We start from the raw sequence: 71,384 nt of genomic DNA, 5'->3' as shown, positions 1-71,384 counted from the left end.
TCAATCCCAAGGAATGGTGGAGAGAGCAAACGGAACCCTCAAGGCGAAAATAAGCAAAATTTGTAGTGAGACAGGAAAAAACTGGATAGATGCTCTGCCATTGGCTTTAATGCAGTACAGGAGTCAGGAAAACAGAATCACACATTTAAGCCCGCATGAGATGATGACAGGAAGAGTAATGCCGGTGCCAAAGATCGGGGGAGCAGGGGGCCCCACATTGGAGTGTTTAGATCAGGATGCAAGAGAGTATGTACGACAATTAACTTTTATACATAGAACTATTTTTGAACAGGAAAAGGCCAAGGAGGAGGAGAGCCCTGCCACGGAACACCAGATCACACCGGGAGATCAAGTATACATCAGAAAGTTCCGGAGACGTTGGCATGAACCCAGACGAGAAGGGCCGTTTGAAGTCACCAGAGTATCTCCCACGGCGTTGCAAGTAGAAGGCAGTACACTGTGGTATCACTTGAACCATTGTACCAGAACGGTACCTGGGGTAGGGGAGAGAAGGGAGACTGAAGTTAGAGGTAGGGCGGATAGAAGTAGCAGCGAGGAAGAGATAGAACTACACGAGGAGAATCGTGAGGAGGAGGAGCAGAGCCAAAGTACAGCAGAAATAATAAATGATGATGAGAGTGGTTCTGTGCATGAGCTGGCTGATGATACAAATGCCCAGCCTGAGCCTGTTAGTCACGGTGCCGAGGGAGGTGAGGACGGTGAGAGGGCCTCGTTCCCCACAGGGGACTTGGAACCTATTTCCCTGGGGGACTTCCTTGACCCGTAACAAGGGAAAGTGGGATGCAGATGACATAGGGGTGCGGAATCAGGAAGGTAGAGTATTAAGACAAACAAGACGTAGGCGATCAGTGAGTACGGATACTATTTGGGAGAAAGCAACAAGGAACAGATGGTGGAAATGGGCTGAGTATACAGGTCAGAAAACCAGTGAGGGGAAAGATTGTGTGGTATGTGCATTAGAGAACCCTTATACCCAAGAAAGGAGGGGTCTGTGTTATGTTTGGAGATCAGTGTTGCACATTTACCCCTAACAACACTGATCCCGAGGGGTCATTTACACGGGCCATGAATAAGTTGAAGAATCTTAGGGCAGAAGTGAAAGAAAATGCTGGGTTTGGGCATGAAGCATGGAATTGGTTGGATAGGATGTTTGGAAGATGGGGGGCATGGTTTGCCAAAGCTGGAGCTGTAGCAATCATAATCATAACCGTTCTAGGACTCATATTTTGTTGTTTTTTACCCGCCCTGAGATCCTTCCTTACCAGAGTTGCAACACGGCAGATGATGGTGACAAGCAGCTCACGTTCGCGAGGAAAAACGGAGGAAAGGGAAAACCTTGAGCTGCCTCCGATGAGCGGATTCACCATGACCCTGGTCGAGATGGAAACTCGTCACTCTGTGAAAGGACTATAATAATGGACGATTGCTTTGTACCAACAACAGCACCTGACTGAAATTCGCAAAAGACTTGGAGAACTTAGTCTGTACACAGGAATCAGTCTTTTTTCCTTCCCTTGACAAGGGTGGGAAGGTTTTTGGCTGATGGCTGTTAGGAGCAAGCAATCTGGGGGAGCGACCCGAGAATTCGAATCTGGATAGATGAATTATGATAAAGAAGAATTAGGGGCGTTGTTCCCTGACCAAAGTATTCGGCTCCTCCACATTGCCTGCAAAAAGTGTTTAAAATAAGTTGTAAATGGGATCCAGTAAGGGGATTATTTGAGCTTGGTAATTTGTGTGAGGCTAGGGAATAGCCTCAAAGGGGGGACATGTAAGGGAATTTGTACTGGATATTGTATGAGTTAGATACGAAGTTTAGAATCATAGGTTTTAGTGAAATAATAAAGTAGATTTAGGTGAGTATTGAGATGAGTGTGAACTCAGGATAACTTTGTGTGACCTAATGTAATCAAGTATAGTTAATATGATTAAAGCAGCAGACCCAGAGAAATAACATTTAAAATACAACAGTCACTTGGGAAAACAATGAACACGGCTCAGGGCTTAACTAAAATGGTTGGCCATAAATAAGGGCCATAAAAAGACAGGAATGAAGGAAGCCTGTTTTTGTATACATTCGGCCTTGGTCAGCAGAACTGTCTGTTTCACAAGAAGAAAGTTTAGACAAAGATGAGATAAGAACTGACTTATGGCTGCTAGGCTGAGAGGCTTAATGTAAACAATAGTGGCCAAAGTAAGGAAAGCAGATAAGACGGCTGTAAATTAAGATAAGAGCTTGCATCATGGGGTTAAAATGAACATAAAAGGCGGTAAGCCCTGAAGCTTTTTAGATTGCTCCGGACAATCTCAGCTCTGTTTTTCTTATGCTAAGAAAAATAAAGTTCACTGCTTGGAAGATCGCTCCTCAGACTCTCTGTGTTTTAATATTTGAATAGGTACAAACAAATTGTCGTCCTGGGGAACCACGACACAGTCAGCAGACGTTAGGCAGGCAGCAAGGTCGGCGCAGGCTTGGAGGGCCGAAGGGCCTGTTCTTGTGCTGTACTTTTCTTTGTTCTTTGAGATTGGGTTCTTTGGCTTAGACTCTGGGTCTGGGACCTGGTTCTCAGACAGACTGGAGACAGACTTTATCAAAGAAATCATGGAATCATTGTTAAAGTGCAGAAGGAGGCCATTCGGCCCAACAAGTCTGCACTGGCCCACTCCCCCACTCTATCCCTGTAACCCCACCAAACCCACACACCTTTGGACACTAATGGGGCATTTTATCCTGGCCAATCCACAGAATCTGCACATCTTTGGAATGTGGGAGGAAACCGGAGCACCCGGTGGAAACCCACGCAGACATGGGGAGAAAGTACAAACTGTGCACATAGTCACCTGAGGCCGGAATTGAACCCGGGTCCCTGGCACTGTGAGGCAGCAGTGCTAACCACTGTGCCACCCATGAATAATCCAGAGGCTCAGTCTAATGCTCAGGGAAAATGGGGTCAAATCCCACCATAGCAGTTGGTGTAATTTAAATTGAATTAATAAATCTGGAATTAAAAGTCTGTCTGAGTCATGGTGACCATGGGTGGAACTTTCCACAAGCCCCCCCCCAACCTGGTCATCAACTACTTCTGTCCACTGCTGCTGCTGGCGCTTCAGTGAGCAGAGAGCTGCCGGCTGTGGTGATCTGCATCACTGCAAATACACAAGAGGTTAATGTAAATACACTACAACTAAGTAACCACTAGAGGGAGCACCAGAGATGCCATGACATGCAGACAATGGGTCATTACAACAGGACACAACCAATGGGTAATCAGGACACCCAGACGTGGCATTACCACAAGGGGGCACTTCTCAACACATATAAAGGGACAGGGCACACAGGCTCTGCCTTTTCCACAGATAGACATCTAGAGAATACATCAGAGAGTACATCAACAGCATCACACCCAGCAAGTGGCTTCGAGCAGGCTGGCAAAGATAGACTGAGTTACTACAGCTAGATTAGCAGAGAGTGAAACTTATTTAAGAACTGTGTTAATAGTTCAATAAACAAGTTGAACTCATTTCATAGTCTGGAGCTTCCTTTGTCAAAGCATACATCAAGGAAGCAGCTTATGCTACACGAAGCAGCATAACACAACATGGTACCAGGTGTCCCTGTTACATCTATTTAGTTCAACTCAACAAGATCCGTGACAACCAGCAACTGAACCCAGGCACGATGATCGAGATTCCGAAAGGAGTGCACAGTAAAGGAACACGGCGGCCCATGCGCAATTCAGTCCTACGCATGACGTCACGAGCGTCATGATGTAAGAGGCCCAGACCACGCCCATTTAAAGGGGAAATGTCCGAAAATTAAAGAGTTTTAACGCCGCAAAACACCATTCTTTCACCTCGAAAGACAGAACAATGCCTGAACTTCTACCAGTAGTTGAAATCAACCTCCGCAGAACCCTGCAACAAGCAGTTAGCACCATCCCAAGAGATGATTTTGTCCTTGAAGATGACTACTCAGACGATGGTTTCTTCCTTGGACACAGAGAGCGCAATGACAATACCGAAACACAAGAAGGTAATTGGTTTGTCGAAGAATACTACTCAGACATGGCTGAGTTATTCGGATATGCTGATCACAGCATCAGCAACACGGTTGCAAAGCTTAACATGACTCTACTCATGGTAGATGAATCCAATGCCATGATGCCATGGCAGATCATCGAGACATTGGATGACAGCAACCTGTCAAATACCCACAAAGAAGACAAAGCCCACAGAGAGCGGCCTGATGCCGCACGAAAGGTGGTCCACACACCACGAAGAGTCTCTGACTCCACACAGAGGGTGATCCACATACCACAAAGAGTCTGGAGTTTCCTTTGTCAAAGCATACATCAAGGAAGCAGCTTATGCTACATGAAGCAGCATAACACAACACCGGCCAATCAGATTGGTCGATATCTCTTTAGGGTGGGATTTCCTCCCGAGTGAGGGTCAGAAGACCCGTTTCCAGCCAATTAACCCTCATCCGAGTGTGACATGGCTGTGGGACAGGTAGTGTCAGTGAGAAACCCCAACATCTGAAATATCCTGGCCATGGATACTGTCCATGTGTTGGGTTCCCTGAATCACTGACAACAAGGACTTTTAACAAAGAGTATTTTATTCACTCGCTTAGCAGCTTCTTCAACACTTGTGCTCTTCCCGCGTTCCCAGGGATAATTCCCGTCCTCCTGCCCCGTGACCTCGTGTGAAGTCGCATCATCACGTTGTCATGTGACCACTCGGTCTACATCGTCCCCGATTGGTTGGAACACCCGGAGACACGAGCTGTGAGAGTGTGAGCAATAGGGAACCATGTCGGAACCATTGTGGAACATCCAAGTTAAATGAGCGAACAATGCAGAACTATTTACTGAGACAGTGAGGCACGGATTGAACCAGGCCGGAAAATGATGCTCCATTATCATTATCAATCATCTCAAATTCCCCAACTCACAGAACTTGTTCCACAAGATCTTTCACAATAGTGAATGTGCTGGTTTCACCTCGAGCTGGTACTGAGAATAAACAAATCCAGCCGCTCTTTACATTGACAAACACAATGGGGGGGATTTTCTGCTGGTCTTCCCCACGGGCGAGAATGACGACATCCGTGGAAAATCTCCCGAGGCCGCAGGAACGAGAATCCCGGCGGCGTGATTTTGTTCTCTGATTTTCCCGCCCCTCGCTGGTGACGTGACGATTGGGCGGGAACCTGATTTAAATTAATTTAAATAAATGTACAAGTACATAAAGGGCTTCCCCGCCATCTGTTCCCCCAGATAAAGAACTCCCCCCTCGCTGACATCACATCGGTGAGGGTCACAGCAGGTATTTAAAATCTTGAAGCAGTCGAGGGGATCCTGCCAGGGGCACAGAGTAAGTATAGACCCCGGGGGGAGGGGAGGGGGGGGGTCACAAAGAGGCAGAAATAACTTCCCAGAAATGTGATGGAAGCAGGGGTCCAGTGAGAGGGTGGAATTGAAGGAAATCAGTATCAGTAAGATAATGGTGCTGGGGAAATGAATGGGGTTAAAGGCTGACAAATCACCAGGGCCTGATAATCTCCATCCCAGATTATTAAAGGAAGTGGCTCTGGAAATGTTGGACACATTGGTGACCATCTTCCAAAATTCTATAGACCCGGGAGCAGTTCCTACAGATTGGAGGGTGGCAAATATACCCCCACTGATTAAAAAGGGAGGGAGAGTAAAAAGGGAAAATGACAGAGCAGTTAGCCTGACACCAGGAGTGGGGAAGATTCTAGAGTCGGTTATAAAAGATGTAATAACAGAACATTTGGAAGCCAGCTTGGGTTTATGAAGGGAAATCATGTTTAACAAATCCACTGGAGTTTTTGAAGATGTGAACGGTAGAATAGATAAGGGAGAACCAGTGGATGTGGTATATTTGGATTTTCCAAAGGCTTTTGATAAGGTCCCTCATAAGAGTGTAAACCCTCGCAAAATGCCTGCAGTCACACATTTATGTTGCTTCAAGACATTTACCCAGGTATCTGTCACATTGAAACCAACAAGAAACCACACACGTTAGGTTCTGATGAAACTGTCACAACTTTATTCCTCAAATAACTAAAGTAAATTCATTAAACATTGACTACAATAATTCTATCTGCCTGAGACCTTCCTGTGTTGTGCATGGACCTGTAAGGTTCTGGAAAAGTTGGCAGGATGTAAAAGTCTCTTTCGCTGTCTCTCTCTCTCGTTCTCTCTCTCCCCCCCCCCCACCTCCTCTCTCTCTGTGCCTCTCTCTCTCTGCCTCTCTCTGTGTCTCTCTCTCTGTCTCTCTCTCTCTCCTTCTCTCTCTCTCTCTCTCTCTCTCTCTCTGTCTCTCTCCCTCTCTCTACCTCAGCTGACTCTCTGGGTAGAGTGTCTGTCAGTCTTGGGTGGAGGTTTCTTGCTCGATGGAATGGATGAGAGAGAGATTCAGGGTCAGCCTCCAGTATATAGACCTTTCTGGTATTTTCCAGAAAGTTCTGTCATGTCCTCCAATCAGGGTGCAGCCCTGAATTGGTTTGGATGTGTGGGGAAGGTTGTCCTTTTCCTCCGCCCAGGTGGCGTTCTGTCCGGAGAGAGGGTTCAGATACAAATGCCTCCTTTGTCTCTGCTGAGATTATGTTTGTCTTGTGCCCATTCGCGCTCCTTCCTTCTGATGCTTCCAGTCAGCACCTGACTGCTGAAGTCCGGTGGGGCTGCGCTCTGTCTGCTTTTGCCAGACTGCGGATTTCTGCAGACTTTGGACAAGTCTGCTTTTAAATCCCAGCATCCTCCTGGAATGTGGAGACATTGTGAGCAGTGTTTAGCGGATAGGGATTATTTTTCAGTCTGGCTTGGTGTAAACAAATGTCCAGGGGCCTTGTCTGTCGGTGGGAATATATGAACAGAGAAGATGTTGAAGGGGGAGGTGTCTGTTGTCATGGTGACGCCAGCCTGACAACAGCACCTGCACAGGGCCAAGGTTGTGTGAAAATGTTTCATTGATCCCTGCATGAAGCAGTTAGCGGGGTTCAGATTGTTACACAGTGATGAGGATGACGAAGGAGGGTAAGGGCAGTATGTGAGTGGCTCGGCCCCAGGAGGGCTCTGCTTGGGGGGGGCTCTGACTTTATCTGATGGACATGGTACCATCCAGTTTTTCCTGTGTCTAACAAGAGTTTATACACGGAGGGACTGGCTTTGTCAGCAATGGAGTGGGGACCTGGGAATCTCGGAGCAAGGAAGGAGTCAGGCTGGAAAACCTGGAGCGTGAGTTGCCGTCCCACTTCATATTCCAAAGGGTAGACTTTGGCATCGAAGGCGGCCTGATTTCATTTTTGCCCTTTTCCAATTCTCACCACTGCAGACTGTTGGGCAGCTTGTATGTTCTCAAGTAGTGTTCGTAATGTGGTCACGTGGGTGAGGCTGTGACCTGTGGTTCAGAGGTCAAGGCCTAGGAGGGGTTCGATGCCTCTCATGGGGGCGCCTGGTCATTAGGAGGTTGGGGGTGAAACCGGTGGAACTTGACACCGAGTTCAGTCCAAGCATCAGGACGAAAGGTAGCCCCATGTCCCAGGTGGGGCTGTTTTGTTGAACAGTTTTCCTGAGAATTCCTTGAAGGATGTGATTCATTAATTCGTTCGACAATGTCACTGGACTGGGGCTGATCGGCCAGGTGGAATTTTGAATTCATGCTGAGCAGTCACATGACTTCCTGCATCACTTGGCCAATGAAGTGGGGGCCTTGGTCTGGCTCAATACTCCGGGGGAGGCCCCATTGGCTAAAAACCTGCTGCTCCAGGATTTTGGCAGCAACTTTAGCTGTGTTTGTTCGAGTGGGGAAAGCTACCCATTTGGTGAAGGTATCTATGGTAACCAGTGTGTATTTAAATCCCCCCGGACAGGTGGGCAGAGACCCAACATGGTCAATGTGGAGGCCAATGTTGAGCTGGGGCCCTCGACCGGTCGAGTGGGCCCCAGCTCACCCTTATTGGTGTATCTGTGCGGTGGTTTTGTGCACAGATTAGGCAGTTTGTCACTGTCGTGCCTGAGATCTTTATCAAGACCAGGCCACCAACACAGGACTTTGATCTTTTCCCCTGTGGCTTCTCTCCCGCGATGCCCCCTGGGCATCAGGGTATTGATAGATTATTGATTGGGGTCTTGGGTGGGTACGATGTAGAGTGCCCCCTTCAGGACGATTCCTCTTTTACAGTTATTCCCCCTTTCCACCTTTTGTAACCATCGGGGTATTCCCCTCGTCTCAGTTGTTTTATTTTGCTGTCAGCACCCTGGGCCTCATTAACATCTTCTTGGTTTGTTTGACTACAATCGTACTGATTTGCTCCGGAATGGGCGGTCGCCATGGTTCCCCCTGTCGGGCTCCCTGTTTAGCGAGCTTGTCGGCTCGGATATTCCCCATCGGAGAAGTCTTGTGGTCTGACCTTCACCCCCATACTCCTGTCCTGGGGCAGGTTGAAGTCTGTATCTCAGGAGGGGGCCTGAGGGAAGAGGTTTCCCGCCTGCTGAAACTAAACCCCTTCGTTCCCATAGTGACAGGAAATCTGTGCGGTAGTTGCAGACGGACAGACTGTGGGTCGGGCAGGGCTGAATGAACTGTGGGATCTGGCACATTCTGATCCATTTAGTTTCCTCGTTGTCATCCGCCCCGTGTAACTCTCTCTGTGGATCTGGATCAAAGAATGTGAAGGGGTCAGATGTGGGTCAAAGACGGGCATCTTCTTGTCAATATCGGCTAATTGTGCTGCCAGTAAGGGGGCGATGTTCGGGTCACTGAGGGGGGGGGGGGGGGGGGGAAGAGAGGCCAGGGTTATTCCGGGAGGGGGAGGGGCAGAGAGGCCAGGGTTATTCCGGGCGGGGATGGGGGGGGGGGAGAGAGGCCAGGGTTATTCCGGGAGGGGGGGGGGGAGAGGCCAGGGTTATTCCGGGCGGGGGGGGGGCAGAGAGGCCAGGGTTATTCCGGGAGGGGGGGGGGGGCAGAGAGGCCAGGGTTATTCCGGGCGGTGGGGGGGGGGCAGAGAGGCCAGGGTTATTCCGGGAGGGGGAGGGGCAGAGAGGCCAGGGTTATTCCGGGAGGGGGGGGAGAGGCCAGGGTTATTCCGGGAGGGGGGGGGGCAGAGAGGCCAGGGTTATTCCGGGCGGTGGGGGGGGGGGCAGAGAGGCCAGGGTTATTCCGGGAGGGGGGGGGGCAGAGAGCCAGGGTTATCCGGGCGTGGTGGGGGGGGCAGAGAGGCCAGGGTTATTCCGGGAGGGGGGGGGGGAGGCCAGGGTTATTCCGGGGGGGGGGCAGAGAGGCCAGGGTTATTCCGGGCGGGGGGGTGGGGGGGGGAGGCCAGGGTTATTCCGGGAGGGGGAGGGGCAGAGAGGCCAGGGTTATTCCGGGCGGTTGGGGGGGGGGCAGAGAGGCCAGGGTTATTCCGGGAGGGGGAGGGGCAGAGAGGCCAGGGTTATTCCGGGAGGGGGGGGGGGGGAGAGGCCAGGGTTATTCCGGGAGGGGGGGGGAGAGGCCAGGGTTATTCCGGGCGGTGGGGGGGGGGGGGGCAGGGAGGCCAGGGTTATTCCGGGAGGGGGGGGGCAGAGAGGCCAGGGTTATTCCGGGCGGTAGGGGGGGGGGGCAGAGAGGCCAGGGTTATTCCGGGAGGGGGAGGGGCAGAGAGGCCTGGGTTATTCCGGGAGGGGAGGGGGAGAGGCCAGGGTTATTCCGGGAGGGGGGGGGGGCAGAGAGGCCAGGGTTATTCCGGGCGGTGGGGGGGGGGGGGGGGGCAGAGAGGCCAGGGTTATTCCGGGAGGGGGGGGGGGAGAGGCCAGGGTTATTCCGGGCCGGAGGGGGGGGGGGGGGCAGACAGGCCAGGGTTATTCCGGGAGGGGGAGGGGCAGAGAGGCCAGGGTTATTCCCGGGTGGGGGGGGGGGGGAGAGAGGCCAGGGTTATTCCGGGAAGGGGGGGCAGAGAGGCCAGGGTTATTCCGGGAGGGGGGGGGGAGAGGCCAGGGTTATTCCGGGCGGGGGGGGGTGGGGCAGAGAGGCCAGGGTTATTCCGGGAGGGGGGGAGAGGCCAGGGTTATTCCGGGAGGGGGGGGGGGCAGAGAGGCCAGGGTTATTCCGGGCGGGGGGGGGGGGGCGGCAGAGAGGCCAGGGTTATTCCGGGAGGAGGGGGGGCAGAGAGGCCAGGGTTATTCCGGGCGGTGGGGGGGGGGGGGGGGGGAGGGGGCCAGAGAGGCCAGGGTTATTCCGGGAGGGGGAGGGGCAGAGAGGCCAGGGTTATTCCGGGAGGGGGGGGAGAGGCCAGGGTTATTCCGGGAGGGGGGGGGCAGAGAGGCCAGGGTTATTCCGGGCGGTGGGGGGGGGGGGGGCAGAGAGGCCAGGGTTATTCCGGGAGGGGGGGGAGAGGCCAGGGTTATTCCGGGCCGGAGTGGGGGGGGCAGACAGGCCAGGGTTATTCCGGGCGGGGGGGGGGGGCAGAGGGGTCAGGGTTATTCCGGGGGGGGGGGGGAGAGAGGCCAGGGTTATTCCGGGCGGGGGGGGGGGCAGAGAAGCCAGAGTTATTCCGGGCGGTGGGGGGGGGGGGGGGGGGCAGAGAGGCCAGGGTTATTCCGGGGGGGGAGGGGCAGAGTGGCCAGAGTTATTCCGGGGGGGAGGGCAGAGAGGCCAGGGTTATTCTGGGGGGGGGGGGGAGAGGGGCCAGGGTTATTCCGGGGGGGGGGGAGGAGAGGCCAGGGTTATTCCGGGGGGGGAGGGGCAGAGTGGCCAGAGTTATTCCAGTGAAGGGGGGGGGGGGGGGGCAGAGAGGCCAGGGTTATTCCGGGAGGGGGGGGGGCAGAGAGGCCAGGGTTATTCCAGGAAGGGGGGGGGGCAGAGAGGCCAGGGTTATTCCGGGGTGGGGGGGCAGAGAGGCCAGGGTTATTCCGGGGGGGGGAGGGGAGAGAGGCCAGGGTTATTCCCGGGGGGGGGGGGGAGGCCAGGGTTATTCCGGGGGGGGGGGGGGAGGAGAGGCCAGGGTTATTCCGGGGGGGGGGGGGGGGGGGCAGAGTGGCCAGAGTTATTCCGGGGGGGAGGGGCAGAGTGGCCAGAGTTATTCCGGGGGGGAGGGCAGAGAGGCCAGGGTTATTCTGGGGGGGGGGGGGGGAGAGAGGCCAGGGTTATTCCGGGGGGGGGGGGGGGGGGGAGAGAGGCCAGGGTTATTCCGGGGGGGGGGGGGGGGGGGAGAGGCCAGGGTTATTCCGGGGGGGAGGGGCAGAGTGGCCAGAGTTATTCCAGTGGGGGGGGGGGGGCAGAGAGGCCAGGGTTATTCCGGTGTGGGGGGGGCAGAGTGGCCAGGGTTATTCTGGGAGGGAGGGGGTGGTTCTCTGTCTCTTTCTGACAAGGGGAGTGGTCCCTGTGGGGGTCCCGTTTCCTGGTTTGTTTGGTGGAGGGACCCTGACTGCTGCCTGCAAATCGCTACATTTCTGCTCCAGCTTCTCTGCCCTGACTAGGGCCGCCTCTCGCTCCCAAACTGCCTTCTGTTCTCCCCAAATCTGCTCTTTCACATTGTGTCAGCAACTGAGCCATTGGATCAAATTCTCCTGGATTCTCTGTCCCTCTTCCTCAGCTCGGAGTCTGAGTTTTCCCAACTCCTCTTTGACACCCTCTAGCTGCTCCCTGAGCTTTCTAACTTCACCATCTTTGCCCCGTGAGTGTTGAAGGCTGCAGGCTGCTGCTATAGCCCTGCTCAATCTGGAGGCATGTTTGTGTCTGTCTGCCCGAAACCTTCCCACTCATACTTCCCGTGTTGTGTATGAACTTGTCAGGTTCTGGCAACATGAGCAGGATGGAAATGTTTCTTTACCCAGAGAGTAGTGGGGGCATGGAATGCACTGCCTGTGGAAGTAGTTAAGTCAGAAATGTTAGGGACCTTCAAGCGGCTATTGGATAGGTACATGGATTAGGGTAGAATAATAGTGTAGATTAATTTCTTCTTAAGGGCAGCACGGTAGCATTGTGGTTAGCACAATTGCTTCACAGCTCCAGGGTCCTAGGTTCGATTTCGACTTGGGTCACTGTCTGTGTGGAGTCTGCACATCCTCCCCGTGTCTGCGTGGGTTTCCTCCGGGTACTCCGGTTTCCTCCCACAGTCCAAAGATGTGCAGGTTGGGTGGATTGGCCATGATAAATTGCCCTTAGTGTCCAAAATTCTATGATTAACGTAGGACAAAAGTTCGGCACAACATCGTGGGCCGAAGGGCCTGTTCTGTGCTGTATTTCTCTATCTATCTATCTATCTCTCTCGCTCTCTTTCTCTGTCTCTCTCCCTCTCTCTCCCTGTCTCTCTCTCTGTCTCTCTCCCTGGGCGCGATTCTCCGCAAATGCGGAGAGTCGTGAAGGCTGCCATGAAACCGGCCGTGTTTCACGGCAGCCTCCGCGCCCCCTCCCGGGCCCCGATTCTGCTCCCTGGTCGGGGCTAGCATCGCGGCCCCGTGAACTCTGGCATCGCGGGCTTAACGAATTTCACTAAGCCCGCGCGCCAAAGTTAGCGACGGCTGACGCATATGATGACGTCAGCCGCGCATGCACGGATTGGACGACTCCAACCCGCGCATGCGCGGATGACGTCAGTGGGCCGTTATGCCCCTCAGCCGCCCCGCGGATGGACCCATTGGGGCGGCGGAGTAACAAAGTGTGCGCGTGGTAAGTACCCGCTGCCCGCGATCGGTGCCCACCGATCACGGTAATCGGTGCCATGGTTCCCCAGAACGGCACTTTGCGGCCGTTTTTACGAACTGTGCTAGCAGATGTGTTGGAGTTCGTAAAAACGGCCGTAAAGGCCTGGGAACTCGGCCCATCGGCCAGGGGAGAATCGCCGTTCGCCGTAAAAAAACGGCGGGCAGCGATTCGTGTCAGGGGGCGGCCGTGGGGGGCGGGGGGGGAGAATAGCGGGAGGGCGGGAAAAATGTCGGGAAGGCCCTCCCGCTATTCTCCGACCCGTCGTGGGGGGCGGAGAATCGCGCCCCCTGTCTCTCTCTCTGTCTCTCTCCCTCTCTCTCTCTCCCTCTCTCTCTCTCCCACTCTGTCTCCCTCTTTCTTTGTCTCTTGAAGTGTTGGCTAGTGTAGACTTGAGAGATGAACAGACACTTCCAAGACTGATGAAGGCTCAACTCAATTTTATTAACTATTTCTAACTAACTAACACACGGTGACTGTGGGTCTAAATGATGCTAACGTAAACTAGAGACCTAAGCCTTGTCCGAACCAGTTGATTCTCTCGGCACATGGTGTAAGTCTGTGCTGGGCTGGATGAGTTCTTGTTACGCTCAGAGGCAGCACCCAGAATGAGCGGGAACCGTGGTGCCCTCTGCCTTTATAGTGAGTGAATTCTAACTGGTGATTGGCTGCAGTGTTTGTACATGTTGATTGGTCCCTGTGTGTGTCCATCAGTGTGTGTCTGCACCATGATATACTGGTGTATATTATGACATCTCTCACTCTCTGTCTCTCTCACTCTCTTTCTCTCACTGTCTGTGTGGTGAATGTATTATATTAATAATCCACCAGTGTATTTGTGTTTGTATCTGTGCTGTTGCCCTTGTGGGCTTCTCCTATGGGCCATTGTATGGCATTATCCATAGGGGAACATGTTGGGGCATGTATGGGCTCCGCCCATGCCTCCTCCCCTTGAAGGGGAGTTCTCAGCAGTAGGCGGTTCTCAGCATTGGTTCAGTCGCAAGCAGGCACTGTTCTCGAGCGAATTGATGGTCGCATCAATTTAATCAATTTCAACGCAACGATGGAATCGGCCCTCAAACCTGTCCGACTGGAACGCGATCCGCAGGCCGCGGAGGCGAAATTAATTATTTTGCACTGGCTCCGCTGCTTCAAGGCCGATCTCGCAGCCTTCTCGATGCCTTCCGTCACTGACGAACAGAAGCTGAGCCATCGAATCTCTGTTCAACTCGACGGGGCCTCCTCCTACGCAGACGCCCTCGCGATGCTCGAACGCCTCTATGTACGGCCCGTGAATGAGGTCTACGTGCGACACATCCTCACCACTCGCCGCCAGCGTCCCGGGGAATCGCTAGACGACTACCTACGCGACCTCAAAGTCCTCGCACGCAGCTGCAACTACCAGACCGTTAAGGCCACTCAACATATGCCGTCCGAGACGTCTACATGGCGGGAGTCTGGTCCAACTATGTGAGACAGCGCCTACTTTTAAGATAAAGATAGATAGTGTTTTTTGAAGAATAAAGGGATTAAGGGTTATGGTGTTCGGGCCGGAAAGTGGAGCTGAGTCCACAAAAGGTCAGCTATGATCTCATTGAATCTCCCAGTTTCCCACTGGCAGGAGGTCCTCCCCGATGCGCTCCACTCCATTAGGTTCCTACTTTGCACGGCCACAAACGAGACCCCTCCTGACCGCTTATTTGTTTTCCCTAGAAGATCCACCTCAGGAGCCTCGCTTCCGTCCTGTTCTAAGTTGATTAAAGCCACGGTTTACTTCTACTCATGTCTCGAGTGAATTGATGGTCGCATCAGTCTGTCCCTCTCACTCTGTCTCTCTCACTCTGTCTCTCCCACTCTCTCTCTCTCTGTCTCTCCTTCTCTCTCTCTGTGCCTCTCTCTCTGCCTCTCTCTCTGTCTGGCTCTCTCTGTCTCTCTCTCTCTGTCTCTCTGTCTCTCTCTCTCTACCTCAGCTGACTCTCTGGGTAGAGTGTCTGTCAGCCTTGGGTGGAGGTTTCTTGCTCGATGGAATGGATGAGAGAGAGATTCAGGGTCAGCCTCCAGTATATAGACCTTTCTGGTACTTCCCAGAAAGTTCTGTCGTGTCCTCCAATCAGGGTGCAGCCCTGAATTAGTTTGGATGTGTGGGGAAAGTTGTCCTTTTCCTCTGCCCAGGTGCCGTTCTGTCCGGAGAGAGGGTTCAGATATAAATGCCTCCTTTGTCTCTGCTGAGATTATGTTTGTCTTGTGCCCATTCGCGCTCCTTCCTTTCTGATGCTTCCAGTCAGCACCTGACTGCTGAAGTCCGGTGGGGCTGCGCTCTGTCTGCTTTTGCCAGACTGCGGATTTCTGCAGACTGTGGACAAGTCTGCTTTTAAATCCCAGCATCCTCCCCGTTGGCCAACTTTTAGGTTCAATGTCCCGGCAGCCATTTGGCTACAAGAGGTCAGTTGGCAAAATTAAAGCACATGGGATTGTGGGTAATGTAGTGACATGGTTCGGGAATTGGTGACAGACAGGAAACAGAGAGTGGGAATAAATGGATCTTTTCCCGAGTGGCAGGCAGTGACTAGTGAGGTACCACAGGGGTCAGTGTTTGGGACCCAGCTCGTCACGATATATATAAACGACCTGGATGAGGGAACCAAATGTAACATTTCCAAGTTTGTTGCTGACACAAAACTGGGTGGAATTGTGAATTGTGGGGAGGATGCAAGGAGGCTTCAAGGCCATTTAGACAAGTTGAGTGAGTGGACAAACACATGGCAGATGTAGGACAACGTGGCTAAATGTGAAGTTATTCACTGCGGTGTGACATACAGAAAGGAAGAGGATTATTTAAATGGTGATGTATTGGGAAGTGTGGATGTAAAAAGGGATCTGGGTCCTTGTACAGCAGCCAATCAAAGTGGAGAGGCAGCTGCAGCAAGCAATTCGGAAGGTGAATGGTTTGTTGGCCTTCATTGTGAGAGGATTGGAGTTCAGAAGTAGGGATGTGTCGCTGCAGTTATACAGGGCCTTGGTGAGACCACACCTGGAGTATTGTCAGCAGTTTTGGTCTCCCTGCCTGAGAAAGGATTTACTTGTCACAGAGGGAGTGCAGCGGAGGTTCACTCGGCTGATACTGGGGTTGGGGGGACAGTGCAATGAGGAGAGATTGGTTCGACTGGGTCTGTGTTCAATCGGGTTTGGAAGGATGATGGGAGATCTGTGTGTTTGTGTGGGCGTCACCCCCAACAACCCAAAGCAATGCAGGTGGATTGGTCACAATAAATTGCCCTTTAATTGGGGAAAACTAAATTTAGTGTACCCAATTCATTTTTTCCGATTAAGGGGCAATTTAGCGTGGCCAATCCGCCTAACCTGCACATCGGTGGGTTGTGGGGGTGAGACCCACGCAGACACAGGGAGAATGTGCAAACTCCACACGGACAGTGACCCAGAGCCGGGATCGAACCTGGGACCTCGGCACCATGAGGCAGCAGTGCTAACCACTGTTCCACCGTGCTGCCCTGGGGAAAACATTTTGTTGAACTAAATGTGTCTTGCAAGGGCAAAACTGACCAAGAATTGTACATAAGTCCCGAAAGACATGCTTGTTAGGTGAATTGGATATTCTGAATTCGCCCTCCATGTACCTGAACAGGCGCCGGAATGTGGCGACTAGGGACTTTTCACAGTAACTTCATTGCAGTGTTAATGTAAGCCTACTTGTGATAATAAAGCTTATTATTAATATAATAATTATTATTATAAGATCTGATTGAAACGTATAAAATTCTAACAGGTCTGGACAGACTGGATTCAGGGAGGATGTTTTCCCTGGTTGGGGAATCTCGAACCAGGGGACACAGTCTCAGGATACGGGGCAGACCATTCAGGACTGAGATTAGGAAATATTTCTTCATTCAAAGGGTTGTGAATCTTTGGAATTCCTGACCACAGGAGGTTACCACAAGTCCCTGAAATATTCCCTGGCTCTACACTCCTGACCCAACACTTACCCTGGAGCATCTCGACATCAAGGCCTCCTACGTCAGACTCCTATTCATTGACTACAGCTCCGCCTTCAACACCATAATCCCAGCCAAGCTCATATCTAAGCTCCAAAATTTAGGACTTGACTCCTCTCTTTGTAACTGGATCCTCGACTTCCTGACCCATAGACCACAATCAGTGAGAATAAACAACAAATCCTCTTCCTTGGTAGTCCTCAATACCGGGGCCCACAAAGCTGCGTACTTAGCACCCGACTATACTCCCTCAGCACACACGACTGTGGGGCAAAATTTGGCTTCAACTCCATCCACAGGTTTGCTGATGACACGACCACAGTGGGTCAGATCTCAAACAACGATGAGTGGGAATTCAGGAAAGTGGGCAGCATAATCAAAGACCCCTCCCACCCAGGTTATTCTCTCTTCTTCCATCAGGCGGAAGAAACAGAAGTCTGAGATCACGCATCTCAAAATCAGTTTCTTCCCCGCTGTTACCAGACTCCTGAATGACTCACCTGTGGACTGAACTGATCTCTCCACACATCGTCTCGACTCAGTAGTACTACACTTCGTATGCTTCACCCAATGTCTATGCATTTACATTGTGTATCTATCGTATGTTTTTCATGTATATAACAATCTGTCTGGACTGTACACAGAGCAATATGTTTCATTATACCTCAGTACACGGGACAATAAACCCAAATATTCAAGAAAGAGACAGATAATTGTTTACATTTCAATGGCATCAAGGGGTTTGGGGAGAAAGCTGGAATGTGGCATTGAGATAGAGGATCAGACACAATCATATTGAATGGTGGAGCAGGCTCGAAGGGCCGAATGGCCTCCTCCTGCTCCTTTTTTACATGTCTCTGTGTTTATGTGTGAGGTTTGGTGGGGGGCGGGGTTGTCCCTGTGCTTGTAGGGGAGGGGGTTCCCCGTATCCCTGGGGGATGGGGCCGGCGGAAGTCCGCGCATGCGCTGGAGCGTCAGCAGTTGCTGACGTCATACCAGCGCATGCACGGGAGACAGGGTCTCTTCCGCCACCGCCATGGTGGAGACGTGGCGGAGGTGGAAGAAAAAGAGTGCCCCCACGGCACAGGCCCGCCCTCTGATCGGTGGGTCCCGATCGCGGGCCAGGCCACCGTGGGGGCACCCCCCGGGGCCAGATTGCCCCGCGCCCCCCCCCCCCCCCCAGCACCCCGCCGCCCACCCGTGTCGCCAATCCCGCTGGCACCAGACGTGCTTTGATTCCCGCCGGCAGGGAAGGCTTGTCAGCGGCGGGACTTCGGCCCATCGTGGGCCGGAGAATCGCCGCAGCGAGCCCGCCGACTGGCGCGGCGCGATTCCCGCCCTTGCCGATTCCCGGGTGGCGGAGAATTTGGGCCACGGCGGGGCGACCCCGGGCGATTCTCCGACCCTGCGGGGGGGGGCGGAGAATCCTGCCTCAGCTCTCTGTGCACAGAGAGCAAAATCCCATCCAATGTGTCAAAGAGCAGCACGGAGTTAATTCCTGATGGATTGGGAAAAAGGGTCAGGAATGGCCAGGATGCTGAAGAGAGTTGAGATTCTCGTCATTCACAAAAAGTCCCATCTGGTCAGTGTGTGGAATAGTCCGTCCGAATCAAACTGCCTGTGCCCAGCTTCACACGCTGATCCCTGTTTGGGCAGAGATGTGAAAGTGAGTGTCTGCCTCCTCAAAACCAGATCGTTCCCCATTGGCAGCTTTGATTGGCAGCCTGCCCTGGAGAAGGAAAACTCTGATTTGAAACCCCAGCCATGGGTCAAATAGTAAAGTCTTCATTGGCTGACAGTGCGGAAGGAGACAGGCCAATGGTCTGGGTGTAGAAACAGCTGCTGAGGCTCTCCAGCTTGTTCAGTATCGAGGAAAAGGACAAGTCTAAAGTTAAAAGCTGCAGCCTTTCAGCTGCTACACTGTGACACACATTACAGCAGCTCAGAGCAGAGAGCGGCTCTGTACAAACCGCACCCACTTCAATATACTCACTGTGCAGCTTGTTCAACAAATCAACTCAACCAACACCCCCATCATCAACATGAAAAGCCCTAAGGGCTGGGGGAGGGGTCAGCCAGCTCCAGAGACATTTCAGACTCGTTTTTAATTCAAATATTATTCTTGGAAAAAATTCAGACAACCGTGTAATTCTCCAAAGCTGATTTTTATGAAAAAATCTTCATTTTCACAGTGATATCAGTTTCAGTCAAAATTCATAACAAATAAATACCAAGCATCTAACTTGAGTTGGAGTCGGGCTGGGTTTACGTAAAGGGACAGGTCAGGAGGAGCTGGACAATATGTTTCAGTTTGTGTTTCCCACAAAGTAAAACACAGTTTGACCATCCATGCCTGGGGCTGCTTTGAGACAGAAGTTAATGAAGGAGAGCAGCAGGCTGCCATTCACTGACAGGACATAATCCCCACCTCCTCCCATCCTCTCTCCACCCACCCCCACCACCAACAGACCTTCACTCTCATCGCCTGGGTTCAATTATTCCCTCTAACCCGGTTTATTCTGAATTCTGCTCCGGGTTTTATCTCCAACACCCAAAGCAATGGGACCGAGAGCAGCAAATAATGATAATTCCTTGAGGATTGCCGTGAACGTCATGAGGGAGTTACTGAACTGAATGTGTTCAGCAGCAGAGCACGAACATTGAAACTGAAAGTGGTTTGAATCAGGAAGTGCTGAGTGTGAACATGGCTTCCAGACAGCACGATCAGAGTTTGTCCGAGGATTTAATTTGTCCCATTTGTCTTGATTTCTTCACTGATCCGGTTTCACTGGAGTGTGATCACAACTTCTGCCGCTCCTGTATCACCCAGTGTTGGGAAAAGAAGGAGAGAAACTCCTGCCCGGAATGTCGACAGGAGTTTCCAGAAAGAATCCTCAGAGCCAGTGGGGCCTTAGCGAATCTGGCTGAGAAAGCTCGAAAATTAAAGCTGAATCAGAAAGAGAAGGAAAGTAAACTTCACTGTGAGGAACATCAGGAAGAACTGAAGCTGTTTTGTGAAATTGACAAGAAATTAATCTGTGTGATTTGTAGAGATTCGCGGGAACACAGAGAACACCGCTTCATCCCGATTAAAGAAGCTGTTGAAATCTACAAGGTAAAAGGGAACAGATTTGATCCCCTGATTATCTGATCACATTTTCAGGGTCTAACGCTTTTATTTTCTGATTTTTTCTCCCAATCCCAGGATGGGGTGAAATCTTCCTTAGATTCTCTCACACAGAAGAAATCGACGGTTCTAGAAATGGAGCAGCAGCAGAAACAGAAGATTTCCCAAATTAGGGTAAAGTCTCCCTGTGCTGAGCTTCCAAATTTAATTCATTATTTTGTTGTTTTTATGACAGAAACATATTATTTTTAATGTTTCTTCTTATAGAAACAGTCGGTCAGTCTGCAGAGCCACATCACATCCGAGTTCACTAAAATGCACCAGATTCTCACTGAGAAAGAGCAGCGTTTAATGCGAGATCTCAGGGAAGAAGAGGAAAAAATTCTAAAAACAATGGAGAAAAATCTTTGTGAAATTCAGAAGAATTTAAATTCTATTCAGGAGAAACTCTCAAAGTTGGAAAAGCAGTTGGAACAAAAAGACGGAGTGAGATTTCTGAAGGTGAGGGATTATATTTCAGTTTAGTTCAGTGAAAGTTCACAGTCACAACATGATCCACACGAGCCTCCTCCCATCCTACTTCATTTCCCTGTCAATATATCCTTCTGTTCCTTTCTCCCTCATGTGTTTGTCCAGCTTCTCCTTAAATGTATCCCTGGCTTTCCCTGGGTGGGTGGAAATAAATGCTGTCCCCCCCAGGGTACATTTAGTCAGGGTGTGGGGTGAGTGGAAGGGGACATGGGGAATGACACTGTGCGGAGATTCTGTTGTCTTTCCATCTCTACACAGATTAAGTCCGTGGTGGTAAGTCTTGTGGGACAGCCTTCCTGTAACCAATTCAGCCCCTTAACAGGGCAATTAATGTTCTCATCCTGCTGTCACTGGTATTCCCCCAGCAATGAGCAGGGGTCTCACAATACGGGAAGCCTGAAAATCAAACCCTGTTGGGATTACTGGTGGGATTCTGGGAGTGGGTGGGGGAGAGGTGGTGGGATTGAGGATGTAGTGGGAATGCCCTTGTTCAGTTGCACTGTGTCCCTGATTGAGAGACTGTAAGAGGTTCACACTCCCGTTTCCTCTGACTGATAGTCTTGACTCGAGGATTTTATAAAAAACATAGGGTGGCACAGTGGTTTGCACGGTGGTTAGCACTGTTGTTTCACAGCGCTAGGGTCCCAGGTTGGATTCCCGGCTTGGGTCACTGTTTGTGCGGAGTCTGCATGTTCTCCCTGTGTCTGCGTGGCTTTCCTCCGGGTGCTCCGGTTTCCTCCCACAAGTCCCGAAAGACGTGCTGTTGGTGAATTGGACATTCTGAATTCTCCGTCTGTTTACCTGAAGGGGCGATGGAATGTGGCACTGAGCGGCTTTTCGCAGTAACTTCATTGCAGTGTTAATGTAGGCCTACTTGTGACAATAAATATTATTTTTAAAAAGTTATCTAGGGGGGATGGCAGGGAAGACAGTGCAATGTTCCTCCTGCAGAATGTTTGGGGTGAGGGACACCATCAGTGTCCCTGCTGATTTCACCTGTGTGAAGTGCAGCCATATCCAGCTCCTCAGAAACCGCATTAGGGAACTGGAGCTGGAGCTGGATGAACTTCGGATCATTCGGGAGGCAGAGGTGGTCATAGATAGTAGCTTCAGGAATGTAGTTACTCCGAAGAATCAAGATATATAGGTGATGGTGAGAGGGGCTGGGAGGAAGCAGTCAGTGCAGGGATCCTCTGTGGTCATTCCCCTCAGTAACAAGTATACCGTTTTGGATACTGTTGAGGGTCGGTGAACTTGGAGCGTGGATTGGTACTTGGGACTACGATGTTGTGGCCATTACGGAGACATGGTTAGAACAGGGACAGGAGGGCAGCACGGTGGCCTAGTGGTTAGTATAACCGCCTCACGGCGCTGAGGTCCCAGGTTCGATCCCGGCTCTGGGTCACTGTCCGTGTGGAGTTTGCACATTCTCCCCGTGTCTGCGTGGGTTTCGCCCCCACAACCCAAAAATGTGCAGAGTAGGTGGATTGGCCACGCTAAATTGCCCCTTAATAGAAAAAATAATTGGGTAATCTAAATTTATAAAAAAAAAAAGAACAGGGACAGGAATGGTTGTTGGAAGTTCCGGGGTATAGATGTTTCAGTAAGAGCAGGGAAGGTGGTAAAAGAGGTGGAGGAGTAGCATTGTCAATCAAGGATAGTTTAATGGCTGCAGAAAGGCAGTTCGAAGGGGATCTGCCTACTGAGGTAATATGGGCCAAAGTTAGAAATAGGAAAGGAGCGGTCACGTTGTTAGGAGGTTTCTATAGGCCCCCAAATAGTAATAGAGATGTGGAGGAAGAAATTGCAAAATAGATTATGGATAGGTGTGGAGGTCTCAGGGTAGTTGTAATGGGTGACTTTAACTTTCCAAATATTGATTGGAACCTCTATAAGTCGAACAGTTCGGATGGGGCAGTTTTTGTACAGTGTGTGCAGGAGGGTTTCCTTACACAATATGTGGATAGGCCGACAAGAGGGGAGGGCACATTGGATTTGGTCCTGGGTAATGAACCAGGCCAAGTGTTAGATTTGTTTGTGGGAGAGCACTTTGGACATAGTGACCACAATTTGGTGTCTTCCACTATTGCAATGGAGAAGGATAGGGCCATATGGCAGGGCAAGGTTTATAATTGGGGGAGGGGTAATTATGATGCGATTCGGCAAGAATTAGGGAGCATAAGATGGGAACAGAAACTGTCAGGGAAAGGCACAAATGAAAAGTGGAGCTTGTTCAAGGAACAAATACTGCGTTTCCTTGATAGGTATGGCCCTGTCAGGCAGGGAGAAAATGGCCGTGTGAGGGAACCATGGTTCACAAAAGAGGTTGAATGTCTTGTCAAGAGGAAAAAGGAAGCGTATGTAAGGATGAGTGATGCACTATCAATTACGACGAGACGGGAGTAGAGAGTAATCGAGGCTTTATTACACAGAGATGTGTGGCCTCCTACAGCAGCTGGCGAAATGGCTGCTGTTCGGAGAGCCCACACATTTATACTCCGCCTACTGGGCAGAGCCAGCAGGCAGAGATCTACCCCCGTACCTGTAGTACAGGAGCCTTATCGTAATACCAGTATATACAATATAATACAACAGTGGTGACTACCACAATGAGAAAACAAGGGTCAGTTGGGTCGGTTGAGGGTTACAAGATGGCAAGGAATGAGCTAAAAAAAAAGGTCTAAGGAGAGTTAGGAGGGGGCATGAGAAGTCCTTGGCGGGTCGGATCAAGGAAAATCCCAAGGCTTTTTACTCTTATGTGAGAAATAAAAGAATGACCAGGCTGAGGTTAGGGCCGGTCAAGGACAGTAGTGGGAACTTGTGCATGGAGTCGGAAGAAATAGGAGGGGCATTCAATGAATACTTTTCTTCAGTGTTCACCAAGGAGAGGGGCCATGTTTTTGAGGATGAAAGTGTGATACAAGCGGGTAGGCTGGAGGAGGTAGATTGTCCGAGGAAGGATGTATTAGCAATTTTGAAAAACCTTAGGGTCGACAAGTCCCCTGGGCCAGATGAGATATATCTAAGGATTCATTGGGAGGCAAGGGATGAAATTGCAGAGCCTTTGGCTTTGATCTTTGGGTCCTCACTGCCGGCGGGCTAGTGCCAGAGGACTGGAGAGTGGCGAATGTTGTTCCTCTGTTCAAGAAAGGGAATAGGAATGGCCCTGGTAATTATAGGCCGGTTAGTCTTACTTCGGTGGTCGATAAGTTAATGGAAAAGGTCCTGAAGGATAGGATTTATGACCATTTGGAAAGATAAGCTTCATCCGGGATAGTCAACATGGATTCGTGAAGGGTAAGTCTACCCTCACAAATTTGATTGAATTCTTTGAGGAGGTAACTAAGTGTGTAGATGAAGAAAGGGTAGTTGATGTTGTATACATGTATTTTAGTAAGGCGTTTGAACATAGAACATAGAACATTACAGCGCAGTACAGGCCCTTCGGCCCACGATGTTGCACCGTCCTGTGAAACCCCTCTAAAGTCCCTCTACACTATTCCCTTATAGTCCATATGCCTATCCAATGCGTTTGAATGCGTTTAGTGTTGGCGAGTCCACTACTGTTGCAGGCAGGGCATTCCACGCCCTTACTACTCTCTGAGTAAAGAACCTACCTCTGACATCTGTCCTATATCTATCTCCCCTCAATTTAAAGCTATGTCCCCTCGTGCTGGACATCACCATCCGAGGAAAAAGGCTCTCAATGTCCACCCTATTTAATCCTCTGATCATCTTGTATGCCTCAATTAAGTCACCTCTTAACCTTCTTCTCTCTAATGAAAACAGCCTCAAGTCCTACAGCCTTTCCTCATAAGATCTTCCCTCCATACCTGGCAACATCCTTGTAAATCTCCTCTGTACCCTTTCCAATGCTTCCACATCCTTCCTATAATGTGGCGACCAGAACTGCACGCAATACTCCAAATGCGGCCGCACCAGAGTTTTGTACAACAGCAACATGACCTCATGGCTCCGAAACCCAATTCCTCTACCAATAAAAGCTAATACACCGTACGCCTTCTTAACAACCCTCTCAACCTGGGTGGCAACTTTCAGGGATCTATGGACATGGACACCGAGGTCTCTCTGCTCGTCCACACTGCCAAGAATCTTACCATTAGCCCAGTATTCTGTCGTCCTGTTATTCCTTCCAAAATGAATCACCTCACACTTTTCTGCATTAAACTCCATTTGCCACCTGTCAGCCCAGCTCTGCAGCTTATCTATGTCCCTCTGTAACTTGTAACATCCTTCTGCACTGTCCACAACTCCAGCGACTTTAGTGTCATCTGCAAATTTACTCACCCATCCTTCTACGCCCTCCTCCAGGTCATTTATAAAAATGACAAACAGCAGCGGCCCCAAAACAGATCCTTGTGGTACACCACTAGCAACTTGACACCAGTCAGAACTTTTCCTATCAACCACCACACTTTGTCTTCTATCAGCTAGCCAATTTCGGATCCAAACTGCTAAATCACCCTGAATCCCATGCCTCTGTAATAGCATACCATGGGGAACCTTATCAAATGCTTTACTGAAATCCATATACACCACATCAACTGCTTTACCCTCATCCACCTGTTTGGTCACTTTCTCGAAGAACTCAATGAGGTTAAGCCCAAAGTTAAGCCAATTTAAAGGCACTCACTCACCTTCACGACAGGCCCCTGCTCCCGCTGAAAATCCGGAGGCCGCTCCCGCTTCCCAACGACCGCGGTTCTTGTTTTTTTTTGGTTAGAGGAGGGGGTAGGGGGGAAACACTGAGGAAGTGTTCCAAGTGTTTGATAAGGTTCCCCATGGTTGGCTTATGAAGAAAGTAATGAGGTGTGGGATAGAGGGAAATTTGACCAATTGGATAAGTAACTGGCTATCAGATAGAAGACAGAGGGTGGTGGTGGATGGAAAATTTTCAGACTGGAGACCAGTTACCAGCGGTGTACCACAGGGATCAGTGCTGGGTCCTCTGCTATTTGTGATTTTTATCAATGACTTGGACGAGGGGGCTGAAGGGTGGGTCAGTAAATTTTCTGATGACACCAAGATTGGTGGAGTAGTGGATGAGGTGGAGGGCTGTTGTAGGCTGCAAAGAGACATTGATAGGATGCAGAGCTGGGCCGAAAAATGGCAGATGGAGTTTAACCCTGATAAGTGCGAGGTGATTAGACAAGATTGAGAAAGGGGTGGGTTAGCCAAGTATAGGGGCTGCTTTAGCACAGGGCTAAAGAGCTGGCTTTGAAAGCAGACAAAGGCAGGCCAGCCACACGGTTCGATTCCCGTACCAGCCTCCCTGAACAGGCGTCGGAATGTGGCGACTAGGGGCTTTTCACTTGAAGCCTTCATTTGAAGCCTACTTGTGACAATAAGCGATTTTCATTTCATTTCATTTTCATTTTGGTCGAATAAATTTGAATGCGGATTACAGGGTCAACGGCAGGGTTCTGAGGAATGTGGAGGAACAGAGAGATCTTGGGGTTCATGTCCACAGATCTCTGCAGGTTGCCAGTCAAGTGGATAGAGCCGTGAAGAAGGCCTATAGCGTGTTAGCGTTTATTAACAGAGGGCTTGAGTTTAAGAGCCATGAGGTTATGCTGCAACTGTACATGACCCTGGTGAGACCACATTTGGAGTATTGTGTGCAGTTCTGGTCACCTCACTATAGGAAGGATGTGGAAGCATTGGAAAGGGTGCAAAGGAGATTTACCAGGATGCTGCCTGGTTTGCAGGATACGTCTTATGAGGAAAGGTTGAGGGAGCTAGGGCTTTTCTCTTTGGAGCAGAGGAGGATGAGAGGCGACTTAATAGAGGTTTATAAGATTATGAAGGGGATAGATAGAGTGGACATTGTGAGACTATTTCCTCGGGTGAATGTAGCTGTTACAAGGGGGCATAACTATAAGATTCAGGGTGGGAGATATAGGAGGGATGTCCAAGGTAGGTTCTTTACTCAGAGAGTGGTTAGGGTGTGGAATGGACTGCCTGCTGTGATAGTGGATTCGGACACTTTGAGAACTTTCAAGTGGTTATTGGATAGGCACATGGAGCATTCCAGAATGAAAGGGAGTGGGATAGCTTGATCTTGGTTTCGGACAATGCTCGGCACAATATCGAGGGCCGAAGGGCCTGTTCTGTGCTGTACTGTTCTATGTTCTATATTAAATTGCGCATACTCAACCACAGAGTTGTTTTTAGAAAAATACCCGAGTACAAAGAGCTCTAAACGAGTGTAAATAACATTACACAACAGTTAATTGTTTTTTTCCAATTTAAATCCCTCCACAATTTAACCTCGGCTTCCACATAAACACACAAATCACCACAACTTATTAAAAAGCCTCTCCTGAAAATCCACAGACAAAACCCCACATTTCAGCCCAAACTTTCCTTATTTCAAACCCAAATCCCCCCAGGATTTGGTTGTTACCCTGAAGTTATTTTAAAAACCTCAGCCCCAATCCCTGATAAATTCCAATTCCCCACCCGGCTGCTCCTTCTGGTGTGAATTGTAGGCCCGGGAGCCAGGTTGACCGTTCTTGACCCTCCTTCTTGACTGCAGTGCCAGACCCTTGGATCTTGCCCCTTCACAGTCGGGGGGGGGGGGGGGGGGGGGAGGGGTGGGGGGCTTGAGAAAGCTGGGGGCTTCACCCTGTGCGGCTGTGAGCCCCCCCCCACCGGGCAGAGGATCAGTGCGGGGGTGGCGCCGACTTTCTGGTCGTAAGACCAGGTGGATCCTGCAGAGATAGCCGCAGGGTCGGAGAATCCTGCCCCCTATGTCCGGACACCATGCTCACTGCTGTGACAGACTGGAGTAAATTCCACCCCGTGTGATAGTCAGTTCCACATTCTCATCACTCTCTCGGGAAAGAAGTTTCTCCTGAACTCCCCATTGGATTTATTTGTAACTATATTATGTTTCTATCCCGATTTCTGGATTCTCTACAAGTGGAAACATCTTCACTGAATCTCAACTCAGATTTGTGTTTTGTTTATTTCAGGAGGAAGCATCTCGGAAGAGGAGGTAGGACATGAACTTTACTGAAACTCAGGGCGCGTTGGTAAAATTACTCAGCAAAGTGTTTCTGGTCAATTTATAATCAACTCTTTAATATTTACAGGATTAGCGATGAGATTAAAAAGCTGTCACTAGCAGATGGTGTCCTGTCCATCGGAAAATTCAACAGCCCTTTACCGTTCCCAGTGTGGAGAGAAATGCTGGATGTCATTAACCCTGGTAAAACTCAGATAAGTTCCTCTGTCCTGATTTATTTATTTTTAAAAAAATATTTAATGTATTTGAAAATGTTTATAATAATATCATTAACAATGACATCAACATGGTATAATAAACATTTACCCCCCCCCATCCCAATCTTCACACACCCCAACCATAAAACAACAGTCCGGCCCTCTCCCCCGCCTCCCGCTTGGAATTCTGCATCTGCTGACATTTTAATTTTCCCCGAGAAAGTCGACGAACGGCTGCCACCTCCGGGTGAACCTGACCATTGACCCTCTAAAGGCGAGCTTTATTTTCTCGAGACTGAGAAACCCAGCCATGTCACTAACCCAGGTCTCTATACTCGGGGGCTTCGAGTCCCTCCACATTAACAAAATCCATCTCCGGGCTACCAGGGAGGCAAAGGCCAAGACGTCGGCCTCTTCGCCCCCTGAACTACTGTCTCTTCCGACACTCCAAAGATCGCTACCTCCGGGCTCGGCACCACCCATGTTTTTAGTACCGTGGACATTGCCTTAGCGAAACCCTGCCAAAACCCTCTAAGCTTCGGGCATGCCCAAAACATGTGGACATGATTTGCTGGGCTTCCTGCGTACCTCGCACATCTATCCTCAACCCCGAAAAACGTACTCATCCTAGCCACTGTCATGTGTGCCCGGTGGGCTACCTTGAACTATGTCAGGCTGAGCTTGGCACATGATGAGGAGGTATTAACCCTGCTTAGGGCATCCACCCATAGCCCCGCCTCTATCTCTCCTCCTAGCTCGTCCTCCCACTTGCCCTTCAGCTCCTCCACAGGAGTTTCCTCCGCCTCCGAAAGCTCCTGGTAAATATCTGAGACATTCCCCTCTCCCACCCAGGTACTGGAAACTACTCTATCCTGTATCCCCCATGGCGGCAGCAGCGGAAAGGCCGGCACCTGTTTTCTCAGGAAGCCTCGTACCTGCAAATACCTAAACCCATTCCCTGCTGGCAATTCAAATTTATCCTCCAAGGCTTTCATAAGAACATAAGAACATAAGAACTAGGAGCAGGAGTAGGCCATCTGGCCCCTCGAACCTGCTCCGCCATTCAATGAGATCATGGCTGATCTTTTGTGGACTCAGCTCCACTTTCCGGTCCGAACACCATAACCCTTGATCCCTTTATTCTTCAAAAAACTATCTATCTTTACCTTAAAAACATGTAATGAAGGAGCCTCAACTGCTTCACTGGGCAAGGAATTCCATAGATTCACAACCCTTTGGGTGAAGAAGTTCCTCCTAAACTCAGTCCTAAATTTACTTCCCCTTATTTTGAGGCTATGTCCCCTAGTTCTGCTGTCACCCACCGGTGGAAACAACCTGCCCGCATCTATCCTATCTATTCCCTTCATAATTTTAAATGTTTCTATAAGATCCCCCCTCATCCTTCTAAATTTCAACGAGTACAGTCCCAGTCTACTCAACCTCTCCTCATAATCCAACCCCTTCAGCTCTGGGATTAACCTAGTGAATCTCCTCTGCACACCCTCCAGCGCCAGTACGTCCTTTCTCAAGTAAGGAGACCAAAACTGAACACAATACTCCAGGTGTGGCCGCACTAACACCTTATACAATTGCAACATAACCTCCCTAGTCTTAAACTCCATCCCTCTAGCAATGAAGGACAAAATTCCATTTGCCTTCTTAATCACCTGTTGCACTTGTAAACCAACCTTCTGTGACTCATGCACTAGCACACCCAAGTCTCTCTGAACAGCGGCATGCTTTAATATTTTATCGTTTAAATAATAATCCCGTTTGCTGTTATTCCTACCAAAATGGATAACCTCACATTTGTCAACATTGTATTCCATCTGCCAGACCCTAGCCCATTCACTTAACCTATCCAAATCCCTCTGCAGACTTCCAGTATCCTCTGCACTTTTCGCTTTACCACTCATCTTAGTGTCATCTGCAAACTTGGACACATTGCCCTTGGTCCCCAACTCCAAATCATCTATGTAAATTGTGAACAATTGTGGGCCCAACACGGATCCCTGAGGGACACCACTAGCTACTGATTGCCAACCAGAGAAACACCCATTTATCCCAACTCTTTGCTTTCTATTAATTAACCAATCCTCTATCCATGCTACTACTTTACCCTTAATGCCATGCATCTTTATCTTATGCAGCAACCTTTTGTGTGGCACCTTGTCAAAGGCTTTCTGGAAATCCAGATATACCACATCCATCGGCTCCCCATTATCTACTGCACTGGTAATGTCCTCAAAAAATTCCACTAAATTAGTTAGGCATGACCTGCCCTTTACGAACCCATGCTGCGTCTGCCCAATGGAACAATTTCTATCCAGATGCCTCGCAATTTCTTCCTTAATGATAGATTCCAGCATCTTCCCTGCTACCGAAGTTAAGCTCACTGGCCTATAATTTCCTGCTTTCTGCCTACCTTCTTTTTTAAACAGTGGCGTCACGTTTGCTAATTTCCAATCCACCGGGACAACCCCAGAGTCTAGTGAATTTCGGTAAATTATCACTAGTGCATCTGCAATTTCCCTAGCCATCTCTTTTAGCACTCTGGGATGCATTCCATCAGGGCCAGGAGACTTGTCTACCTTTAGCCCCATTAGCTTGCCCATCACTCCCTCCTTAGTGATAACAATCCTCTCAAGGTCCTCACCTGTCATAGCCTCATTTCTATCAGTCAAGCTGGGAAAGCTCCCATCTTTAAATAGATTCCCCATCCTTCTAATTCCTGCCCTTTGCCATCTCCGGAACCCACCATCCAGCCTACCCGGAACAAACCGATGATTATTATAAATCGGGGTCCAAACCGATGCTCCCTCCACTCTCTTATATCTCCTCCATTGCCCCCAGATTCTCAGAGCCGCCACCATCACCGGACTTGTGGAGTATCGGGCCGGCCAGAACGGAAGAGGTGCCGTTATCAGTGCTCCCAAACTGGTGTCTTTACATGACACCGCCGCTATCCTCTGTGCGGAGTCTGCACGTCCTCCCCGTGTGTGCGTGGGTTTCCTCCGGGTGCTCCAGTTTCCTCCCACAGTCCAAAGATGTGCGGGTTAGGTGGATTGGCCATGCTAAATTGCCCGTAGTGTCCTAAAAAGTAAGGTTAAGGGGGGGGGGGGTTATTGGGTTACTGGTATAGGGTGGATACGTGGGTGTGAGTAGGGTGATCATTGCTCGGCACAACATCGAGGGCCGAAGGGCCTGTTTTGTGCTGTACTGTTCTATGTTCTATGTTCCATTCCCATGCCGACCCCTCCCTCTCTACCCACTTCCTAATCATGGCTATATTAGCCGCCCAGTAGTAATTGCAGAAGTTCGGCAGCGCCAACCCACCCTCCCTCCGACTGCGCTCCAGCAACACTTTCTTCATTTGCGGGGTTTTACCCGCCCACACAAAGCCCAAAATAACCTTATTCACCCGCTTGAAAAGGGCCTTTGGGATGAAGGTGGGGAGGCACTGAAAGACAAACAGAAAACTGGGGAGCACCGTCATTTTCACGGTCTGTACCCTCCCCGCCAGTGATAGTGGGAGCATGTTCCATCTCTTAAAGTCCCCTCCCATTTGATCTACCAACCGGGATAGGTTTAACTTGTGCAGTGCGTCCCATTCCCGGGCCACCTGGATTCCCAGATATCGAAAGCTCCTCCCTACCATTCTAAGCAGCAGCTCTCCCAGTCTCTTCTCCTGTCCTCTTGCCTGGATTGCGAACATCTCGCTTTTCACCATGTTCAATTTATACCCTGAAAAATTGCCAAATTCCCCCAGGATTCGCATTACTTCCCCCATCCCCTCCAACGGGTCTGAAATATACATGAGCAGATCATCTCTGTAAAGCGAGACCCGGGGCTGCAGAGACCTCCCCTGTATCATTTGTTTCCAGGTAGTTCTGGATGGACTTGTTAACCCGCCCACAGATCGCTTCATCCGCTAGCAACCCCCCATCCAGTCTCCACAGTGGGCATTGCCCTCTCTCCACACTAATCTGTAGATCCACCCAATGAGGGCAGCACGGTGGCGCAGTGGTAGCACTGCAGTCTCACGGCGCCGAGGTCCCAGGTTCGAACCCAGCTCTGGGTCACTGTCCGTGTGGAGTTTGCACATTCTCCCCGTGTTTGCGTGGGTTTCGCCCCCATAACTCAAAGATATGCAGGGTAGGTGGATGGAACACACAAAATTGCCCTTTAATTGGAAAAAATGAATTAGGTACTCTAAATTTGTTTAAAAAAAGATCCAACCAATGCGGGGCATGATCCGACACTGCGATTGCCGAGTACTCAGTATCCACCACCTCCGGTATTAGCGCCCTGCCCTGAACAAAAAAGTCGATGCGAGAGCATACCTTGTGGACATGTGAGAGGAAGGAAAACTCCTTCACCCTTGGCCGTGCAAACCTCCATGGGTCTACTCCCACCATCTGCTCCATAAACCCCTCCAATTCCTTTGCCGGCCTCCTCCCTGTCCTGGATTTTGACCGCTCCAATTCCGGATCAATGACTGTGTTAAAGTCTCCTCCCATGATCAAGTTATGTGACTCTAAGTCTGGGATCTTACAAAACACCCGCCTCATAAATTCCACATCGTCCCAATTCGGAGCATATATGTTCACAAGTACCACCCACACCCCCTCCAGCTTCCTACTCACCATTATGTACCTACCCCCCCTTGTCTGACACGATTCTCCCAGCCTCGAATGCCACTCGTTTGTTGATCAAGATCGCTACCCCCCTGGTCTTTGAGTCCAGCCCTGAGTGGAAATGAAATGAATGAAAATCGCTTATTGTCCCAAGTAAGCTTCAAATGAAGTTACTGTGAATAACCCCTGGTTGCCACATTCCGGCGCCTGTTCGGGGAGGCTGGTACGGGAATTGAACCGTGCTGTTGGCCTGCTTTTGTCTGTTTTAAAAGCCAACTCTTGAGCCCTGTGCTAAAGCAGCCCCTATACTTGGCTAACCCACCCATTTCTCAATCTTGTCTGAACAAAGAACAAAGAACAAAGAAAAGTACAGCACAGGAACAGGCCCTTCGGCCCTCCAAGCCTGCGCCGACCATGCTGCCCGTCTAAACTAAAATCTTCTACACTTCCTGAGTCCGTATCCCTCTATTCTCATCCTATTCATGTATTTGTCAAGATGCCCCTTAAATGTCACTATCGTCCCTGCTTCCACCCCCTCCTCCGGCAGCGAGTTCCAGGCACCCACTACCCTCTGTGTAAAAAACTTACCTCATACATCTCCTCTAAACCTTGCCCCCTCGCACATTAAACCTATGCCCCCCAGTAATTGACCCCTCTACCCTGGGAAAAAGCCTCTGGCTATCCACTCTGTCTATGCCCCTCATAATTTTGTAGACCTCAGATCAGGTTGCGCCTCAAACTCTGTCGTTTCAGTGAGAACAAGCCGAGTTTATTCAACCTCTCCTCATAGCTAATGCCCTCCATACCAGGTAACATCCTGGTAAATCTCTTCTTCACCCTCTCTAAAGCATCCACATACTTCCGGTACTGTGGCGACCAGAATTGACATTATACTCCAAGTAGCTGCAACATGACTTGCCAATTTTTATACTCAATGCCCACGGCCAATGAAGGCAAGCATGCCGTATGCCTTCTTGACTACCATCTCCACCTGTGTTGCCTCTTTCAGTGACCTGTGGACCTATACACCTAGATCTCTCTGACTTTCAATAGTCTTGAGGGTTCTACCATTCACTGGATATTGCCGACCTGTATTAGACCTTCCAAAATGTATTATCTCACATTTGTCCAGATTAACCTCCATCTGCCATCGCTCTGCCTAAGTCTCCACACAATCTAAATCGTCTGGTCTGTAACCTTTAGGTGTGTCTCTTGTAGCATTGCCATGTCCGCCTTCAGCCCCCTCAAACACGCGAGCCCTCTTGATCGGCCCATTCAGCCCTCTGACATTCCATGTAGTCGGCCTGGTCGGGGGGGCTTACCGCCCCTCCCCCTCCCGACTCGCCATCACCCTTTTTAGGCTAGCCTCTAGCTCGCACCCTCCGCTTCCTCAAGCCCCCCCCCCCTCAGCCCCCCCCCCCCCCGCCCCCGCCCTCGGGCATTCGCCTTTCCCGACCTCCCATTTGTCCCTTAGTAACAGTTTATTCCCAGTCAGCAAAACAGCTCCACCCACCTCTCCCCACCCTCGCAACAACACTAGCAACCCAACCCCCCAAGTCCAGCTCCAGCTTAACACCTGCTCACCCCCCACTGTGCTTCCGAGTGTCAGCTGACCCATGCTGACTTGATAGCGCCCGCCCCTGGCACCAAGCAGTCTGTCTCCCCATTGTTCTCTCCCCTCTCCCCCCACTTGGACAAACATATTAAAAGCATCACATTCCCCAGGAAACAAACATCAAAAAAAACAGTGAAGAAACAGCCACTTTAGATAAAAAACACCCAAAAAACAGAACCAACCCCAACGAACACCCCCCCCCCCCCTAACCAGCTCCCTGCAAGACAAAGTTACCTTTAGCCATCCAAACAGCCCCTTATTACACACAGCACTACTGATACTGATACAGCCCAGCACAACAAATCACCACCACAGTAATCTCCAAGGCTTCAGTGTTTTTTAATTCACCTCCAGCCTCTTTTCTTTAATAAAAGTCCATACTTTGTCTGGTGTTTCAAAGTAGAATTCCCGATCCTCATGTGTGACCCACAGACGGGCTGGGTACAGCATCCCAAACTTCACCCCCTTCTTAAAGACGGCCGTTTTTGCCCGATTGAATCCAGCTCGCCTCTTGGCCAAATCCGTGCCCAGGTCCTGATAAACGCGCAGCTCACAATTCTCCCACTTGCTGCTCCGTTCCTTCTTGGCCCACCGCAGAACGTGTTCCTTGTCCAGGAATCGGTGAAAGCGTATCACCATCGCCCTCGGCGGCTCGTTCGCTCGGGGCTTCTTCGCGAGGGCTCTGTGCGCTCTGTCCACTTCCAGGGGCCGAGGGAACGCCTCAGCCCCCATCAACATCTCCAACATGTCCCATAAGCCCTCGCATCCGACCCCTCACTGCCTTCAGGGAGGCCGACAATTCTATGATTCTGCCTCCTGGACCTGTTCTCCAGGTCCTCCAGCTTCTCCTGCATTCTTCTCTGGCGGGCGTTCATCATCCCCACCTTGGTCTCCAGCACGGTTATGTATTCCTCATGCTCGGACACCTTTTTCTCCACCTCCTGGATCGCTGTCCCGTGGGTCTTGATTCTGCACGACTTGATCAATCGGAGCTTTAATCGGGTCCAGCGTGTCCTTCTTCAGCTTGGTGAAGCAATCTTCAAAAAACTCCACCTAGCTGCTCCGTTGACCACTGTGCCGTCTCCCTGCGGCCCGGCTTCTCCGCCATGTTTTCCCGTGTTGGCGGCTCTGCTCGCGTCTTCCTTATAGGACTTTGTCTTCTCACACGGCCACTTCTGGTCCAATTCTCCGCACACCGGAGGGGGATTTCTCCTCACTGTCTCACTCTTCACTGATTTATCCAATAAAATCCAGAAAAAAACAGGGGAAAAGGTCCAAACGTCCGTCACAGGCGGGAGCTGTCAAATGTGCGACCTACTCCTCCATGGTCGCCACCGGAAGTCCCTCTGTCCTGATTTATATCTTATATTTGAATCATTATCCATATAAATATCACAGACACCGGGCGGGATTCTCCGGCCCGCCAGCTCCCTCTTCCTGGGCGGCGGCCCTCACCGGCAGCGGGATTCTCCGTCTCTGCCACCTGCCAATGGGATTGCCCATTGTGGCCACCCCACACCGCCGGGAAACCCGCGGGCGTGGGAGCGCTGCCGGCGCAACGGAGAATCCGTCGGCAGAGAGAATGTTTAAGGGCTTTGTTATAAAGAAATGAGGATAAAAATGGTCCTGATTGGAATTAAAGTCTGATTCATGCACCTCACCCACTTTCTAAAAATCATTCTCAGCTTGGCCAGCTGAAACTGTCAGCTCCCTAAACATCACCAATACAGGAACTCTCAGATGAAGCTCTGTCTCCAGAACCCATCGATACTTTACAAACTTCAGCAAGTGGAAACTCCGCCATTCCCAGCTGAACCTTTCCTCCTCTACAATCCTCATCCTCCTGATACATCTCCACCTTGTGGACCAGACTCATGTCCATGGCCAAGGTTAGGACAGGAAGCCTGGGAATGAGGCTTTGTCTGCCTGTTGAGGGAGGAGGAGTGGTGAGGGGGATGGAGTCAGCTGGTCTTCACTGTGGACCTGGGGAACAAGCCCTGGATTGCAATCCATTTCCTGAAAGTGTCAGCAAAGCCCATTTTCTCAATTGTCTTGAGGAAACGTTGCACTCACTCTGGATGAATATCTTTTATACATCCAGGGAGAGGATTAAGGTAGAGGTTTGTCTGTGGAGAATCAGGTTGGCCGTGCCACCTGGGCACCTTGGCAATGCCAGGCTGGTAGTGGTAGGGTGCCTGGGTGGCACCAGCAGTGTCAGGGTACTGATGTGTTATGTACTCTGGGATAACACAGGCTGCAACTGGATGCAGCTTTCCCCAAAAGATACCCCAGACCCTGAAGTGAGTTCAATCTGATTTATTGAACCAGTCGCACAGTTAGCACAGTTCTCTATGAGTTCGACTCTCTGCCAACCTAAAGGTGGTTACTCTGTCTGACTGAACCAGACTAGCTCTTAGCCACGTGCTGGAGGTGTGATACTGTACATACACCCTGACTCACTCTGTAGATGTTCATCAGTGGAAAGAGGTGGAGTGTGAGTGCCTCGTGCCTTTTACAGTGAGATACCACCCCTCAGTGTCCTGCCTGCTCATTGGTCATGTCCTGTTCTCTGTGTTCATTAGCTGCCTGTCTGTATATCATTATCTGCATACTGCATATCGCGACATCTCCCCTTTTTTTATGTTATGTGGTGGCATATATTAACATCTTTACAAGCCGTGGCATATGTGAACGTATTTACATGTGAAGACAGCTGTCTAATGTGAGAAAACAGAATTTAGCAAACAAAACAAATGTTCATAAGTCCCGTCTCTGGGGCTTGCGTCTGATCCTTGTCGACCACCGGAGAGGTGGTGGTGGGGACGACGGAGCCTTGACAGGCGGGATAGAAGCCTGACTGCTGGCCTCGTAGTTCGAGGTATCAGGAGGTGGCAAAACAACAGACGGAAATGGAGAAGAAAGCGGTTGCGGGCAGGCAACTTTGCACAGTGCCCGTCTGTTTCATCTCACAACAGAACCATCAGCCATACGTACAACATACGAGCGGGGCGCTGCCTGTCGAATAACGACAGCTGGAGCTGACCAGCCACCATCCGGTATCTTGATCCTGACAGTGTCTGCCGGGGATAACACGGGTAAATCAGTGGCATGAGCATCATAGCCCTGCTTTTGCTGGTTTCGGAGCTGCTGCACCTTCTGCAGCACCGGGAGGTGAGCCAGGTTGGGCAAGTGTATGGCTGGAAGTGTCGTCCGCAGGTCCCTGTTCATTGGGAGTTGAGCCGGCGACATGCCCTGTACGCAAGCAGCGCAAGGTAGATGTCAGAAGCAGAATCCGCGGCCTTGCAGATGAGCTGTTTCACAATGTGCACCCCATTTTCAACCTTCCCATTGGACTGCGGATAGTGTGGGCTGGAAGTTACATGTTTGAAATGGTATGACTTGGCAACATAGACCACTCGTGGCTGCTGGAGCACGGGCCATTGTCACTCCTGACAGTGTGGGATACCATGCCTGGAAAACGTCTCCTTACAGGCCTTGATGATGGTCCGAGATGTGAGGTCTGAGAGCTTCACGACTTCAGGTTAGTTCAAGAAATAGTCAATAATCAAAATGTAGACACGACCATTCGTACAAAAGAGGTCGATGCCAACCTTGGACCACAGGGAGGTCTAGATTTCATGCTGCTGGAGCGTCTCCTTGCTCTGTGCTGGCTGGAAGTGTTGACAGGTCGCACAGTTGAGGACCATGTTTGAGATGTCCTGGCTAATACCGGGCCAGTAGACAGCCTGTCCGGCTCTGCATCTGCACTTCTCGACACCCAGGTGTCCCTCATGGATTTGGCAGAGCACCAAGCTCTGGAGACTGAGTGGAATGACAATCCGGTCCAGCTTGAGGAGGATACCATCACTCACCGTCAGGTCATCCTTTACATTGTAAAATTGAGGACACTGCCCTTTCTGCCAGCCATTGGCGAGGTGGTGCATGACACGCTCCAAGAGGGGGTCTTTGGCTGTCTCCTCGCGGATACGAACCACCTTCTCATCAGACGCCGGGAGGGTGCTAGCACAAAGCTGCACCTGTGATTCAATCTGCCGGATGATTTCCAGCGGTTCACTAGGCAATGTGATGGAGCGGGACAATGTATCGGCAATGATGAGCTCCTTGCCAGGCGTGTACACTAAGTCAAAGTCGTACCTTCTGAGTTTAAGGAGGATGCGCTGCAACTGAGGCGTCATGTCGTTCAGGGTCCTTGTGGATAATGTGGACCAGAGGCCTATGATCCATCTCGACAGTGAATGTCTGCAGGCCGTAGACATAGTCGTGAAACTTGAGATTGCCAGTGAGAAGACCCAGGCATTCCTTCTCTATTTGCACATACCTTGTTTTGGTGGGCGTCATGGCCCTCGATGCACAGGCTACCGGTGCCCAGGATGAAGGGTCATCGCGTTGAAGCAGCACCGTACCGATGCCATCCTGGCTCGCATCTGTCGAGATCTTCGTCTCCCTGTCTGGGTCAGAAAATGGCAACTCGGGTGCAGTGGTGAGCTTGGCTTTCAGCTCCAACCACTCTGCCTGATGGGCTGCCTTCCACTCAAAGGCAGTGGACTTTTTCACCAGGTTTCGTAGGGCCATGGTGTGTGAGGCCATGTTTGGGATGAACTTGCCCAGAAAATTGACCATGCCCAGGAAGCGCAACACCGCCTTCTTGTCTTCAGGGACCTTCATGGCTTTGATGGCCTTGACCTTGTCTGTGTCCGGGCGCACGCCCTGCTGAGAGATCTGGTCACCTCGGAACTTGAGTGTCGACATGTCAAAGCAACATTTGGACCTGTTCAGCTTCAGGCCATTGGCATGGACACGGCGGAATACCTGCTGAAGACGGGAAACATACTCTTCAGGGGTCGTGGACCATATGATGATGTCGTCCACGTACACACGAACCCCTTCAATACCCTCCACCATCTGCTCCATGATGCGATGGAAGATCTCTGATGCCGAGACAATGCCGAACGGCATGCGGTTATAGCAGTGTCTGCCAAACGGTGTGTTGAAGGTGCAGAGCCTTCTGCTGGACTCATCCAGCTGGATTTGCCAAAATCCATGTGACGTATCTAACTTGGTGAAAGAACGTGCGTGTGCCATCTGACTGGTGAGTTCCTCCCGCTTCGGGATGGGGTAGTGTTCCCGCATTATATTCTTATTGAGATCCTTCAGTCTGTATATCATTATCTACATGTCTGCATATCGTGACAGGTACCCTGCCCAGTGGGCTTGCCCCTGGGAGCCTCTGATCCCCTGGGAGACCCCCACGATGCCGTTCTGCCTGGTACCTGTTTGTGGGAATCAGTACCGAACGGCGCCCGCCCGAGGTCTCCGAGGGGAAGGGAGATTGATCCCACACCTCGGGAAACTGAGGAATCTGCATATTAAAGTGAGACCAGCTGCCTCGCTTTAATATGTCAATTTCTGCAAAGTGACCCCGCCCACAATGGGCAGGATTCACATCACAACGTCTCGAGAGATCACGTTAGATGTCACGGGACGTTGTGAGCCGGGTAGATCCCGAGAGCGGGGTCTCCTGGCTTTTATCGCCCACGCTGAGCCGCGGCGAGCTGCTTTTCGGGCGCAGCGTGGCCATTGGATCGCGCCCTGAGTGTTGCCGTGGGGACTGAATTGCGGCTCTTCCCGTTCCCTTGGGGGCGCTATTCGGGAAGCGAGTCAGGACATGCAAATGAGCCAGTGCTCTTCCCACGGGAATCAGAGCAATTCCCATTCCCGCTGGTGTCTGATTCGCTGGGGCCTGAATTAGCGCTGGAGAGCCTGACAAGCTGGAGCTGTTTATAAACGCTCCACTCCCCAAACACTCCCATTCCAGCCAAGAAGGTGGCTCCACGGAGACCTGCCCCCAGACTTTCTGAGTCAGTGGCCAATCGCGGGGTGGACGTGGTGGAGCAGAGGCAGGACACCCTCTTCCCCAGGGTGGGCAGGAGACCCAAGCCCACCATCGTCAACAGGGCCTGGGAGGAGGTGGCAGAGATGGTCAGTGCTGCCAACCTCACCAGGAGGACAGGGGCCCAGTGCCGAAAAACGATCTCCTGAGGGCAGCTCGGGTGAGTCACCACCTCTGTGTCCCTGGCATCACTCCTGTCCCTCACTCCTCACAACCCACCTGCCTGCATCTCCCTCACACCCCACCCTGCACCAAACCCCAACACCTGTATTGTCCACTTTGGCCTGGTGCCTGGCACACACATGCCACCAGCTACAGACCTCCCGTAGAACTCACCTCCATGCGTCTCACCATGTCCTTTATGTGTTCCCGAGGACAAGGTGACCCACAATCACCGGGAGCGGCAGAAAACCGGCGGGGGCATCCCAGACCTGAGAGTGCAAACCCCCGGGGAACAGAAGGCGATGGAGCTCGCGGGCGAGGCAGAGGAAAGGGCCGTCTCAGAAACAGAGGTCGGCATGTGGTAACCAAGTGAGAGCCCAATGCAAAGCTGATGGCCCAACAGCAACTGAGTGACCCCCTCTCCCACAGACCTCTCCTTCCCAAGATCTCACCGTGTCTCTTGTCTTTTGTCTTGCGGGATCACCATCAGACGAGGCTGAGCCGTCCGGGGTCGCTGACCCCCAGCCACATCCCCAGAACACCCCGGGGCACCAGTCCGGGGAAGACACCGACTTCTCGTCACTGCTGTCACCTGCACCCTCCACCATCGCAGAGACTATCACCTCGGGGGGCATTTTAGTGAAGAGGCTCCTGGGTCACCTTCTGCTGCTCACTTCACACAGGCTGCAGCACATCAGGTGGAGGCAGGGACTCCCGAGGGAGCGGGCAGTCGGAGGGCTGCCCGATCCCAGGAAGCAGCTGTAGTCCGGACAGGGATCGAGCTTCTGGGATGTATGGCGGGGGCAGGGCCCCAGGACACTTGAACCTGGGGTCACCCTCAGTGAGAGGTGGCAGGAAACGGGGCCAGAAGTGTGAGGCCGCCGTGTATGTCAGCTTACCCAGTGAGTGAGCCGTTACCACTCACTATCTCCCCAAACCCCCTCCCCACAAGCTATATGGGCCTGTGAGATGGATTGGCCGGCACACATGCAGGGATGACCCGGGCGGACAGTGGAATGTGATCCTAAAGGCAGGAGTCAGACTGTGTCAAACGATGAGGAGATCCAGAGCTCATCTCCCAGCGAGTCGTCATCATCCTCCGTCCCGTGGACAAGACCCGCTGATACTGCCAACCCAGCGCCAACTCTGCGCAAGGAACTCTTCGTCCCTGGCCTGCCTCCGATGGGGTCTGGCCCGCGATCGGGGCCCACCAATCGGCGGCCCCTCCCCCCCAAAACCACCGGGCCTACGCACTCAGATTCTCACACACACAGACACACTCACATTCTCACTGTGGGGATACTGGTAGGACCCACGGAGGGAGGGAGGGGGAGCTGGGGTAGTGGGATGGAGTGAAGGGAGGAGGGACAGGGAAGGTGGAGTGAAGGGAGGAGGGACGGGAAGGTGGGGTGAAGGGAGGAGGGACGGGGAAGGTGGAGTGAAGGGAGGAGGGACGGGGAAGGTGGTGTGAAGGGAGGAGGGACGGGGAAGGTGGAGTGAAGGGAGGAGGGACGGGGAAGGTGGAGTGAAGGGAGGAGGGACGGGGAAGGTGGAGTGAAGGGAGGAGGGACGGGGAAGGTGGAGTGAAGGGAGGAGGGACGGGGAAGGTGGAGTGAAGGGAGGAGGGACGGGGAAGGTGGAGTGAAGGGTGGAGGGACGGGGAAGGTGGAGTGAAGGGAGGAGGGACGGGGAGGTGAAGGGAGGAGGGACGGGGAAGGTGGAGTGAAGGGAGGAGGGACGGGGAAGGTGGAGTGAAGGGAGGAGGGACGGGGAAGGTGGAGTGAAGGGAGGAGGGACGGGGAAGGTGGAGTGAAGGGAGGAGGGACGGGAAGGTGGAGTGAAGGGAGGAGGGACGGGGAAGGTGGAGTGAAGGGAGGAGGGACGGGGAAGGTGGAGTGAAGGGAGGAGGGACGGGGAAGGTAGGAGTGAAGGGAGGAGGGACGGGGAAGGTGTCAGTGGCTATGAGGAAAGGGCACCACATGGAAGTTGGGGGGGGTATGGGAGGAAGGACAGGGCGGGGTGCTGCCGGTGACCTTAGTTGGCCAATTGAGAGGTGATGAGGTTGTCCCGTGTGCTGCGGCCCTGGAGCACACGTTGGGCGGCCTGTCCTGTCAGCCCGGGCGTCCTTCCTCCTCCAGCATGTCGCCCTCTGCTGGCTGATGTTATGAAGGACACAGCAGGCCAGCAGGATGTTAGAGACCCTCCTGGGGCTATATTGGAGAGTCCCACCAGAGCGGTCCAGCCATTGGAATGGCTTCTTGAGGATGTCGATGCTCCGCTCAATGACGCTCCAGGTTTCTGCATGGGCCTCGTTATAACGGGTCTCCGCGTCGGTGTGGGGCCTCTGGACAGGTGTCATTAACCATGACCTCAGCGGTTAACCCTTGTCGCCAAAGAGCCAACCCCTCACCTGAGGGAGCACCTCAAAGGAGCCGGGAACCGACGAGTGCGCCAGGATATAAGCGTCGTGCCCGCTGCCTGGGTATCGGGGGCAGACGTGTGTGATGTACAGCTGGTGGTCACACACCAACTGCACATTCAGGGAGTGGAAGCCCTTCCTATTGATGAAGGGCCCCCCTGATGATCCGGTACTTGTAGGGGGACATGCGTACCATCGATCACCCCCTGGACCTGGGGCATGCCAGCGATGGAGGGAAATCCTGCTGCCCGGGCATCCTGGTGTGCCTGGTCCAGACTGAAGGTTATATAGTCCGCTGCCCGGGTGCATAGGGCATCCGTCACCGCGCGGATGTACCTGTGAGCCGATGTCTGCGAGATCCCAGACAGGTCCCCGCTCGGCCCCTGGAAAGCCCCAGAGACAGAGAGGTTCAGGGCGACCGTCACCGTGACGCCCACCGGGAGCGGGTGGCCTCCTCCAAACCCCAGCAGTGCCAGCTGCACCACCGCCTGGCACAGGTGGCACCTGGTCTCACTGGTTAGCCGATGTCTTCGGCGGCACAGGCGGTCCGGCAGCTCCTCGAAGGACAGGCGCCGATGGTAAACACGTGCCCTGATGCGGCGCCTCCTTCACACCTCCTCCTCGGCCTGTTGGACGGCCGGCACTCGAGCCTCACCGGCTGGGCCCTGCTCTTCTGGGACAGGCTCCTCTTGTGCAGGATCCTCCCTGAGCAGGCCCTGTGCCTCCAGCCTCCGTGTGTCCGTAACGGCAGCTGTGGCCAGGTAGATAGCGAGCATTCCTGGCTGGACTCCAATATTCATTCTCCGCGGGGGGGAATAGAGAAGACATGTTAGCACGATGAGTATTCCCAAACCCATCCCGATCCAACAGGCTACACGGTGACCCTGAGTTGTACTTCAGCTCCACCCTCCACATGTCCCCACAAACCCCACCCCCACCCCTCAGCCGCTCCCCCCGATATGTTGCCGTCCGCACTGCACCCCTGTCCCCATCAGTGAGTGGGACCGGGCCTGTGATGTGGGGAGGCTCTATCCTCACCGACCATCCCTGTCGACAGGGGTACCGGTGGGTGACGAAACCCGTGTCAGCGACAGGCTCTCTGGCCCGTGTCCTGTTTCCTCCAGTGGGGTTTACTGTGGGTCTCCTCACTGGGTGGGCCGTGTGTTATCCCACCAGCAGGGTGGCACCTGGTTGTGGGGTGGAGAGGGTCACCGTGTGCCACCAATCGCCTCCATGCTTAGAGGCTTGTGTGTGGGCAGGTCCTACAGATGGGGGTGAGGCAGGGAAGTGTGTGTCTGCTGGGAGCTTAGCTGCAGTGTGATGTGGGTCCTGGGTGTGACACACAGGTTGTTACAACCTGTCCGGGGGCAGGGTGGATGGGAGCAGGGGCGCGGTGGGCAGGCAGGGCTTGGAGACAGCTGGTGGTCCTGAGGGGTGGGCTGGCTGATAGTGTGACTGGTGAAGCCTCTGCCCTGAGAGGGGCAGTGTGCCAGGGAGGGTGCCAATGGCCACGGTGCATGTGTCCTTTGTTTGGGGTGAGCTCTGCTATTCCCCTGCTTCCCCTGCAGTGGGGCTGAGCTTCTGATGAGGGAACTGAGGAGTGGCAGCACCTGGTGTGTGACTGATTGAGCTTGGCCACGCCCATCCCGGTGATGGCTCAGCCGGGGTCTGAGGCTTTCCAGAGGGGCGGCCTGGGTGGGCTCCCAAATGACCAGAGGCTCTGTGAACATTTCCAGGACACAGTGAGCAGTCAGCAGAGTGAGCAGCCAGGGGCCTGTGAGAAGCAGCAAAGGGGTGTGTTTAAAACCCAGACTGCAGCAATGGGGGTCTGAGCCAGGCCACCCCGATCCCGAGGGGGACACCCCGAGTGCACAGACCTGTCACCAAGTCGCTCCCCGTTACTCCCCCCGGCCCAGGCAGCCCCCCCCCCCCCCACACACAGCAAGTCCGACAATTATTGAGGCTTTTTGAGAGTTTATTACCCTCTCTCTGCCCCTCAGCAGCCATGGAGCCCAGTCCCCGTTTGGAAATATTTGCACTAATTCACACCCACGTGACTTCTGCCTGAGAGGGCGGAGCATCGTGGAAGGGCGGAGCATACTGTGTCCAATCCGCTGATTAGATTTAAATCTATGTAAATGAGGGTTTTACATGGGCCGGCTGCAGGGCACAAACTTTGATTTCACCGCCAGGGAGGGACTGGAGCCTGGCGTCGGAATCAGTGCCGGGCACAAACCTCGATTTGTGCATTACGCCCGATTCTCCGCCCGATCGCACTTCCGGTGTCGTGAAGCGGAGAACCCGCCATATTTGTTTCCATGGAGCAGAACGGAAATATCTCGGTGTTAAGATCTTCTAAATTTGAGAAGAGATTAGTTTATTTTGATGATCTCTCTCTCTCACACACACACAAACACACACAAACACACACAGTTACACACACACCAGCAGTCTCACACACACACATCAGGTCGGCTTATTTTGATGTTGAGGAACAGGAAATCAAATCAAAAATGGTGAAATCTTCCCCTGATCCCCAGTGAGTCTCCCCCGGATCCCCAGTGAGTCTCCCCCGGATCCCCAGTGAGTCTCCCCCGATCCCCAGTGAGTCTCCCCCGATCCCCAGTGAGTCTCCCCCAATCCCCAGTGAGTCTCCCCCGATCCCCAGCGAGTCTCCCCCCGATTCCCAGTGAATCTCCCCCCGGATCCCCAGTGAGTCTCCCCCGATTCCCAGTGAGTCTCCCCCGATCCCCAGCGAGTCTCCCCCCGATTCCCAGCGAATCTCCCCCCCGATCCCCAGTGAGTCTCCCCCGATCCCCAGTGAGTCTCCCCCGATCCCCAGTGAGTCTCCCCCCGATTCCCAGTGAATCTCCCCCCGATCCCCAGTGAGTCTCCCCCGATCCCCAGTGAGTCTCCCCCGATCCCCAGTGAGTCTCCCCCCGATTCCCAGTGAATCTCCCCCCGGATCCCCAGTGAGTCTCTAATTTTCTGTTTTCTCTCCCAGTCTCTGTGACCCTGGATATGGAAACAGCGAATCCCTGGCTCGAGGTGTCTGAGGATCTGAAGAGTTTGAGATGGACCGGGACCCAGAGGAGTCTCCCTGACACCAGGAAGAGGTTTACACACTGTCCCTGTGCGCTGGGATCAGAGGGATTCACATCGGGGAGACATTACTGGGAGGTGGAGGTGACGGGGAATCGGGGCTGGAGTCTGGGAGTAGCCGCAGAGTCTGTGGAGAGGAAGGGAGGGTTCAGTCTGAGCCCAGAGACTGGATTCTGGACCATTTGGCGGGTTGATGATCAGATTTATATAAATTCCTCTCCTGAATCCCGTCTCCCTGTCGGTCAGATCCCCGGGAAGGTGGGAGTTTATCTCAGTTATGAGTCTGGGACAGTTTCATTTTACAACGTGGACACCAAGTCCCATCTCCACACCTTCACTGGGAATAAATTCACTGAGAAACTTTATCCTTTCTTCTGGACTTGGGATGTAAACCAGTTTCTGAGAATCTGCTCCGGTTCTGATCCTGATCGGGAAAGGGGCGGGGCCTCGGAGTGGTGACATCATCACTGACATCACAAGGTCAGGGGTCGGGGATCAGAAATCACTCTTGACAACAGGTTGTAGTAAATGAGTCATTTAATTTCCAAATTGTAAAATCTCAATCAGACTGTAAATAAGAACAACACAAATAGAAATGTCAGAGAATTAAAATAAAACCAAATTTAATATCCTGAACTTTTGCTTGCCGTTCATTGTAGTGCCAATTGCAGCCACACGATGGTGATGTTGAGCTGTACAAAGATCAGTAAAGTTTTACAGCGCAGTATCGCCACCTGCTGCTGGATACCTGGTACTGGCAGGAATAAAAAAAAACAAAAAATGCTCAAACACTCGCTGATCTGACAATTCAGGCCGGACCTTTCTTCACAACTGAAAGAGAATTGGATCAGAAACAAAGGAGGGAAAATAAACATTAGTTTGGACTAAAAAAAAAAATCTTTATTGTCACAATTAAATGAAGTTACTGTGAAAATCCCATCTTGAAGCCGCTGCAGTCCCTGAGGTGTAGGTACACCCACCGTGCTGTTAGGGAGGGAGCTCCAGGATTTGGACCCGGCGACACTGAAGGAACGGCCGATATATTTCCCAGTCAGGATGGGGAGTGACTTGGAGGGGAACCTCCAGGTGGGGGTGATCCCAGGTATCTGCTGCTCTTGTCCTTCTAGATGGTGGTGGCCATGGGTTTGGGATCACTGCCTGTGCGGAGTTTTGCAGTAAAATGGACGATAGTCATGAGTAGCGATAATCAGCAAAGTGACAGGATATTGCTCGTTCAAACTTGAACAATTGCAAACCTTGCATTGATATAACAGCACCCTGCAAATAACACTGACAGCTTTTAAGATAAGTCACACGATACTCACATTTTAATCAATTAATTGTTTGATTATAACTTAACTAAACTAATCATTTAACATTAATTTCCGTACATTACAGAAGAATTCTGAAACAACATTCCAGTAACCATTATAATCAATTTCGATGAGCATTAAGTATTAAAGACCCAAGAAGTAGCGCTTTTGGCTGATATTTACACAGCTAGTTACATGTGGGAAAATGGTCATATACTTACATTGAAATAAACCTGGACAAACTAAAGCTAATTGTTGGAAATTAACTGGGAGACCTGTAGAAATGTTTAACAAATCCTCAGAAAAGTTTTGTCAGATTAGGAAATGGGTTTTGAAATTGGAATTCCCTCCCTAACAGCACGGTGGGTGTACCTGCACCTCAGGGACTGCAGCGGCTTCAAGACGGCAGCTCAGCACCACCTTGTCAAAGGGAAACTAGGGATGGACAATAAATTCTGACCTCGCCAGCGATGTCCAGAACCCATAATGGAAGAATAAAAACTGTTACAAAGCCTGGAGATTGCTGCATTTGGACATGAACTGCTTCAATATCTGAATAATAATCTTTTATTGTCACAAGTATGAAGTTACAGTGAAAAGCCCCTAGTCGCCACATTCCGGCACCTGTTCGGGGAGGCTGGTACAGGGATTGAACCCGTGCTGCTGGCTTTATTCTGCATTAACAAACCAGCTGTCTAGCCCACTAAGCTAAACCGCCCCATTAGCTACGATGTTGAATGTTGGGTGATTAAGACTCTGCCTGCTTACTCAGGTGGATATATAGGATCCCACTGAATCATTTTGAGTTGGGGAGAGTTCCTCCCCGTGTCCTGGTCAATATTTATCTCTCAATCAATATGGCTGTGAAATTTTATAGATGCTGATTGACCTTTGAAGTCATGAAACAAATGGAGGATTTTCTTTTAAATGATGTGTGTGGTGTGAATTTAGTTTATTTTATATCACTGTTAAAAGGCACTAAATCTTTGTTTTAAGCAGAGTAAAAGGCAGCTTTGAAGAAGGTTAACTTTTTTATTTGAAACTGAAGTTAAGTTGTCAGCTTCCCCACCCCTCAGGGTTCTCAGACACTGAATAGAAACACAAGTTGCTGCAGTCCCAGAGGCTGCTTTCCCCTTTTTGAGAGAGAGCTGACTGGTGGTGGGTTTAACCTGAGGGTCACCACATTTCAGGCGAGGAGCAAGGTTGAACCTTCCTGAATAACCATAGCTGATATGGGAGTTGAACCCACACTGCTGGCATCGCTCTACATTACAAACCAGCCGTCCAGTCAACTGAGCTAAACCATCTCCCTTTAACCCTACTCCCATTTGCCGTGTTATATTGGCCAATGTAAAACAATCTTACTTTTCAGTTCAGCGATGCTAGAATGCCCATTGCTGTGAATGTTTGTGAAACAAGTGCATTGAGTGAGAGAGTTCCAGCAGGCTGATAGCGATATGGTGAAGGGTTTACCAGGTGTGGGCCATGAAAGCAACGTGAACAATGTGAGGGATGAAGCAGAAATTCCACATTCTATACCACCCGCATGTCCTCACGCTTGGTGGAAAGCCGACTGATGGGGATTTTTTTCAGGGCCAGAATCGTTCCCCGAGCCTTCGTTTGTCAACAAAGGCTTTCTTGATATCACGATGAGTGGATCGAATTGGCTGAAGACTGGCTTCTGTGATGCTGGGGCCCTCCGGAAGTGGCCGAGGTGGATTATCTTCACCACGCAAGTAGTCCTGTGTTATCGTGCACCAGGCTGACACCTCATTTTTAGCTCTGCCCAGTGCTGCGTCTGGATGCCCTCCTGTATTCCACATCAGGCATTTTCAAAGTCGGGGTTGTGACCCACGGGGCGGTGACGGGGGGGGCTGCGTAGCCGTCCGTCGCGGCGTTCTCGATTGCGCAAATTTGCGCACAATAGCCGGCTTTTAACAATGCTGGCTGCGAGCGGCCTTCAAAATGACGGCTACCACCTGATGGAACCATCAATTCACCAGACACGTGTTTCCAATATGAATCTAGGCTTTAATCGACTTACTTCAGAGCCAGCCTGTTACCCGTTGATGAACTCTTAGTGAACTCAGGCTGACTCTGGACAAGGGTATTTATACAGCTGCACTAGGGGGAGGAGTCATGGGCGGAGCCAAGGGTGGAGCCCAGTACAAGTTCCTGAGCATTCCCAGAGCTACTCCCCCTAGTGGTAGGATAGCGCTACTGCGCTTACAAAGACAGTGTGAATTATCATATATATATATATATATTACATTCACCACACGACCATATAAAAAATTGTGGGTGCACTGCCGTCATTTTGAAGGTGGCTCGCAGCCGGCATTGTTAAAAGCCGCCTGTTACGCGCAGGAGAAGATTTTTCTTTAAGTTGTAATTTAATGTTCCTGCCTGAAGGGAGGCAGAGAGCAGGTCACGCCCCCTGAACATCGACATCACGGGCTTTGGATGCGATTGTGATATTTTGCCAGCAGCAAACAAGGTAAGAGAAAATGGTGGGTCATGAAGGTCGGCCGGCGTGGGTCGAGAAGGTCGGCCGGTGTGGGTCACGAAGGTCGGCCGGTGTGGGTCACGAAGGTCGGCCGGCGTGGGTCGCGAAGGTCGGCCGGCGTGGGTCGCGAAGGTCGGCAGGCGTGGGTCACAAAGGTCGGCCGGTGTGGGTCGCGAAGGTCGGCAGGCGTGGGTCGCGAAGGTCGGCCGGTGTGGGTCGCGAAGGTCGGCTGGCGTGGGTCACAAAGGTCGGCCGGCATCGTTCGCGAAGGTCGGCCGGTTAGTAAAAATGGGTCCCCGGAAAAAACTTTGAAAAACACTGCTCTACATTGAACCGGGCATAAGCTACTTGTTTGACAGTGTGATATCAGAGATTGATGACCATGTGGTGAGATAACCACTGTAGTTATGTGTACTGCAGTAGGGGGATGTATGCCTGTACCTGTAATACAGGTTCCTCCGGTAAGCCCCTGCTGGCTAGCTCCGCCCACAGGGAGCTTATGTATAAATGTATGAGAGCTGCTCAGACCCTTAGTCTACAGTTGCAGATGGAGGGACAACATCGTACAACAATAAAGCCTCTATTGAACCAGTCTCTCGGCTTTGAGTATAATTGTTAGCGCTACAGACCACAAGTTTAGTAACTAAACAAACTGTTTATCGTAACAAATAAACTAAGTACAGAGTGCAAAAAATGTGCTCCCACGACTCCAGACTCAGACTGACTGGGAAAGCCCATGCTCATCCCCAGGATTCACACACTTCAGCAGAGATGTACATGGGACTGAATGGACAATTTATGTGCTGTAATATTTAACCATTTATAATAGAAATCTATCACCGACAACTATCTGTGACAACTGTTGTAGCCACACCACTATTCTGTCTGAGACCAATTCACTCAACGCAGGCTGGAGACCTCCCTGCTCTCTCAGTCTCAGTATCACACCTGTTATGGGCCAGGGTATAGAGAACCCCAAAGTGTATCATGGAGTTCACCTGACCCACAACTTTTACTAGATTGTGGTATGGGGAGCACACGGCCCACTCTACAGGGGTGGGTACAGCAGAAATGGAAAAGTATTTTTAAAATCAAAACAATGTTTATTCTATGAACTCAAATTAACCTTTTTAAAACATACAGTGAACATCTTAGAAACCATTAATTCAAATACAACCCCAAAGAATACAACACTAAGTAATCCTTAAGCTGTCCTTTCAACTTCCATAAGACTTACAAAAAACCTTTATACAAAAGCACATCAGGTTAAAGACACTACTGAGAGCAGTTATTAGTTATAAATCACCAAAAGATCGATTTACAGTCTTTAGGTGACAGAGAGAGAGAGACTAATACCCCTTCTGGCCGTGACTGCAGGTATCCAGCTTCGAAAACGAAACTAAAACACACCCTGCAGCAAACAGCCTAAAACAAAAGTAAAAAGCTGACAGACAGCCCAACTCCACCCACTCTCTGACATCACTGCAGTAATAAACACCCATTTCTTAAAGGTACTCTCACTCCAGATATTTATATCCACACCCATTTATAAACACCCATTTCTTAAAGGTACTCTCACATGACACACCAGTCAGTGCATTTACCCACTGAGCAATCAGGGCCACATGAGGAACTCTGAAATCTAAATCAGAATATAGTAATAATTCAGGACAGAGAGAGACCCCAATCATCGTCTCTCTCTCTCTCTCTAGAGAAATAAACAATAATAGAACGTCAGCCATCTGCTGTGAGACTGGGAACCCCAATAGATATGGATATAGATCAATAATCGAGTTTCCCAAACTTACTCTGACACTGACCAGCTGCATAAATTAACCAGCTGAAAATCCAGGTCCCTAGGTATCTCCTTATGCAAATTTCTAACATCACCAGGTTAAAGTCCAACAGGTTTGTTTCGAATCACTAACTTTTGGAGCACTGCTCCTTGCTCAGGTGAATTCACCTGAGGAAGCAGCAGTGCTCCGAAAGCTAGTGATTCAAAACAATGCTGTTGGACTTTAACCTGGTGTTTTAAGACTTCTTACTGAGCTCACCCCAGTCCAACGCCGGCATCTCCACATCATGGCAAATTTCTAAAGCTAGTCTGTTAACTTATAAACTACTTGAGCAGGAAAGTCTCAAAGCCAATGTATAAAACAGCTTTCTTTACAAAGGAACAGAATATTTCCCCAAAATATGGACACGGACATGGGGTTGTTTCCTTAACTGTCTCTTCTTCTCCCGGTGAAGGATGATTGCAATGCTTCAATGTCCTTCGAAACAATGGGTGGAATCATGCTCTCCTGTTGGCAGGGGATGTGCTTGGCAACATAAGTAGACAATATGGCAGGAAGGCCAAAATCCATAGTAGTCTGTGTTTGGTACGTCCAATGTTGGGAACATAATTCTACTGCGTTTGCATTTCAAATGCTGACGTGTTTGACAACTGAATATGAATGATGTGTATCTGGTGAACGGCATTTCGGGGTTAGTTTGCTACCGAGCTGCAGGAAGCACTCACAATCTTCAGCACATTATTTTTAGGCAAGTCTCTACTTGCTGGCGAATGGCTTCTGATTTGCCCACCACACCTCGGGCAGCACGGTAGCACAGTGGTTCGCACAGTTGCTTCACAGCTCCAGGGTCCCAGGTTCGATTCCCGGCTTGGATCACTGTCTCTGCGGAGTCTGCACGTTCTCCCCGTGTCTGTGTGGGTTTCCTCCAGGTGCTTTGGTTTCCTCCCACAGTCCAAAGATGTGCAAGTTAGGTGGTTTGACAATGCTAAATTGCACTTAGATCATAGAATTTACAATGCAGAAGGAGGCCATTCGGCCCATCGAGTCTGCACCGGCTCCTGGAAAGAGCACCCTACCCAAGGTTAACACCTCCACCCTATCCCCATAACCCAGTAACCTCACCCAACACTAAGGGCAATTTTGGACTCTAAGGGCAATTTAGCATGGCCAATCCACCTAACCTGCACATCTTTGGACTGTGGGAGGAAACCGGAGCACCCGGAGGAAACCCACGCACACACGGGGAGGATGTGCAGACTCTGCACAGACAGTGACCCAAGCCGGAATTGAACCTGGGACCCTGGAGCTGTGAAGCAATTGTGCTATCCACAATGCTACTGTGCTTCCCTTAGTGTCTAGAAAGATGGGGTGGGGTCACTGGATTACGGGGATAGGGTGGAGGTGTGGGCTCGGGTACGGTGCTCTTTCCAAGGGCCGGTTCAGACTTGATGGGGCCGAATGGCCTCCTTCTGCACGGTAAATTCTATGACAGGGAGCGTGGGCGATGGGCAGTGATGAGATTGTTCACAACCTGCCATTGGTGTTAAGTTGTTCCAGCGACAGGAGTTGGACACTGAGCCGCTCGACGTACTTCACCATCCATTTAGGTCATGGCTGATCGTTGCCTCAAACATATTCTCCCCATAATGTGCGGCCTGGAAGTGTGTTGGGGGCAGGTTCAACCCAGACATTAAGGAGGGTGTTAGGTGATTATTTGAATGAAAACAATGTGCAGGGGTTTGGAAGAAGGCAGGGGAACAGCACTAAGACATGGTGCTTGTTTGGAGGGCTAGTACAGACAGGACGGGCCGAATGGCCTCCTTCTGCCATTTTCCCGCCTCTCCCTCAGACATTTCCGTTTTTTTCACTGGGGATTGCAACATCCTCGTGCTCTCCCTCCCTTCCCCCCACGCCGGACCCCGCCCACCCACCTTTTCCTCCAATCACAGTCTGACTTTCCCCCTGCCCCGCCCCTTCCGTGATGCTCACCTCCCCCTCCTCCAATCACAGTCTGACTTACCCCCCTGCCGGCACCTACTCCTCCAATCACAGTCTAACTTTCCTCCTGCCCCGCCCCCTCCGTGATGCGCACCTCATCCTCCTCCAATCACAGTCAGACTTTCCCTCTGCCCCTCCCTCTCCGTGATGCTCACCTTCCCCTCCTCCAATCAGCCTCACTTCTCCCATGCCCCGCCCCTCCGTGACGCTGACCTACCCCTCCTCCAATCACAGCCTCACTTCTCCCAGCCCCGCCACCTTAGTGGCGGTCCAATCTCTTTCCTCCCCCAATCAGTTTAACCTTCGACGTGCCCCGCCTCTTCCGTGACGCTCCTCCTCCAATCAGTCTGACGTTCCCCCTTCCCGCCCCCCTCCTCCACCAATCACAGTCTGACTTCCAGCCCCTCCCCCTTAGTCCCCCACCTATCCCTATTCCCTCCAATCACAGTCTGACTTTCCCGATTGCCGCGCCCCATCCGGGACTCTCACCTCCCCTCCTCCAATCACAGTCCGTCTTTCCTCATGCGCCGCACTGTCCGTGACGCCCACCACCCCTTCCCCTCCAATCACAGACTGAGTTCCCCCTGACCAGCCCACTCCGTGTCATTCACCTTCTCTTCCCTTCCAATCACAGTCTGACTTTCTCCCTGACACGCACCGCCTTCCCATCCAATCACAGTCTGCCTTTCCCCCTGCACCTCCCCCTCCGTGATGCTCACCCCATCCCCTCCAATCACAGTCTGATTTTCCTCCTGCCCCGCCCCCTCCGTGATGCTCACACCCTTCCCCTCCAATCACAGACTGACGTCCCTCTGACCAGCCCATTCCATGTCATTCACCTTCTCCTCCCCTCCAATCACAGTCTGACTTTCTCCCGGACACTCACCGCCTTCCCCTCCAATTACAGTCTGCCTTTCAGCTGCCCCGCCCCCTCCGTGATGCTCACCCCATCCCCTCCAATCACAGTGTGAATTTTCTTCCTCCCCGCCCCCTTCGTGATGCTCACCACTTCCCCTCCAATCACTATCTGACCTTCCCTCTGCCCCGCCCCCTCCGTGACGCTCCACTTCAGTCACAGTCTGCCTTACCCCTGCTCCTCCTCCTCGGTGACGCTCACACCCTTCCCCTCCAATCACAGTCTGACCTTCTCCCTCCCCGCCCCCGCCGCGGCGCTCCCCTCCCCCTGCCCGCCAACCGCCGTCTGCCTGCCCCCCTCCCCCTTTTCCTCCAGTCGCTCGCGCGTTTTCTTCCAGTTGAGGTTTGAACGCCAACATCGGGGCACCGCCCCTTCGCCGACCCGCCAATCAGCGCCCACGTCCTGGCCCCGCCCCCGCTCTGATGACGCTGCTGTCATGGAGGTTCTCAGGGAGGTCACCACGTGGCTGCTGGGTGTGTCAGTCTGTGGTGCCCTGGCCCTGCTGGTGCCACCTGGGTACCGGCCTGGCATTGCCAAGGTGCCCCGGTAACACTGCCAGCTGGCATGGTCACGGCCAGGTTGGTGATGCCAAGCTGGCATTTTCTGCACCGGTATGATCCGGCCGGGGTTGCCCGGCGTGGGGGCCGCCGGCCCACATTGCGTCCGAGGGGGGGGGGTCAGGGATCTGGACGCCAGGCCGGATTCTCTGGCAGCCTCCACCCCGGTGACTGGAAATTCCCGCCCGAGGTCAGTTTGCCGCCCATGGTGATCCTGCGGCGGGCGGGAAGAATCCATGTCCCTGTGGCTGGATTCCCTGTTTGAAAAACGGCCATTATGAAAACTGTGGCCTTTTACGCCCGAGAAACTGCCGGCAAAAGGCCTCAGATTCACAGTCTTGCAGGCAGCTGTCGTGGAGCTCGCACTTCCAGCTCAGAGGCGACCGCCATGCTCCATGCGGGTTTCTTCCGCGTGTTCCGCTTTCGTCCCACAGTCCAAAGATATGCAGGTTAGGTGGATTGGCCATGGTCAGTGTGTGGGTTCATGGGGAAAGGGTGGGGGAGTGGGCCGAGGTAGGGTGGTCTTTCGGAGAGTCGGTGCAGACCCGATGGGCCGAATTGCCTCCTGCACTATGGGGAGAAGTGCAAAGTGATTCATTTTGGTAGATGATTGTGGTGAGACAATTTGAATAAAGGGTCCAACTCTAATTGGGGTTAGAGCAGAGATGAGGGACCCGGGGGTGTATATGTGGATAAATCATTGAAGGTGGCAGGTCAGACTGAGAGCGGGGTTAATAAAGCATACGTCCTAGACTTTATTCATAGGAGCATAGAATTTATGTTAAAATTGAATATAACACTCGTTCGATCTCAATTGGAGTATTGCGTCCAGTTCTGGGTGTCACACTTCAGGAAAGATGTGAGTGCAGAAAAGATTCACCGGAAGGATCCAGGGATGAGAAACTTCCGTCCCATGGATCAATTGGAGAAGATGGAACCATTTTCCTTCGAGATGAAAAGGTCGAGAGATTTGATTGAGATATTCAGAATCATGAGGGTTCTGGTCAGAGTAGATAGAAGAACTATTACCCTCGGTGGAAAGAGAGTTGTGTGATTGCTGAATTTGCTTCCAAGTCATTGTTTAAAGTACAGTGTGTAGCACTGTTGCTCCACAATGCCAGGGTCCCAGGTTCGATTCCGGGCTTGGGTCACTGTCCGTGCGGAGTCTGCACATCCTCCCTGTGTGTGCGTGGATTTCCTCTGGGTGCTCCGGTTTCCTCCCACAAGTCCCGAAAGACGTGCTGTTAGGTGAAATGGACATTCTGAATTCTCCCTCCGTGACCCGAACAGGCGCTGGAATGTGGCGACCGGGGGGGGGGGGGGGGGGGGGGGGGCTTTTTACAGTAACCATTTCAGCGTTAATGTTTAGCACAGGGCTAAATCGCTGGCTTTGAAAGCAGACCAAGCAAGCCAGCAGCATGGTTCGATTCCCGTAACAGCCTCCCCGAACAGGCGCCGGAATGTAGCGACTAGGGGCTTTTCACAGTAACTTCATTTGAAGCCTACTCATGACAATAAGCGATTTTCATTTCATGTAAGCCTACTTGTGACAGTAAAGATTATTATAATATGACAAATTTATTCACTGACAGGTGGTCATTGTATTTTTTTATGCAGGACCGGACGTAGCCCTGTTATTTGTTCCAAACGAAGCATCTTTGAGTGTCTGCGGATCACAGAAGCTCAAACACCTGGTGAACTGACCTGTTCCTCTTCAAAATGGTTTGGTCAGATCTTTTGTACAATCCCAAGAGAGCAGATGGGGCCTTAACTTAACAGCTTTCATCGTAATGCAGAGCCAAGAATGGAGCACAAGGGTGAAAATGTAAAAACCGAGGCATTGCTTATTGGCAACAGATGTAAATCTGTGAGCAGAGAGGGATGGGTGGATGGGACTTGTTAGGAGTATCGGCATAGGCAATAGAGTTTTGGATGGCCTCCAAGTTTACGGAATGTGGAAAATGAAAGACTAGCCAGGAGTCCCTTACAATTGTCACGTTTAGAGGTTACAAAGGCAGGGCCAGGGAGAAAGACCGGGGATCACAGTGTCCTCCTGCTTCCAGGTCCCTTATTCCCCCCACTCCCCCATCTATACTCTAACTCTTGTTCTCAATCATGCATGATACTTTTTCCCCGTAGAATATTCACCCAATCCTAGAAAACTTCCAGTAAAACTATAATGCTCATTGTTGGCATTTGGTGACAGATTTTGTCCAATATATATGCAGCATGTGCCATTAAAACCAGTAACAATGTGATGCAGTGTTGGCTTGAGTGTATCTTATAGGTGATCCCACCAGACTATTAAACAGAGAGGCCAAATTCTACTTTAACAATAAATAATAATAATCGTTATTGTCACAAGTAGGCTGACATTAACACTGTAATGAAGTTACTGTGAAAAGCCCCTAGTCGCCACATTCGCCACAACAGGCGCCTGTTCGGGTACACAGAGCGAGAATTCAGAATGTCCAATTCACCTAACAGCACATCTTTCGGGACTTATGGGAGGAAACCGGAGCACCCGGAGGAAACCCGCGCAGACACAGGGAGAACGTGCAGACTCCGCACAGACAGTGACACAAGCCGGGAATCGAACCTGGTCCCCGGAGCTGTGAAACAACAGTGCTAACCACTGTGCTACCTTGCCGCCCAACATGGTGCAATATTGTTAATTTGACAGCCAGGTACATTCTAGTTATTTAAAACACTACAGACCATCAAACTGATTTTGGTGACTGCCTCAGCCCTTGTTAACATGTTTTTGACATTGCACCACTTGAACAATGACCCAAAATTCATATTTAGGAGAATGATTTAATACAGAGTGGAATGATTGAACAACTGATGTCTTCGCTGTCAGTGAGGAGCCCTCCAGTGTCTGTGCAACACAACGTCGAAGAATCCAGAGGACAAAGACTGAATGGTTCGTAATTGCATCTGTGTTTCCTCGTTCCGCAAATCTGAAGACTGCTGAATTGCTGCTTTTCAATAAAATATAGTTTCAGAGTCTACTTTGCAACACAACTTTGTCACAATATTTTAAAACCTCAAAAAACTCCTAAAAGCGCCAAGATAGGGCTGAATAATATGTGCTGCTAACGAGTGAGATGCGCATGGACCGACATATTATCGGGAGCGACAACATCAGGTTGCATTCTCGGTGATAGGCCAGTCTGGGATAAAATACTTTAGCGGGTGGGTCTGAAAATCAAGAGCCGACTCACGCAATGGATTGGATTGGATTGGTACCTCGGTACCTCGGTACAGTTATGGGTTATCCCCCGGTATAACCCATAACTTCACCGAAGATTTCATCTACTTACCACTTAGTAGCATCGATTGCTAAGTAAGTAAAGTAGACTTTGGAATAACCACTGTTTAAGGTTTAAACTTTTAAGTTATGTTATTATTATATTTTTTTTTTAAAGCTGCAATCACTGTCTTTACAGAAAGGTAAAAAGATCTTGCTTCTGGATTCTCCTGGTTGGTTGAAGGGACCTTCAGGCCCAACGTTTTTTAAAAAAAAAAATTTTTATTGAAATTTTTAACAGAAAATATAACAACAAACAATAACAAGCAACAATAAAACAACATAATAAGTATAACGCCCCCAAGACCGTAGCAACGCATATATCGCACCCACCCCCCCAAACCCAGTAAACAAGAGAACTTAAAAATAAATTAAAATTAAATAAGCATAGTCAACGTCCCCCCCCCTTTTCCCCCCCCCCCCCCCCCGGGTTGCTGCTGCTGTTGACCCAGTACCCTATCGCTGAGCCAGAAAGTCGAGGAAAGGTTGCCACCACCTAAAGAACCCTTGTACCGATCCTCTCAGTGTGTGTGATCAGTCGTGCTCAGTGTGTGTGATCAGTCGTGCTCAGTGTGTGTGATCAGTCGTGCTCAGTGTGTGTGATCAGTCGGGCTCAGTGTGTGTGATCGTCGTGCTCAGTGTGTGTGATCAGTCGTGCTCAGTGTGTGTGATCAGTCGTGCTCAGTGTGTGTGATCAGTCGTGCTCAGTGTGTGTGATCAGTCGTGCTCAGTGTGTGTGATCAGTCGTGCTCAGTGGGTGTGATCAGTCGTGCTCAGTGTGTGTGATCAGTCGTGCTCAGTGTGTGTGATCAGTCGTGATCAGTGTGTGTGATCGTCGTGTTCAGTGTGTGTGATCAGTCGTGCTCAGTGTGTGGTGATCAGTCGTGCTCAGTGTGTGTGTCAGTCCGTGATCAGTGTGTGTTATCAGTCGTGCTCAGGGTGTGATCATGGTGCTCAGTGTGTGGTTGATCATCGTGCTCAGGTGTGGTTGATTGTCGTGCTCAGTGTGTGTGATCGTCGTGCTCAGTGTGTGATCGTCGTGCTCAGTGTGTGTGATCAGTCGTGCTCAGTGTGTGTGATCATCGTGCTCAGTGTGTGTGATCAGTCGTGCTCAGTGTGTGTGATCAGTCGTGCTCAGTGTGTGTGATCGTCGTGTTCAGTGTGTGTGATCAGTCGTGCTCAGTGTGTGTGATCAGTCGTGCTCAGTGTGTGTGATCAGTCGTGCTCAGTGTGTGTGATCGTCGTGCTCAGTGTGTGTGATCAGTCGTGCTCAGTGTGTGTGATCGTCGTGCTCAGTGTGTGTGATCAGTCGTGCTCAGTGTGTGTGATCAGTCGTGCTCAGTGTGTGTGATCAGTCGTGCTCAGTGTGTGTGATCGTCGTGCTCAGTGTGTGTGATCGTCGTGCTCAGTGTGTGTGATCGTCGTGCTCAGTGTGTGTGATCAGTCGTGCTCAGTGTGTGTGATCAGTCGTGCTCAGTGTGTGTGATCAGTCGTGCTCAGTCTGTGTGATCAGTCGTGCTCAGTGTGTGTGATCAGTCGTGCTCAGTGTGTGTGATCAGTCGTGCTCAGTGTGTGTGATCGTCGTGCTCAGTGTGTGTGATCAGTCGTGCTCAGTGTGTGTGATCAGTCGTGCACAGTGTGTGTGATCAGTGACCCCGTCCCAGTGACCCCGACCCCGTGACCCCCGTCCCAGTGACCCCCGTCCCAGTGACCCCCCCATCCCAGTGACCCCATCCCAGTGACCCCCGACCCAGTGATCCCATCCCAGTGACCCCCATCCCAGTGACCCCGTCCCAGTGACCCCCGTCCCAGTGACCCCCCGGCCCAGTGACCCCCGACCCAGTGACCCCCCGACCCAGTGACCCCCGTCCCAGTGACCCCGTCCCAGTGCCCCCCCTGTCCCAGTGCCCCCCCTGTCCCAGTGCCCCCCCTGTCCCAGTGCCCCCCCCTGTCCCAGTGCCCCCCCTGTCCCAGTGCCCCCCCGTCCCAGTGACCCCCCTGTCCCAGTGCCCCCCCCGTCCCAGTGACCCCCCTGTCCCAGTGACCCCCCTGTCCCAGTGACCCCCCATCCCAGTGACCCCGACCCAGTGACCCCCGTCCCAGTGACCCCGTCCCAGTGCCCCCCCTGTCCCTGTGCCCCCCCTGTCCCAGTGCCCCCCCTGTCCCAGTGCCCCCCCTGTCCCAGTGCCCCCCTGTCCCAGTGACCCCCTGTCCCAGTGACCCTCCTGTCCCAGTGACCCCCCATCCCAGTGACCCTGGCCCAGTGACCCCCGTCCCAGTGACCCCGTCCCAGTGCCCCCCCTGTCCCAGTGCCCCCCCTGTCCCAGTGCAACCCCTGTCCCAGTGCCCCCCCTGTCCCAGTGACCCCCCTGTCCCAGTGACCCCCCATCCCAGTGACCCCGACCCAGTGACCCCCCGTCCCAGTGACCCCGTCCCAGTGACCCCCGACCCAGTGACCCTGTCCCGGTGACCCTCGTCCCAGTGACCCCTGACCCAGTGACCCCGTCCCAGTGACCCCGCCCCGGTGACCCCCGACCCAGTGACCCTGTCCCGGTGACCCTCGTCCCAGTGACCCCGTCCCAGTGACCCCCGACCCAGTGACCCCGACCCAGTGACCCTGTCCCGGTGACCCTCGTCCCAGTAACCCCCGACCCAGTGACCCCGTCCCAGTGACCCCGCCCCGGTGACCCCCGACCCAGTGACCCCGTCCCGGTGACTGTGGAGACGCCCTGAGGTACGGAGCTGTCATCAATGTGTAACTGTTGGTCGAGCGGGGTTTATATGAATGTGGTGATTGTTTTGGCTGCTTCCTGTCAACAGGACCTGGGTGAGATTACTCTGCACAGACACAGTGTACAGGCTGTGGATACTGTTCTCCATGGCCAATTGATCGCAGTGGCTGGAGTCAGCGGAAACCTGCACATTGCTGCTCTCTGTTAGACTGGGCAACTGACCTCTGAACCCATCTCTGAACCCGGATTCCAGGGCACACTGCCCAGAATTTCCTGAAGATCAACTCCAGGGCAGCAGTCATTCTGCTGCAAGAGCAGGAATACTTCCCGACAGCTTTCCAGATAGCCACGATGTGGAGATGCCGGCGTTGGACTGGGATGAGCACAGTAAGAAGTCTAACAACACCAGGTTAAAGTCCAACAGCTTTGTTTGGAATCACTAGCTTTCAGAGCGCAGCTCCTTCCTCAGGTGAATAGAGATGTAGGTTCCACAAACACAGCAGATAGGGACAAAGTTGATGATTCAAGACGATACTTTGAATGTGAGTCTTTGCAGGAAATTAAGTCTTTACAGATCCTGACGGAGCAACCGGAGATAGGGGTAACCCCAGGTTAAAGAGCTGTGAACTGTCTCAAGCCAGGACAGTTGGTAGGATTTCACAAGCCCAGGCCAGATGGTGGGGGATGAATGTGACATGAATCCCAGGTCCCGGTTGAGGCCGCACTCATGTGTGCGGAACTTGGCTATAAGTTTCTGCTCGGCGATTCTGCGTTGTCTCGCGTCCTGAAGGCTGCCTTGGAGAACGCTTACCCGGAGATCAGAGGCTGAATGCCCTTGACTGCTGAAGTGTTCCCCGACTGGAAGGGAATATTCCTGCCTGGCATTTGTTGCGTGATGTCCGTTCATCCGTTGTCGCAACGTCTGCATGGTCTCCCCAATGTACCACGCTTCAGGACATCCTTTCCTGCAGCGTATGTGGTAGACAACGTTGGCTGAGTCGCACGAGTATGTACTGCGTACCTGGTGGTGGTGTTCTCACGTGTAATGGTGGTATCCATGTCGATGATCTGGCATGTCTTGCAGAGATTGCCCTGGCAGGGTTGTGTGGTGTCGTGGTCGCTGTTCTGAAGGCTGGTAGTTTGCTGCAAACAATGGTTTGTTTGAGGTTGCGCGGTTGTTTGAAGGCAAGTAGTGGGGGTGTGGGGATGACCTTGGCAAGATGTTCATCTTCATCGATGACGTGTTGAAGTCTGCAAAGAAGATGTCGTAGTTTCTCCACTCCGGGAAAGTACTGGACGACGAAGGGTACTCTGTCGGTTGTGTCTCGTGTTTGTCTTCTGAGGAGGTCAGTGCGGTTTTTTGCTGTGGCGCGTTGGAACTGTCAGTCGATGAATTGAGCGCCATATCCCGCTCGTACGAGAGCATCTTTCACCATCTGTAGATGTCTGTTACACTCCTCCTCGTCTGAGCGGATCCTGTGAATAGGGAGGGCTTGTCCATAGGGGATGGCTTCTTTAATGTGTTTAGGGTGAAAGCTGGAGAAGTGGAGCATGGTAAGGTTATCCGTGGGCTTGCGGTAAAGCGAAGTGTTGAGGTGACCGTCCTTGATGGAGATGAGTGTGTCCGAATGTGGTCCATGGTGAGTCTGATGGTGGGATGGAACTTATTGATCTCATCGTGTAGCCGTTTCAGTGATTCTTCGCCGTGGGTCCAAAGGAGAAAAATGTATCGATGTATCTAGTGTATAATGTCAGTTGAAGGTCCTGTGCGGTGAGGAAGTCTTGTAATAACTTGTGCATGAAGATATTAGCGTATTGAGGTGTGAATTTGGTCCCCATGGCTGTTCCATGCGTCTGGATGAAGAACTTGCTGTCGAAGGTGAAGACGTTATGATCCAGGATGAAGCGGATGAGTTACAGAATTGTGCCTGGAGATTGTTCCCTTCCAGTCGGGGAACACTTCAGCAGTCAAGGGCATTCAGCCTCTGATCTCCGGGTAAGCATTCTCCAAGGCAGCCTTCAGGACACGCGACAACGCAGAATCGCTGAGCAGAAACTTAGAGCCAAGTTCCGCACACATGAGTGCGGCCTCAACCGGGACCTGGGATTCATGTCACATTACATTCACCCCCCCCCCCCACCATCTGGCCTGGGCTTGTGAAATCCTACCAACTGTCCTGGCTTGAGACAATTCACACCTCTTTAACCTGGGGTTACCTCTCTCTCCAGTTGCTCTGTTTGAACCTGTAAAGACTTAATTGCCTGCAAATGCCAGCATTACAAGTATTATCTCGCATCATTGACTTTGTCTATATATGTGTTTGTGGAACCCACCTCTTCATTCACCTGAGGAAGGAGCTGCGCTCCGAAAGCTAGTGACTCCAAACAAACCTGTTGGACTTTAACCTGGTGTTGTCAGACTTCTTACAGAAAGCTGCAGTAATTGGAATTCTACTTTGTAGGATCCAGGCTGGGGGACTAGGGAGTGCCTCTGGGGAAACCTTGCAGCCATCGCTGGCTGGGAGTGACAGTGTGAAATCAGAAAATACCCCCACAATAACCAATAAAAGTGCAGGAGAGATTGGTTTGGAGCGTGTCTACGTTGCCCTCTCTGCACTTCACAAACTCCGGGCTGGTGATGTACTGAGGCGCTGATGGCATGCTGGAAATAACGGCGAGGAAAACTTTCACTGAAGTTAATATGTTCACCTTGACCACAATCAGCATGGACCCTCCTCCACTCACAGACAGTAACTGGAGTAGAGGGAACATCACTTTCTGTCTTCAGTGTAGAGAGAGACACTGAGAGTCCCACTGACACACCCCCGGATCGAAGGCCATTCCGACATCACTCCGTTTACTAGCACTACAAAAACTCGGCTGCTGAAATGTTTCCAATAAAATGTCTGTTCTGTTACTCTGTGCATTGCACAATCTTCCTTCGGTATTTTCTTTTTTTATGGAATATTTTATTCAAGCGTTTATCATTTTAACAATTGTAAACGTCATATTTCAATAAAAACAAAACAACGATAATGTACCCAACGACCGCCCCCCCCCCCCCCCCCCCCCCCCCGCCTTCCCCATCCACCCGGGGCACAAACCCCAGCCAACATGGATGGCACAGACAGTGCCGCTTCCCCCCCCCCCCCCCCCCCCCCCCCCCTTCCCCATCCACCCGGGGCACAAACCCCAGCCAACATGGATGGCACAGACAGTGCCGCTTCCCCCCCCCCCCCACACCGGGCACAAACCCCAGCCAACATGGATGGCACAGACAGTGCCGCTTCCCCCCCCCCCCCTCACCGGGCACAAACCCCAGCCAACATGGATGGCACAGACAGTGCTGCCTTCCCCCCCCCCCACACCCCCTCCCTGCTGACTGTTTCATTTTCTCAGAGAAGTCGATGAACGGCTGCCACCTCCGAGCAAACCCCCTGCAGCGATCCCTGAGTCTGAGAAATCCCGACTTCGGGGGGGGTCCGAGTCACAACCCCGACTTCGGGGGGGGTCCGAGTCACAATCCCGACTTCGGGGGGGTCCGAGTCACAACCCCGAATTCGGGGGGGGGGGGGTCTGAGTCCCTCCACCCCAGTAAGATCCGTCTCCGGCCCACCAGGGAGGCAAAGGCCAGGCTGTCGGCCTCTCTCGCCCCCTGGGCTCCCGGGTCTTCCCCCACACCGAAGGTCGGCACCTCTGGGCTCGGCACCACCCTCACGTTTAAACCCTCTGACATGATGCCAGGAAACCCCTGCCAGAAACCCCTCAGACACGCCCAAAACATATGGACATGGTTCTCAGGGCACAGCGCCCACACCTATCCTCCACCCCCTCAAAGAACCTACTCACCCGGGCAACAGCCATGTGTGCCCTGTGACCACCTTAAACTGTATCAGGCTGGGCCTGGCGCACGGCGAGGACTCATTAACTCTCCTCAGGGCCTCCTCCCATAACCCGGCCTCCAGCTCCCCCCCCCCCCCCCCCCCAGCTCCTCTTCCCATTTCCTCTTCACCTCCCCTATTTTGGGGCCCCTTCCCACTCCATCAGTTCCTTACAGATCTCTGAGACCTCCCCCTCTCCTACTGTTCTCGACACCACCTCATCCTGTAGCCCCCGGGGCGGTAGGTACGGGATGGTCAGAAGCTGCCTCCGCACAAAGCCCCTCACCCGCAGCTACCGTAACCCATTTCCCCCCTGGCAACTCAAACTCCTCCTCCAGGCTCTGCAGACCCTCGGCAATAAAGAGATGTTGGTGAAATTCAGGAAGGCCTGGCCCCTGCTCCAGCAGCACCTTCTTCACCCGCGGGGCGCGGGGTTTTATCCACAAATGCTGAGATCTCTGTATTCACCTTTTTGAAGGAACACCTGGGGAATAAAGATTGGGAGACTGGAAAACAAACAAAAACCTCGGGAGGACCAACATTTTAACGGTCTGTACCGAGCCCGCCAATGACAACGGGAGCTCGTCCCACTTCCGAATATTCCCCCCTCATCTGTTCTATTCAGCTTAAGTAGCTGCTCCCACCCCCGCGCCACCTGGATACCCAAATATCGAAAGCTCCCACCCACCACCTTGAACGGCATCTCACTCAGTCTCCTCCTGCCCCCTCGCCTGGATCGCAAAGACCTCATTCTTACCCAGATTCAATTTATATTCCGAAAACCGGCCAAATTCCTCTAATATCCCCATAATCTCTCCAATGCCCCCCAGCAGGTCTGATATGTACAGAAGCAGACCGTCCGCGTGGAGCGAAACCCTGTATTCTACACCCCCCTCCCGTACTATCCCCTGCCAGACCCTTGATGCCCTCTCAATGCCATTGCCAACGGCTCTATAGCCAAGGCAAACAACAGTGGGGAAAGTGGGCCTCCTGCCTTGTCCCCCGGTGCAACCCGAAGTAGTCCGATCTCACCCGATTGGTTTGCACACTCCGCTAATGCCTGGTATAGCAACCAGAGCAAGTGCACAAATCCCTGCCCAAAACCAAACCGCCCCAGGACCTCCCACAAGTACCTCACCTCCACCCAATCAAAGGCCTTCTCTGTGCCCTTGGCCACCTCCATCTCGCGCCCCTCTGGAGACATCATAATTACATTGAGCAACCTCCTAATGCTGGTCGCCAGATGCCCGCCCTTAACGAAACCCGTCTGGTCCTCCCCAATTGTCCCTGGGACACAGCCTTCGATCCCTGTGGCCAGGATCTGCCCCAGTAGTTTGGCATCCACATTTACAGGGAGATTGGTCTGTGTGAGCCACAGTTTTCCGGGTCCTTATCCCATTTTAAGATGAGGGAGATCGATGCCTGTGACAATGTCGGGGGGGTGGAGGGGGGGGGGGGGGGGGGGGGAACACTCCCAACTCCTTTGCTTCATTGAAGGCCCTAACCAACAATGGTCCCAACACCCCTGACTGTTACCAACCCAAATTCCATTTACAGCCCCTGGCATTCCTTTAACAGTCCTTCCTCCAGGATCTCTGCATATCTCTGGTCCACCTGCAGGATTTCCTCCACTAGCGTTTCTATCTCCACCCGCTCCGCCTTCTCCCTGTGTGCCCGAATCAAAATAAACTCCCCCTTGACCACTGCCTTGTGCCTCCCAAACCGGACCTGCCGAAACCTCCCCCGTGTCATTAATCTCAACATACCCCCGGATGGCCTACCCCACCCACTCACACACCTCTTCCTACCGCTAACAGTCCCAAATCCAGCCTCCATTGCGGGCGCAGCCCCCCCCCCCACCCGCTCACACACCTCTTCCTACCGCAAACAGTCCCACATCCAGCCTCCATTGCGGGGGCTGCCCCCCCACCCGCTCACACACCTCTTCCTACCGCTAACAGTCCCACATCCAGCCTCCATTGCGGGGGCTGCTCCCACCCCCCACCCGCTCACACACCTCTTCCTACCGCTAACAGTCCCACATCCAGCCTCCATTGCGGGGGCTGCCCCCACCCCCCACCCGCTCACACACCTCTTCCTACCGCTAACAGTCCCACATCCAGCCTCCATTGCGGGCGCTGCCCCCACCCCCCACCCGCAACACACCTCTTCCTACCGCTAACAGTCCCAAATCCAGCCTCCATTGCGGGCGCTCCCCCCCCCCCCCCCCCACCCGCTCACACACCTCTTCCTACCGCTAACAGTCCCACATCCAGCCTCCATTGCGGGCGCTCCCCCCCCCCCCCCCCCCCACCCGCTCACACACCTCTTCCTACCGCTAACAGTCCCACATCCAGCCTCCATTGCGGGCGCTGCCCCCCCCCCCCCCCCCCCCCCCCCCCCACCCGCTCACACACCTCTTCCTACCGCTAACAGTCCCACATCCAGCCTCCATTGCGGGCGCTGCCCCCCCACCCCCCCCCCACCCGCTCACACACCTCTTCCTACCGGTAACAGTCCCACATCCAGCCTCCATTGCGGGCGCTGCCCCACCCCCCCCCCACACCCCACCCGCTCACACACCTCTTCCTACCGGTAACAGTCCCACATCCAGCCTCCATTGCGGGCGCTGCCCCCCCGCCATACCCCCCCCCACCCGCTCACACACCTCTACCTACCGCTAACAGTCCCACATCCAGCCTCCATTGCGGGCGCTGCCCCCCCCCCACCCACTCACACACCTCTACCTACCGCTAACAGTCCCACATCCAGCCTCCATTGCGGGTGCCCCCCCCCCCCCCCCCCCCCACCCGCTCACACACCTCTTCCTACCGCTAACAATCCCACATCCAGCCTCCATTGCGGGCGCTGCCCCCCCCCCCACCCACTCACACACCTCTTCCTACCGCTAACAGTCCCACATCCAGCCTCCATTGCGGGGGCTGCCCCCACCCCCCACCCACTCACACACCTCTTCCTACCGCTAACAGTCCCACATCCAGCCTCCATTGCGGGCGCTGCCCCGACCCCCCCCCCCCCCCCCCACCCGCTCACACACCTCTTCCTACCGCTAACAGTCCCACATCCAGCCTCCATTGCGGGCGCTGCCCCCCCCACCACCCGCTCACACATCTCTTCCTACCGCTAACAGTCCCACATCCAGCCTCCATTGCGGGCGCTGCCCCCCCCCCCCCCCACCACTCATAAACCAACCCAGTGCAGGGCACGGTCCGACACCACTATTGCCAAATACTCAGCAGCCACCACCCCTGCCAACAACATCTTATCGACCACAAAAAAGTCTATTCAGGAGGACACCTTGTGTACATGGGAGTAAAACAAAAATTATTTTGCCCTCGGCCTCCTTCACTCCCCTCCGGCAGACCCACGATCCTTATGACCGATTCTCTAGGTCCTCGACCTTCTCCTGAATCCTCTGCTGATCGCACTTCAGCCCCATCTCCGCTGCCATCGAGGCAAACTGCTCCTCGGGCTCCCCTGCCATCTCCTCCATCTTCTGGATCGCCTGACCCTGGGCCGCCAGCTTTGTTTCCACGCGGTCGACCGCCGCCTTGATCGAATCCACCGCCCGGGCCAAGTCCTCCAGACTCTCCTTCCATTGGTGGGTGAGCCTCTCGTTCAAGAAGCTCACCAGCTGCTCCGTCAACCGCTGAGGGGCCGCTCCCTGCCTCTCCACCACCTTCACATGAGTCGCAGGCGCCACACCAGCTCTAACTGACTGATTCCCGCCCTTTCGACCGATTATGGCCCTCAGCTCCATACACCGGAGGGTCAATCTCTTCCCCTCACTCTCCTGCAGCGATATTCCGCCTCACAACCACCTGTTAACCGGGGAAAAGGTCCGACAAAACCGCCACGAGCGGGAGCCACCAAATGTGCGACCACTCACTCCGTAGCGTCCGGACGTCCCGTACGAGAGTAAGCTTGCGGGAGCAAACAAACTGACTGTAAAAGTTTCGACAGGTATGTGAAGAGAAAATGATTTGAAGAAGACAAATGTAGATCCCTTATAGTCAGAAACAGGGGAATTTATAACAGGGGACAAAGAAATGGCTGAGCAACTAAATACATTCTTTCTTCACAAAGGGGGATATAAATAACAATCCAGAATTGTTGGGGCTGCAAGGCTTAGTGAGAGGGAGGAACTGAAGGAAATTAGTCACAGTCGGGAAATAGTGTTGGGAAAATTGATGGGATTGAAGGCGGATAAATCCCCAGGGCCTGAGAATCTGCATCCCAGAGTGCTTAAGGAGGTGGCTCTGGAAATAGTGGATGCATTGGTGGTCACCTTCCAGGATTCTATAGACTCTGGAACTGTCCCTGCAGATTGGAGGGCAGCTCACGTCACTCCGATATTCAAAAAGGGAGGTAGAGAGAAAACAGGGAATTATAGACCAGTTCGTCTGACGTCGGTAGTGGGGAAAATGCTAGAGTCCATTATCAAAGATTCTATAGCAGAGCACTTAGAAAACTGGTAGAATCGGACGGAGTCAGCAGGGATTTATGAAAGGAAAATCATGCTGACAAATCTACTGGAATTCTTTGAGGATGTAACTAGCAGAGTTGACAAGGGGGAGCCAGTCAATGTGGTTTATTTGGACTTTCAGAGGCTTTCGTCAAGGTCCCACGTAAGAGACTAACGTGTAAAAATAAACCGTGGGATTAGGGGTAGTCTATTGAGATGGATGGAAGGCTGGTTGGCAGACGGGAAACAAAGAGTCAGAATTAACGGGTCTTTTTCCAAGTGGCTGGCAGTGACTAGTGGGATACAGCAGGGATCGGTGCTGGGACCCCAGCTAGTCACAATATATATTCATGATTTAGATGAGGTACCAAAATGTAATATCTCCACGTTTGCCGATGACACAAAGCTGGGTGGGAGGGTGAGCTGTGAGGAGGATGCAGAGATCCTTCAGTGGGATTTGGACAGGCTGAGTGGGCAAATACATGGCAGATACAGTTTAATGTGGATAAATGTGAGGTTTATCCACTTTGGTACAACAAACAGGAAGGCAGATTATTACCTGAATGACTATAGATTGAGAGGAACATGCAGCGATACCTGCATACGCCAGTTGCTGAAGGTAAGCATGCAGGTACAGCAGGCGGTAAAGAAGGCGAATGGTATGTTGGCCTTCATTGCGAGAGGTTTCGAGTATAGAAGCGGGGATGTGTTGCTGCAATTATACAGGGCCTTGGTGAGGCCACACCTGGAGTATTGTGGGCAGTTTTGGTCTCCTTCTCTGAGGAAGGATGTTCTTGCTCTCGAGGGAGAGCAGCGAAGGTTTACCAGACTGATTCCAGGGTTGGCGGGACTGTCACATGAGGAGAGATTGACGAGGTTGGGATTGTTCTCGCTGGAGTTCAGAAGAATGAGGGGGGATCTCATAGAGACGTCTAAAATTCTAACAGGACTGGAAAGGGTAGATGGAGGAAGGATGTTGCCGATGGTGGGGGTGTCCAGAACCAGGGGGTCACAGTCTGATGATACGGGGTAAACCCACTTAGGCTGAGAGCAGAAATGTTGCCACCCAGAGAGTGGAAAGCCTGTGGAATTCGCTACACCAGGAAGCAGTTTAGGCTAAAATATTGAGAGCGGGATTCTCCGTCAGCTGACACTGAAATCGGGAAAGGCGATTGGGCGGAGAATAGGTTCCGACGCCAAATCGCAATTCTCCGTCTCCTCGACAACGGCATCAACGCGGTCCAGAACGTATGTACCGTGGGCACTGTTTACATGTCATTAGCGGGCCAGACCCGATATTCTCCGGGGCCTCCACTGCTAACCCCTCTGCCTTCGATGGGCCGAGTTCCCAACGGCGCGGTTGACTTGTGCTTTTGAAAATCGTGAAAGTGGCGTTGGGGCTGTTGAGGGAGGGAGAGGGGGTACGGGAAGGGTCCAACATGGCCATAGTGTGCTGACAGTTGTGCCGCTGGGCGAGGGGGCTTCTGCCGGTGGGGGGGGGGGGGGGGGGGGGGGGTAGGGCGGATGTGGGGAGGGGCCAGGAAGTGGGCTGAGGAGTGGCGGTGGAACAGGCAGGGAACGCCATTGCCCCGGCCGGCAAGGCAGCCATGCAGCTGCGCCCGCCGCTAACAGCTCACTGTGAACTTAGGGCCATGGGTTGTATAGGTCCCCCCCCCCCAGGCCACCTCCCCAGGTGCCCTTTGGCCCCAGCCCACCCATCAGCTGTATGGGTGGAATGTGTTTGTGCGGCTGCAGCTTGTCAGCCTCCCGAGTGTCAATCACGGACCCGCCGAATCCCGCACCGTTTCTCATTGGAATCGATTGTGTTCCACGTGACGTTGGTGCGAGACCCTGCAACGGTCACTGAATCGGTCCGGGTTCGGCGCCAGTTTTGTTGTCGTGAAAACCCACAAATTCTGCGTCAGCGTTGACACCTAGTCTCAGGAACGGAACATGCCGCCATGTATGCGTCCAAGAAGCAGTTCGATATAGCACTCGGGGCAAAGGGGATTAAAGGCTATGGGGGGAATGCGGGATTATTGAGTTGGATGATCAGCTTTAATCATAATGAATGACGGACCAGGCTCGAAGGGCCGAATGGCCTCCTGCTCCTACTTTCCATCTTTCAGTGTGATACTATCAGTAACTGCCTCAGTGAGCAACCCGCGGGCTCTTCCTGCTGATTTTTATTTTGTTTTCCAACAGAATGTAAATCTGCTGAACATTCTGAATTTTTTATTTAAATGTTGCACGCAGTTTATTTCCACCCTTCACTCTATTTACCCAGCTCTCCCCTCATACCGATTTATTAACCCTTCACTCTATTTACCCAGCTCTCCCCTCATACCGATTTATTAACCCTTCACTCTATTTACCCAGCTCTCCCCTCATA

The 71,384-nt window shown here is 52.2% G+C and overlaps 1 protein-coding gene and 1 long non-coding RNA gene across 2 annotated transcripts; both read left to right on the top strand.

Moving 5' to 3' along the window:
• The first annotated feature begins 19,191 nt into the window (after nucleotides 1-19,191).
• Nucleotides 19,192-46,130, top strand: LOC119975826 (zinc-binding protein A33-like). Its single transcript, XM_038815706.1, has 6 exons — nucleotides 19,192-19,857; nucleotides 19,948-20,043; nucleotides 20,137-20,370; nucleotides 27,399-27,421; nucleotides 27,519-27,634; nucleotides 45,397-46,130. Exons 1-6 carry the CDS (start codon nucleotides 19,447-19,449, stop codon nucleotides 45,951-45,953), a joined length of 1,437 nt encoding a protein of 478 aa, XP_038671634.1. The 5' UTR covers nucleotides 19,192-19,446; the 3' UTR covers nucleotides 45,954-46,130.
• Nucleotides 46,131-54,965: 8,835 nt separating this feature from the next.
• Nucleotides 54,966-56,838, top strand: LOC119975855. The gene is made up of 2 exons (XR_005462813.1): nucleotides 54,966-55,029; nucleotides 56,198-56,838. It is a non-coding gene; the product is annotated as an uncharacterized LOC119975855 (long non-coding RNA).
• The last annotated feature ends 14,546 nt before the right edge of the window (nucleotides 56,839-71,384 follow it).

The sequence above is a fragment of the Scyliorhinus canicula genome, chromosome 13 (assembly GCF_902713615.1).
Source record: "Scyliorhinus canicula chromosome 13, sScyCan1.1, whole genome shotgun sequence".
Taxonomy (NCBI): domain Eukaryota; kingdom Metazoa; phylum Chordata; class Chondrichthyes; order Carcharhiniformes; family Scyliorhinidae; genus Scyliorhinus; species Scyliorhinus canicula.
This window is presented reverse-complemented; position numbering and strand designations above follow the sequence as displayed.

Excerpts from the sequence above, each read along its gene's own strand:
- LOC119975826 (XM_038815706.1), top strand. The coding sequence starts at position 19,447 with ATGGCTTCCAGACAGCACGATCAGAGTTTGTCCGAGGATTTAATTTGT. Across the intron at positions 20,044-20,136 it reads AGAAGATTTCCCAAATTAGG|AAACAGTCGGTCAGTCTGCA; the intron begins GTAAAGTCTCCC and ends TTCTTCTTATAG. Across the intron at positions 20,371-27,398 it reads ACGGAGTGAGATTTCTGAAG|GAGGAAGCATCTCGGAAGAG; the intron begins GTGAGGGATTAT and ends TGTTTATTTCAG.